Source organism: Cornus florida, unplaced genomic scaffold (assembly GCF_030987335.1).
Source record: "Cornus florida cultivar Cherokee Brave unplaced genomic scaffold, ASM3098733v1 CherokeeBrave_3.0.0_Hap2_Chr09, whole genome shotgun sequence".
Taxonomy (NCBI): Eukaryota; Viridiplantae; Streptophyta; class Magnoliopsida; order Cornales; family Cornaceae; genus Cornus; species Cornus florida.
Window position 1 is genome coordinate 96,961,928 of NW_026775579.1, and position 54,276 is coordinate 97,016,203.

The window sequence follows — 54,276 nt, forward strand, 5'->3', positions numbered from 1 at the left end:
CCCTGAATGTCAATCCTAATTTCAAACCAGTGAAACAGAAGCAGCGAAGATTTGCTCCAGAACGTAATCAGATCATAACGGAAGAAGTTGATAGGCTGCTTGATGCGGGATTTATCAGAGAGGTGCACTACCCTGAGTGGTTGTCCAACGTCGTTGTGGTGCAGAAGAAAAATGGGAAATGGCGCGTATGCATTGATTTCACCAATTTAAACAAAGCCTGCCCGAAGGACAGTTTCCCGTTGCCTAAGATTGATCAAATGGTGGATGCCACCACGGGGTATGAGCGTTTAACCTTTCTGGACGCATATTCAGGTTATAATCAGATTCCTATGGACCCCGCAGATGAAGAAAAAACTTCTTTTGTCACCGAGCGAGGAACGTACTGCTACAAGGTTATGCCTTTTGGATTAAAGAATGCGGGAGCAACTTATCAACGACTTGTCAGCAAAGTTTTTAAGAATCAAATGGGTAAGATTGTCGAAGCCTATATTGATGACATGGTGGTGAAAAGTAGGAAAAAGGATGATCATCTGAAGCATCTGCAAGAGGTATTTGATGTACTAAAGCGATATGGGATGAGGCTCAATCCGACCAAGTGCTCGTTCGGTGTGAGTTCCGGGCAGTTTCTGGGACACGTGGTCAACCGCAGGGGCATCGAAGTTAGCCCCGCTCAAGCAGAGGCTTTGATTAAGAATGCCGAGCCAAAGACGATCAGAGAGGTGCAAGCCCTAACAGGACGAATAGCTGCATTAAGTCGATTTATTTCAAAGTTGTCAGACCACTGCAAACCATTCTTTGACACGATTCGGAGCCATGGAAGGCAGGTCTGGGGGGATGAGCAACGACAGGCATTGACTCATTTGAAGCAATATATGCAGAATCCGCCAGTCCTGTCAGCCCCAGAACCGGAAGAAAAGTTATTTCTATATCTTGGAGTATCTGGTGTCGCGACGAGTGCCGTTCTGATTCGTTGCAAGGAAGGGGTGCAATACCCAGTATTTTATGTAAGCAAAACACTGATGGAGGCAGAAAAAAGATACTCAAAGGCCGAACGGGTGGTACTTGCACTTGTAAATGCAAAAAGAAAGTTAAGGCATTATTTTGAATCCCACCCCATAGCTGTTCTAACAACTTTCCCAATCAGAACGCTCATGCACAAGCCAGAGCTCTCGGGCAGAATGACAAAGTGGGCCATAGAGTTGAGTTCATTTGACATAACGTACGAGCCGAGAACAGCTATTAAAGGGCAAGCGGTGGCCGATTTCCTACTAGAATGTGATGCCGAAGATGCGGAAGAGGACCTTAGAAGCGGCTCTTGGAAACTTTTTGTGGATGGCTCCTCTAACCAGACGGGGGCTGGGATTGGGATCAAACTGCAAACCCCAGAGGGTACTTCCTTGAGCCAAGCACTCAGACTTGAGTTCCGAGCCACCAATAATGAAGCGGAATACGAGGCGTTGCTAAATGGATTAAAGTTGGCCAAAGAGCTACAGATCAAAAGTTTGACAGTGTATAGTGACTCGCAGCTGATTGTTCGGCAGGTAAATGGTGAGTACGCAACCAAGGATGACATGATGGGGGCATACCGTTCTGCCGTTCTGCGTAGAGCCAAGGACTTTGCAAAGATTGAATTCATACAGTTGCCGAGGGAACAGAATGCAGATGCAGACCGTTTAGCATGCAGTGCTTCAAGTTGCGGTGAAACATTGGCGAGGGTGATTCCAGTGGGAATAGTGACCCAGCCGTCCATTTTCGAAGAACCGATGGTCTCGGACCCTTGGCAAGTCAACGTCATACCGTATGAACCGAGTTGGATTGACCCAATCATTACCTATATTCGAGATGGCATTTTGCCTATGCAAAGGGATGAAGCTAGGAAACTCAAAAAGAATGCTGCCAAGTACGCCATCGTGCGGAACCAGCTGTACAGAAGGTCCTATTCTGGCCCGTACTTGAAATGTGTCACCCCCGCGGAATCGCAGCAGGTATTGCGAGCTATTCATGAGGGTGTGTGTGGCAATCATTCTGGGGGAAGATCGTTAGCGCATAAAGCAATGACACAAGGGTATTTTTGGCCAAACATGTCAAGAGATGCGGAGGAGTTCTCTCGAAGGTGCGATAAGTGCCAACGATATGGACCAATGATCCACCAACCACCTGAAGAATTGCACGTAATGGCCTCGCCGTGGCCTTTCGCGCAATGGGGGATGGATGTGGTCGGTCCTCTGCCAACTGCAAGAGCTCAGAACAAGTATGTGTTACTGGCCACGGATTATTTCACTAAATGGGTGGAGGCAGAACCGTATCCTAGCGTGACTCAGACTCAGGTGAGACGATTTATCTGGAACAACATTATCTGCCGCTTCGGTGTTCCCAGAACAATAGTCATGGACAATGGCACAAACCTCGACAGCAGGCAAGTAAGAAAGCTGCTGGAGGAGTATGGAATCAACCAGAAGTTGGCTGCAGTAAGTCATCCTCAGGCTAACGGACAAGCAGAAATCACAAACAGAACCATTTTCGCCTGCATTAAGAAGAAGCTGGAAGATCATAAGGGGAAGTGGTTGGATGAACTCCCGAACGTTCTATGGGCTTACAGAACCACCCCAAGGCGGCCGACTGGGGAGAGCCCGTTCGCGATGGCGTATGGTACCGAAGCAGTTATACCGGTTGAGCATTTAGTCCCCACTATCAGAAGCTTAGCATGGAGTCGAGATCAGAACGACAAGATGTTAAGATTGAACCTCGACATGATAGACGAAAGGAGGGACGCAGCGGCTATAAGGCTAGCATCGTATCAGCAAGTGCTGGCGAATAGTCACAATAAGAGAGTAAAACACAGGGATTTTGCCCCGGGCGATCTGGTTCTGAAAAGAAAGGTGGGGATGGTCAAAAAAATGATGCCACCCTGGGAAGGCCCATACAGAATTGCAGAAGTCATTGGCAAAGGGGCATATACGTTGGAAACCATGGCGGGAAAGTTGGTCAGCAAGCCCTGGAACGCCACGTCTCTGAAGAGGTACTATCAATAGAAGCTAAGTTCTGGTTTTAATTGGATGTTATTTGTTGTTAATCAAATACATATGAATGAGCAAGTTACCGGAATTTACAAAAAAAGAAGAGAAGAATTTTCTTTTCCAATGGTCTACTATAAAAATTTAAAGCCAAGTGGCAAGTGGCATTCTAGCCGAGCGCCAGGCACTTAAGCAAGATAAGTGGCAGCTGGCACTATAAGCCGAACGCCAGACACTTGCTAAAAATTTAAAGCCAAGTGGCAAGTGGCATTCTAGCCGAGCGCCAGGCACTTAAGCAAGATAAGTGGCAGCTGGCACTATAAGCCGAACGCTAGACACTTGCTAAAAATTTAAAGCCAAGTGGCAAGTGGCATTCTAGCCGAGCGCCAGGCACTTAAGCAAGATAAGTGGCAGCTGGCACTATAAGCCGAACGCCAGACACTTGCTAAAAATTGAAAGCCAAGTGGCAAGTGGCATTCTAGCCGAGCGCCAGGCACTTAAGCAAGATAAGTGGCAGCTGGCACTATAAGCCGAACGCCAGACACTTGCTAAAAATTGAAAGCCAAGTGGCAAGTGGCATTCTAGCCGAGCGCCAGGCACTTAAGCAAGATAGGTGGCAGCTGGCACTATAAGCCGAACGCCAGACACTTGCTAAAAATTGAAAGCCAAGTGGCAAGTGGCATTCTAGCCGAGCGCCAGGCACTTAAGCAAGATAAGTGGCAGCTGACACTATAAGCCGAACGCCAGACACTTGCTAAAAATTTAAAGCCAAGTGGCAAGTGGCATTCTAGCCGAGCGCCAGGCACTTGCCGTACAAACACACAGCAAAACTAATGTAAAAAGAAAAAGAGAGAAAAGATATATATGTACTGAAGATAAGTTGAACAGAGCACAACACATAGAGAAAAAGAGTTCGGCCATTTCATTAATATTGAACATTTAGTTTACAAAAGAGAGGTGTCCATCATTACAAGAAGATATGAACTGGAAGAATTCGAAGGAGCCCTAGCTAGACGCCTCAGTACCAACAGCATCCTGGTCCTGCCGACTCGCCTCCTCGGCCCCATCAGCCGCCTCACCTTCATGAGGTGGGGAATCCAGGTGAATAACTGAGTCGTTCGGCTGGGGTTCAGCGTCAGCAGTGGCTACAGAGGGAGCCACGGTTGACGATTGGGGAGCGGTCAGTGGCAGAGCGGTAGGAGGAGCTGTGATGATCCTTGAGGATGCGATGTCCTGGCACTCATCAAATATACGCTCCGCTTCGGTGGGTTCTGGGTCGACATAGACCCCCAGAGGCTCGATCCCCAGATCCTTGTCTACCTCATCCGGAGTGGAGCTGGTCTGTCCCTCATCCGGAACCCGGTCGGCGAAGCCTTCCCGGAATCCTTGAGCATACCGAAGAGCACCGACCCTGGAGAACCGAGCATGAAGGGCCAGCATCCCACCACCCACTCTGCTGATAGCGTCGATCAGAGCGGTACGCTCGTCCAGAGCTCTTTTTTCAAAAGCCATCCGAGCAGACTGTTCATCAGCTAGAAGACGTTGGAGTTCTGCCTTCTCTTCTCTGAGTGATTCCTGCTCAGTCTGCCAGACGCTCTTCTCGAGCTGGAGGGCGTCCTTCTCATCCTGAAGGGAATCATTCTCCTTTTTCAGGACATCTCTCTCTTGCTCGGCTTTGTCAAGCCGAACCAGCACCTCGGTATTCTTCATGGCAAGGAGGTCGTTCTCTTTATTAGCCACCTCCAGGCTGTCAGAATACTTTCGGGCCCTGGCGTTCCCCATTTCCACCTGCTTCTGCATGGCCATCATCCCAAACAATGTCTGCATAGGTGCACAATAAGAACGGTTAAACCAATAGTCAGAACGGGAGAAGGCAAGACCAAGTAATATAAGAGAATTCATGAGTTAGAAAATAAAAGTCACCTCCATAGCAGATTGGGGAAAGCGACTGAACACGTCCTTCTGGGAAAGGCCCTTTGCCGCCTCAATGTCCTTCGGAGTCCACATGCTCCTGTAGTAGGCCATAGCAGTCTGGCCATCCTTCAGCATGGTCTCGTTCGGTTTCACGAACGTCCCATCCGTTCGAGTGTACCGAGGGGCCCATGGCGGCAAGCTGGGGATAGAAGGGGGGCCTGAAGCAGAAGCAGAGCCACCAGCTGCAGGAGGCCCAGAGTGAGAAGGAGCTCTGATCGCTCGGTGCAAGAGAGTACCCGGCCCAGAGACTCGGGTCCTTCTAATAAGAGGCTCCTCCTCAGGGTCGATTTCACTGTCAGGATGAGGCCTTTTGCCTCGCTCTTTGTCCCGACCGCCCCCCGCAGCAGCAGGAGCTATGGTAGCTGGGGAGGGCGCGTTCTGGTTGGCCGCAGGGGCGCTGGCAGCAGGGTTAGTAGCCACTGCGCTCGGGACAGTGTCAGATATGGTGGCTGAAGAAGAAGCCGACGCTGGAGAGGAGGTCGCCCCAGCAGCAGGAATGACTGGGGGAGTATTTTTCCTCCTGCCAAAAGAGGGAATCTGCAGTCTGCTCATATTGTAGCCGAGTGATGAGAGCGCAAAGAGGTTGTCTGAAGTGAGGAGATCTGAGCAGGAAGGAATATCGTTCAGAACATATCTCTTCAAGTAGTTAATCCTATCCCTGCAAACACTGTAGCTCAAGTCATCACAAGGTATTCCCAAGGAGCGGCATAAGTAAGTGCAAAAACGAGGAACGCATGTTTCACAGGGGCAGTCGTGTTTATGGGATTTGAATTTTTTATAGGAGGAGACAGAGCAGACACCAAAGGCGCTCGGGATTGGGTAATCCTCTGCAGCCGGCGAAGACCAAGCCCCACTAATACCCACTATGCTATCCCTCCAACCCTTTTCAGATTTTATTGTGTCAGTGCATATGGACATCTTCTCGAACGGGTAGAGGTGGTAGAAGGGCTCGTTAGTACGGATCTTACTGACCTTATAGCACAGAAGGAGGTCTATGAGGTCAAGGTCCAGATTTCTGTCACGCATCAATAAGAGCATAACAGATATGATCCTAAAGAAGTTGGGGTTGACCTGCAGAGGGGATATCCCCAATCTGTTGAAGACGTAACTAAAGAAAGGGCGCAGAGGGAACCTAACAACATTCAGTTGAAGGTTTGTGAATAAGACTTCGCCGGGCAGGAGGCCGGCGCCGGTCGTAATATTAACGTCTTGGGGGCAAACCCTAACTACGATGTTGTCAGGAAGTCTAAGTCTCATACGAAGAACACCCAGATCTACAACCATGGTGGAAGTGCAAGAAGAATCTAAAAGAGGGAAAATGGAAGCCTGCCGAAAGTAAAAAGAACGAAACTAACCTCGGAGGACTGCAAGATCGCTGGGAGAATGACTCTCGAAGGATTTCACCGGAAAAGGCTTAGCACAGTTCTAGAAAGAGGGAGATTTGGCTGATGATGGAGACGGTAAAGGGAAGTGAAGTGGAATTCGAGAGCATTATATAGGCAAGGGGGCCCGAGGGCCGAAGCGTCGGGAAGGCAAGAAATCCCTCGAACCCCGGAACATTGATTCTGGATCTGACCGTTCGCTCCCCCACGTGGTTATCTCGAGCCGTCAGCGTCATGATGAGACGCCATCAATAATTACCCCTTATTAAATAAGGGGCAATTATGGGGGCAGTTGAGGAGGCCCTGGATGACATGGGCCAGGTCCGACTCGCAAAACACAACCTTCAGTCCGAACAGCTGGGTCAGCCCATAAAAAGACACTGCCATATGGGCCGAGCGGGAGTAAGCCCATTAAGAGTGACCAGGGCTTACTGAGGAATAGGCCCAGGTCCAGCAATTAGTAAATATCTTGTAAATATCTTGTAAATATCTGGTAAGTATCTATAAATAGGAGTTGGAATGAAGAGGAGGGGGATCTTGATTCGGGTGGAGGTGTAAGAATTCTAGAGAGAGAAAGAATAGAAGGAGTTTCTTGCATCTTCAATATATCTTTTAAATTATAAAAGGGCATAATTGTAAATTTATTAAAATAATTCTTTTTCATTTCCTTTCCTTTCTTTTCTCAAATATGATTATTATTCTTCCCTTTCTTTTCCATTCATTAATCAACCAAACATGATAGGAGATTAAAATTATCATTTCCTTCCCTTCCATTTCCTTTCCCTTATAACTAATGTTATCCTCCCCCTTCAAACCCACCGTACCAAACATAGCCTAAATGGTGTTGCAAAGATGAAAGGGTTAAAGCCTGCGAATTCTAGAGAGAAAAGTGATAATAAGGTGAATTAGTGGTGGATAGCTGTAAAAATAACAAGTGTTTAATATTTCTAAAGGGTAATTTCGTCATTTAAAAAGGGCTGATATTTTAAATGAAAAATGAATATTTTTATTAAAGGGCAAATAAGACATTTCATATTATTTAAGGTTGTGTTTGGATTCTGTATCTGACAGAGGGTGTCACTGTTCAAAAAATAACTAACTTATATATGTGTCAATAAGACAAACTTCAAGGGGTGTCACTGTAATTAACTCATATATATATATATATAAGGTAAAGTGCATTAAAACCCCCTCAACATATATATATATATATATAAGGTAAAGTGCATTAAAACCCCCTCAACTGTACCAAAGTGCAACTAACCCTCTCAAGTACAAAAAAAAACCCCTCCAACTATTAAATTGGCTAAGGGCATGTTTGGAAGCCCAAATATGATTTTTTTTTTTTTAGTTAGCACCAGGAAATCACCTAGGCAGGGTCCCTTCGAGCCTTACCCCAAGGATACACCGGGTAAGTCGGAGAAATTGGAAGGCTTGGTAGGAGTCGAACACTAGCCGATTAGATGCCAGCCCCAAGCCCCTACCTATGATATTATTTTGATGTTTTGGTTTTGTATTTTGGGCCAATATCATGTTTGGAGTGGGCTGATGTGGTATTGAATAGTGTCAAAACATTACCAGATTTGGGCCAAAACCCATATCGACAATTTGGTGATATTGGCTGATTTTACACTGTAGCGGCGATATCAGACTTGGCTAAACACTGTAGCGCTGGTATCAAGTAATATCAAACACTGTAGCGCTGATATCTGGTATATAAATAATTTTTTCTCATTTTAGGGCATTTGGTCTCTCGTTTTTTTCTCTTCTCCCGCATGTATCTGAGAGGCGATTTGGGGCGATTCACTTCAACCCTTGATATACAAACGTTGTGCGAGCTGTTTTTTAAGAGTTTGTAGATCCAACATTAGTTGTGGCTCTCGTACCTATCTATTGTCTGATTTCTCTCTGACGCGATTTTGGGGTTTCAACTTCAACCCTTCAGTTTAGTCATTGTGTAAGCTGTTCCTCGAGAGTTTTTAGTTGTAAAATCAGTTTTGTCTTTCATACCTTTCTGTTGTCTCATTTCTCTCTGTTTTCGCGCATCTGTCTAACGCGGATTTGGGGTTTCAACTTCAACCCTTCAGTTCAGTCGTTGTGCGAGGTAGTTTGAGGCTTTTGTGCAAGCAGGTCTTTGAAGTCGCTGCAGGTAACGCTACTACCAAACCCTAACCCTAATTAGGACTCTATTTATTTGCACAAAAGTGTATGTATTCTCGATTCTTAGATCTATGTGGGATTTTTTTTTTTTCTTTTTAGAATCAGAAATAAATTTCTTGAAATTATAAATTTAATTTAATTAATTTTCAGAGATATGAAAATCAGAAATCAAAAAAATTAGTTGGTGGAAACTGGAAACATAATTTACAACGTACCCCTTACTTCTCTCACTACCTACCTTGACGCAACTATGTTCTGTTTTTCCTTTTTTTTTTGTTGTTATTTATAGAGAATTATAACATTAAGGGTGCGTTTGCGTGTCAGGATTCAAGGTCCTGAGAAAGTATACAATACTCCATATATGTATAATTTTATCAATTAATATATTCATCAGTGAATATGAATGAAATCCGTGCCTGGAGACTTGTAAAATTGAATAATTAAAATATGAAAAATCAAATGTCAGTAAAGGTCTTCTTCAAATTCTTGTCAAGAAATCTTTTGTTAATCCTATTTAATTTTCATCATTGTCTTTTATGAATTTTCCACCAATAGGTTAATGGAAAGAAATCACAGAGATTCACAGTGACTCTCTTCTGATTAAGCTTTACTAATTTCTACACTGTAGCATTCAGCCGCAATCCTAAATTGCTAAATATTCAAAAAAAAATTGTGGTATGGTGCTACTCCCGAATTGATGCATGTATCTAAGTTTTATATATAAATAAATAAATATATATATATATATATATATATATATATATATTTCGACATATATTATTTTTCTTGAGATTCTCTTGTGTGTAATTTCAAGGTAGAAAATTTAAGACCAACGTAGGTTTGGATCGTGATTACTATATTAATTTCTTGAAATTATAAATTTAATTGAATTTTCACTTTAAATTGAAAATTTTATAAACAATTTACTAAACTGTTAAATTTACTTAATAATAATCAGATGGACATGAACAATGACAATGTTGAGCAATACCCATCAAGAGACATTTATTCTCTTAATGGTGAGAATGGTGAGGACGTTGTAGTTATTGAACAGGCTGATGCCGTTGTTTGGTGTGATGCCCATCAAGAGAAATTTATGCTCTTGATGGAGGAAGAGGTTGGAAAAGGAAATCATATAAGCACGACTTTTAATCCAATTAGGTGGACACATATTGTGGACGCAATGTTGGTGGAAACTGGAAAGAAGTACATGAAGGACCAATATAGACAAAAATTCAACACAATCAGAGCACTATACAAAGATTGCAAACAAATATTACTTGAGACTGGTGTAGGGTACAACAATGAAACTGGAATGATTGAGTTGGAAGCTGAAAGATGGGTTTGATTGTGCAAGGTTAGTATTTCAATATGTGTCTATTTACCATACATACAGTTAGTAATTAGTGATTTAGTATTAAAAAGGTTTGATGAACAATAATTGTAAGCTAATAACGTGTAGGTTCTCAAGTATGGTAGAAAAATAAAAAAAACAGGGGTGTAAAAATTTTTGGGGATATACATACTACTGGTCAGCATGTTCATCCTTCTACAAAAGCACCCAAACCTCACCAAGTGCTAACAATGTCTCAAGTGGCAACACATGAAGCTGCAATTCGTAACATTGAGGGCAATGCGGACATGACTGATGTAGAATGATCTAATGTAGAATGACCTATTGACCTTAGTCCTACTCCCAAACCTGTAGCTAAGAAACCTAAGAAAGAAAGTTTTTCCTCCATAATGTCTCAAGTGATGGCATGTTTGATTGATATTGGGAACACAAAAGCCGATAAAATTGCCAAAGTCATAGCAGAATCTTTTAGTTGTCAAGCATCCCGTGTTAAAGAAATGCCTGAAGTGACATCTCCCAGTAAAAAAGAAAAAGAAAAAGAAATTGATCCCTAGCTTGAGGAATGCCTTAGGATCGTCAACACATTAATAAGGATTGATAATACCCATTATGCTAAGATCATAAGGATGTTTGGTGAGGACAAGGTGTGGAGGGACATATTTCTTCATATTCCTAATGAGAAGAAGGTTGGGTGGGTGATGAATCAGCCTCTGTGATATGTTCGTTATCTTACTTTTATGTGCTTTTAGATGACTGTTTTATAACTCCTTTTACATTACTGTTGAATGACTGTATTTAATTTTCTTTATCTACTGCTTTTACATTACTGTTGGAAGACTGTATTTAATTCCTATATTTACTACTTTTAAATTAATGCTAGATGACTATTTATGTTCTATATCTATTACTTTTACATTATTGTTGGACAATTGTATGATTTGGTATGTCTTTTATCATTTTTGTATTATTGATGAATAACTGTATTATTTGTTATATATTTTTCCATTTTCCTTATATCATAAAGTTGTTTAATTTTTATTACAATAATTGCTTCTGTTTATTCTTAAATAGGATAGTAGATATAGATATAAAGACAATATCAACCATGTATGATGATGATGATGAGGAGAAAATTCTTGTTTTGATCACAGCCGTATATGAGTACTATCATAAACATTTTGATAAGCAACGTTGTAGGGATTCCATGTTAAAAGGGGAAGATTACGTATTCAAGATTTTAAATGGACATGAAGATAGGTGTTATGAAAATTTTCGGATGTACCCCAATACCTTTAGGGCTTTGTGTCGTGAGTTGATATTGTTAGTATTGAAAGATTTTACATTTGTAATAGTAGAAGAACAAGTTGCAATTTTCCTACTTACCGTATCTCACAATGAAAGGAATCGTGTCATTGCTGAAAGATTCTAACATTCTACATCCATAATTTCATATCACTTTCATGTTGTCTTAAAGTTAATTTATGAGTTAGGGACTAAGATTATTATTCCCTCAGATTTGAATGAAATTCCTAAATAGATAAAAAAAACAGTCCAAAGTTTTACTCATACTTTAAGAATTGTGTAGGAGCCATAGATGGTACTCATATCCATACTGTAGTGCCACTTGACTAACAAAAACCCTTTGTGGTAGAAAGGGTGATACGACCCAAAATGTCATAGACGTGTGTTCTTTTGATATGAAATTCACATACATTCTAGTAGAGTGGGAAGGGTCTGCTAATGATTCTAAGATTTTAAATGAGTGCATTCAGAATGAGGATTTGAATTTTCCATTACCACCCGAAGGTAAGAAAATTACCTTTCCATATTTATATTTAACATTAAAAATACGTTAATTTTAATACTAAACATGACATGTAAGTTTTATTTGGTGGACTCTGGGTACGCCAATCAATCAGGGTTTTTGGCCCATTTCCGGGGTCAACGTTACCACATGCAGGAATATTGTAGACATACTAGAGGACCACGCGGTAGAGAAGAGTTGTATAATTTTAGGCACTCGTCATTGAGGAATATCATATAGCGATGTTTTGGGTTGGTAAAGATAAGATTCCCTATATTAAAGCAAATGCCCCCTTATCACTTTGACACTGAAGTTCTTATTGTCATTGTTTGTTGTACATTGCATAATTTCATAAGATCCCAAGGTGAATCTGATGAAATTTTTGATGCTGAAACCCCTGAATCTTCTACTTCACAAAATGAATCTGATGTGGATGACATTGTTAAGGTTGTCAGTGCTACTAATACACAGATGCGACAGATGGATATTTATCATGATCGTATTGCGAACCTAATTTGGGAGCACTATAATCACTAATTATAATAGTGTGTAATAGAGTGTAGGATTTTAACTGACATGCATACAATATGGATAACTGTAATAATTAATTATAGTGCGTAAATTAAACTCACACGCATACAATATGGATAACTGTAATAACTAATTATATTAGGACATCAAATATTAAATGCTTTAGTACTTATAGGCGCACTTATGTATAGGCTTGAAGGTGAGCGACCACAATATGCATGTGGTAGAGGTCCCATGCATCTTTATAGGGCTGGAACTCCATAAAATTATGGTCGACAATTCTATAGGTGTCCAGCTCGGGAGGTATGGCTTTAATCTTTTAGGTGTTATTTCTATTACTGTTTCCTAATTGTATAATTTATATTTTTTGTGGTCACATATGAATGCATTTATATGGGTGGATGAGTTGCACTAAGGTGCACAAGTTGAAGAACAAGTTCAATTTGACTTGGACAGAGTCATTACAATGATTCAAAATGAACAATGTAGATAGAAGTACATGCTCTTCTTAGGTTGTGGATATCTTACTATCACAATCATGTTTATTGTGATTGTCTTCTTCTTGCTTATTATCGTTGTTATTGAAAGATGAAGTTAGATAAACTTCCATCTCCTGTAATATATGACATGTCATAGGTATTTAGTTAATTTCCTGTGTTTCATTATGTAATATATACTTAATTTTCTATATTTGGATGACCTTGTTGCTGAGACTACAAATGTTATATTTTCAACTGCGTATTACTTGCTGTTGTGTTATCTTATGTGGCATTTTGGGAGTGAGCTCAAGGGTATTTACACTCAAATTTGCAACTTAGCCTGAAAAAAGGTTAGCTATGTCTTGCTTACTACATCTTGTTTCATTCCTACCATGTGTTATTTTATTTCTCTCTAATCCTCTTCATGTGTTTGGTTGTGCATGAGGTCATTTACACTCAAATTTGCAACTTAGCCTAAAAAAAGGTTAGTTATATCTTGCTTACTACATCTTGCTTCATTCCTACCATGTGTTATTTTATTTCTCTCTAATCTTTCATGTGTTTGGTTGTGCATGAGGTCATTTACACTCAAATATGCAACTTAGCCTGAAAAAAGGTTACCTACATCTTCCTTACTACATCTTGCTTCATTCCTATCATGTGTTAATTTATTTTTCTCTAATCTTCTTCATGTGTTTGGTTGTGCATGAGGTCATTTACACTCAAAGTATAATCAGGCTGTTTCCACTTAGAGTTTTTAATGATCTCAATTCTTTTACTGTCTATGGTGAACTTCTCAATCAAACTATTCTACATGGTATGCTTATGAGCCTTAACTGACTTTGTTATGCTCTCTGTCTTCTTATTTAATTGTTTTTCAACCCACAGTTCAATTAAGCTGATATCTTTGTGCTTCATTTGATATCCAATTAAGATTGGGCACGTACTGAAGTCCATGTAAAATAGGTTAGAACACAATTGTTTATTTATACATACCAAATGTGAGCTGTTTTTTGAGTACACACAGCAATCTTTCTTGTTTGGTGTTGAGTACACACAGTTGTTTTTGTCCATGTAGGAAGGTTTTCCTGATATCTAAAGGTTGTGCAAGGAGCTTAGAGTGCAGAAATCATATTGGATAAAAATGCTTCAGGTGTGCATTCTAACTTAAATGTTATATTTTCTCCTTGCATTTGGTTCACATGCCTGTAATGCAGCTTCAATCTATGACTTCCAAAACTTGTTTATATCACTTACTTAGCTGTTGTCACAACTTGACTATATTGAAGGAATGGGACAAATATCAACACTCTCTTTTGAAGGAATGGGACAAATATCAACACTCTCTTTTGGCAGCTTGTTCCGCCTTGTGAAGAAGACACCCCCGAGGCTTGTGCTGGGTTTGAGAAATTGTATACTGATGATGTAGAGAAATTGTATAGTGATGATGTAGAGAAATTGTAAATTATAGGAAGTTATTTTCTTTTAAGACCTTGACAGATTGCTGCTGCTGTAAGTTGTGTATTATAATTGTTACTTATGAAAGAACAGTTCCATTTTTATCTGTGCAATAAACTGACATGATCAAAAGGAGATATATATATATATATATATATTCTGCTGTGTCATGTCAAGTACTTTAGTGGTATTTTAATTAACTGTGAGAACTCAGTGGTCTTGTAGTTTAGTGGAATTTTAATTTCATATGCAAGAGCTTGTAACAGATTCTGAATGTCATGAATAAGAGGCAAGATGTAAGCAGGACAAGGGCGGACGCCATGCACAGCCTCGCATAAGACTGGTTTTGTAAGCACTTTGTCCACAGGGAGAGCCTAGTTGCAATAAGAGGAGGAAATAAGTTGTACATTCCTAGAACACCATCACTTAGTCCGATATACATCAAGTGTTCAACTTTTCTACCATCTGATTGACTCATTTGATTTGTTGTGGGTATACAATTTGCCACTACTTTGAAAGTTTGTTGACTATAAATTTTTTAACAGATGAGTGACAGCGCAAATGTCTTGGGACATATATTTCATTTGTTGACCAATATTACTACTATAAAATTTTAAAATTTTCTCTGACCAAACAACTCAAAAAGACAGGTTTTAAACACCACAATTTCAGGGAAAAAAAAAAAAAAAAAAAACCACAATTCTACCATTGAGTTGGAAAATGAGTCCTTTATGTCAGTGTCCGTTTAATTTGTATTTATATAATTATTTTAGTTAATTTCATATTAATCATGTAATATTAATTCATTTGCTTTAACCTGAATCAACCAACAGGTCAAGAAATTTTTTTTTTTATTTTAATAAATTATCTCAAATCATAAAAAAAAAAATAGACTATTACATATAAACTTATAATTGTATTTATATATATTTAATTATTAAAAATAAAAACAAAACAGTCTTTATCAAACATGTATCCTGTTATTGATTCAGAATTTTTGACAACAAAATGAACTTTCCAAACGTGTTTTGTTTTCGAATGTCTTAGAACGCATGACATTACCAAAGGCCGTTTTTATGTTTTTGATATCCAATTGTCAAAAACAAAACAGATCCAAACGCACCCTAAGTTTTAGGACGGAGAATGTCGAAAAAATTAAAAGACTTTTTTAACCCGTCGTTTTGAAACTTACTCATTCAAGTAAATGATGTGGCAGCTGGCAATCTCAACGACTACTACAGCATAACCACCTTATCGCATATCAAACTGTTGAAATCGTCAGCAACGTTATCACAAAGCATCACCTTTATTTTATTATTATTTTATTTTTTTTCAAAACCAACATTACATACATATGTATATATTATTTCTTCTTCTTCCCTAATCTCCACCATGGACTGCCAACACCACCATCTCTCTACACCAAGATCTCCATCAACATCTCTCTGCACCAAGATCTACACCGCCATCTAAGCCTTTATCACAACCATGTGTATATATACAAGTGCCATGGTGACAGATTCTAATGGAGACAGTAAAAATCAATCCGATGATTGGGTCTACTTGCGATTGGATTTTGCTTGGTGATCGGTGACAAAATATTCTTGGGGTTTTGTGATTGGGTTTGCTTGCGATTGGGTTTTCAAATAAGTTCTTGTGATTGGGTTTGGTAAGGGGTTGAGAATTTTGCAATTTGATTTGCTTGTGATTGGGGTTGGGAATTCTGCCGCCTGTACCACCGGTTCCCAAAATTGGAGTTGCCGCAATGGAGCCACGGCTGCAGGTGGTGCTCTGGATTTGTATGAGTCCAGAGTCCGACTTGTCCACAGCTTGATGGCCTGCGCCGAGGTGGTCCAAGAAGACAATGTCAAGCTCACCGATGCGTTGGTGAAGCACATAGAACCCGACCCATTTCACTACAAAATTTCAGCACAAAATTTCCAATTATTGATACTATCATTGTGAGATATTAATTTATTTTTGACAATTATTGTAGACATAATAAGTTCAAGTTGAGTTGTAATTCAAATTATTTGTTCTACTTCGACATGGACTACAGAACTGGGAAGGAGTTCAAACTTACCATACTTGAAGATTTTTGAAGAAAAAGGTAAGAACACCACATAGGAAGGATTCTAAACGAGGTTGGACACATTATACACTTTCGATTTTGTTCGGAACAAGTTTTTACATTCTGTCAATCTTGAACTGGTTCGAGGATAATCGAATGAAGATTTTTGAAGAAAAAGGTAAGAACACCACATAGGAAGGATTCTAAATGAGGTTGGACACATTATACACTTTCGATTTTGTTCGGAACAAGTTTTTACATTCTGTCAATCTTGAACTGGTTCGAGGATAATCGAACAGGTTCATCTTAAACGGGTTCAAGATTTATCAAACAGGTTCAACTTCAGCAGGGTCGAGATTTTACATTCTGTCTATCTTGAACTGGTTCAAGATTTATCGAACAGGTTCAAAAAGTCCTGTTCACTATACAACTTCAGTTTCCTTATCCTGAATTGTTTCCCAGTTGGTCTAGAATAATACTAAATCCTATGCACTAATTTTACCTTATTTTCAGAAGGATTAGGTCATTCTAAACTCTATATAAACCACATCATATATATTGGTTTATTCACGGCTTTTGATCTACAAATTCATTATTCTTAAAAGCCTTAGGAAGATTATTTTTGTAAAAAATCAGAGCTAATTTTTCTATCATCTTTCTAGAACATAAACACATAGTGAGTTTAGAATTATGGTGTTTAAATCCTGATCGTGATCATACAGTTGTATTAACATCGATCAGACGAAACAGATCTAGTTCTATATCATTCAGACAGTTGAAGAACAGAAGTAAACGCAGTCACACTTTGGAAGGGTTGGAACATTCATGGAGTGCTGTCTGATCTACCTGCTACTCTTCTAGAAATATTAAGTGTAAGCCTGAGGTCAAGTTGCTGTTGGACGAGGAGTCGCAAAATCAGAAAATCGTTAGCGATTGGTGTTGGGTAGAACGATAGGGTGTGAGCCAAAGTTAAAATTCGGTATACTTTGTTTCAAATATAGTGGATTGGTTTACTTTAGACTGCACAAGTCCATAAGGTTTTTCCCATAACAATTGACGTATTTTATTAACTGTGGTTTCCTTGCTAAAATCCTGATGTCATCTCTAACTTTATACTTTGGTTTATTTTACTGCATGCGATTAATTGTTTAACTGCTAAAATAAGTAAAGTTGGTAACGACACAGATCTGTTTTACAAAATCTAATACTTTATTAAAATACATTCCGCTGCATACGACTCACAATCATCTCCCACACTAAACCAGTACTCCCATCAGAACCCAACCAAACTTTACACCATTCGCCTGAATCATCGTGTCTAGCCGCCAACCACAATTAGTTCCCAATCGCACACCTTAAAAGTCCTAACCCATCTCACCACCAACACAACAAACCACCAGCTTCAACGTGGCATTCGCCGGAATCGCGTCATCATTCCGGATCGTCAGTTTCTCATCACCAAGCATTGCATCGTCGTCACCTGAATCTTCGCTTGCCAATAATATATAGACAAAGGGTGCTTTTGGATACTAGGAGAGAAAAGAAAATAAAATAAAAAGAAAGAATAATATTAGTTAGGGGAGAAAAGAAATGATAACAATAATTTCTATTCTTATTTGGATATGATAGAGGGAAGAAAAAAAGAGAAAATAGAATAATTAAATTACTATCATATCTTTTAAAATAGATAAGATGTGGGTGGAATAATAATTTACTCTTTTTAATTGTTGAGGGCAGTTTCATAATTATAAAAATACTACGTAAACACTATCCATTCTCTTTCTATCTTCTCATTTTTGGAGAGAGAAAATGAGAGATAAGGAGGACCTATCTCTCCCTATCATTTATTTTCTCTCATTTTAACCAGCACAAACACAATTTACATTATCCTTTCTTTTCTTTTCTCTCAATATCCCTCCAAATCTCTCAATCCAAACATACCCAAAAGGTTGTTATAGTCTTTTAACTCTCATAAAGGCTTTTGGGTCATTTAATGAGAATAATTAATTAATTAATTAATTTATTTTTTTGACACAATGAGAAATAATCCATCACGTCAGCTGAACAACATAGTTTTGATGGTTTTATGCTACTTTAGAAACTCAGGGGTTTTGTGCTCATTTGGGTATGGTTGAGGGGTTTTATTGCACTTTACCCTTTTATATATATATATATGAATTCTGTGTCCCATATATGTTAATTTGGTATATTAATAATGGGTAATTCCAACTTTCCAATAGGTTAATTGATAAGTCAGGGCATTTTAGTCATTTTATCTCATGTGTCAGAGTGTTAAGGGGTGTCTTTGTCAGATTCAAGAGGCCTCATTGTTCAAAAAAGGGTAAACTTTCTTCTGCCTATCAATAGGGCAAATCTAAACTCAAGAGGTACCCCGCCCAAAAAAAAAAAAAAACAAAAAACCTAGTATGAATTCTTAATTCTTAAACTGATATTTTAAGATAAATTTATTTAAACGAAAAGTGTTTAATAAAATTATACAGTCAATGCAGATTTGTCTAAAAATAGATTCAACCTCTGAGTAAAAAATGATGCAGTGAGAAGAAAGAAATAGATTTGTCCAAATTTTAGTTGCATGCGAGTGCCCTTGTATTCATGGTCGCTTTGTTGTACTGACAGCCACAGCAGTCAGTCTGACTCCTTGCAGATTGGATCTTTCGTAACAAAAATAAGAGAGAAACCACCAACTGCAGATTCCAACTTGCTTTCACAATTTTACTCCGTTTTGTGCTACTTAACCTCACCGTGAGAATATAGAAATAAATTACGTACCAGCATCAATGTAGATGTGCGCGCACGTGTGTCTGATTAAATAGACTTGCAAGCTACCGGAATACTGAAACTGCATTCTCAGTGTAGCCTTCCATCTATAAGATGTCCTCGCTCTTGGTTGTGCCTGGATAAATACACATGGTGCTCAGCTCATACTCTCATTTAGTTGTGGCCAGCCATACCTATGTAATGCCTACATTTGATAACTGCCAATGCTGCTAGCAATGCGTCTACAACCTAAATTTCATCTCCAAGTTGGAGTCCGTGTTGTATATTAGTAAACCGAAGAGAATATGCCATTTACGCTCTGTAAAAATCCAAAGAGAGTAATTTACAACTGTAGGTCAGCCAATTTGAAGTACACATTTAACAATGCTACAACTCAGCCCTCACTACTAAAATGTAGTCAGGATCAATTTGGAATCACAAACCGCAGGAAAAATCCTGAGCCATGACGTCTATGTTTCAGAGAGATCTACATTCTCATTGACAGCAGCCATCAATTCAGGAGAGGGATCTTGGGTTTCCTCACTATCAGTTGGTTTCGATTCATGTTTCGCAGCAGCCTGCAACACCCGGTTCTTGATGTCCGATGATGAAGGTGATGTTGGTAGTCCAATACGGTTTGTTTCTAATTTCCCAGCAGCCCATGAAATTGCCTGAACTCCAAGTGTAAAAGGAGCCAGCAGCAGCCTTGAAGAAACACAGACAACCACAAGGAATTATAAATCTATCATCACAATCACAACTTACATGCAATACCATGAAAACAGGAAATACAATCCTAAAAGATACAAAATCTGATTGTAAGAGGATGTCAATAATTTAAAGACAGTTGCTTTTAACATGACTCCAGCAGGAGGGCTGAAAAAAGAATTTAAATGCAGAACAGCATGGCATAATAGATGGCTCTTCTACATAAGATAACTCCATGTCGGACATGTCAGGTTCCTTAAGATAATACTTTTCTCAACTTATGAATAAAATTTTGCCAATGCATTCTTTCACGGGTCAAAGGTAGACATATTCTCATGCCCCGATCCATGCAAACATGCTTCAGCAATGACTCAATTTGTTATTATCAATTTTCTCTTCATTTTATTGGAACCATGATCTTTGTTGCCCACTGTAATGCTGTATCTAGTGGGGCTCCCATGTGACTTGTAGCAGAGGGAAGTACTAGACTTTCAAGTTGGATAGAATTCTAGAGGATATGATAGTATCACCCTCCTCCAAAACCACCCTTCCGTTGGCGGCCCCCTAGTTCTTTTTTCTTTTTCTTTTTTTCAAGTAGAAGTTTATGGGCAACAAACAACATAACTTTTATTTATTTTTTACTTATGTGGGAACCATGGTTCAGCGTATCAATCGAGTCATAACGGACTTGGACAAATCCGAGCCCGATATCCATAGATACTCATTCGAATCCCTACCGATTCAATGGAGGCAGCACATCTTATGGTGTCCAAGGTCAATAAAATCTCACGATCGCGATTTCTGATACCGTTCCGTTACACAATGTGTCCATTGCACCGCGCTTGTGTCCACAAGTTGGAACCATAGTGGGAACATAACATTAGGGGCCATCCCTTGGAATAATGGTCAAAACTCGGGCTATCTAGCGAGAGGTCTCAGTTATAAGTTAAGACTTAAAGAGCAGTCAGTCACTTTATCCAAATAATGTCAAAAATTAGATATGTATCTAGTCCATCCCTCTCAGCACCCTTGATTAACACCACCACACTGCATAAAACATAACATTATTGCGCTTTTGCCTATAGCATGTGAATTGCTAGAAAATATTTATACAATCATTTGCAGTGATAATTTCATAAAATATAATTTAGATACGATAAAATAGAGAATAAAAAATGGATGCAAAATAGATTAAGTTTAAATTTCTCAAATTTGGTTACATGTGAATTACATTTGTATTCTTATATGTGCACTCTAACCCACCCACATCTATGTATTCAACTGAAGTATCGAATTGCCCCAACTATCTCACACTTAGTTTCTACAAGATTTGGCTTAAAACCTTGACCAATTTACTATGCAAGCTACCACTCGAGTAATATTCCCAAGGACTCGAACATTACAGAATGTCTAGTGTGACTTCCCATAAGATCATCAACAGTAAAATAATCCATTGCATGAAGAAGAGATTCATAATTAAGATTACTACCTCATGACCACAAACCCCACACTCTCTTATTTATCCATGTAAAACTTGTGAGTTCATAAAACCACACATATAATAAAAAAAGAAAAGAAAACAACTTAGAAATAATTATTAAATCATTCTTCCACACATTCATGAGTAGAATGGGCTGCATGAAGTAGGCTTTACCTCACGTCTTGCTTAAAATCTTCAGAGTCCTCATAAGAAACAATCCGCCGATATATAGTCTGGCAATACAAAATCAATCAATAAGGAAGATCAACAAAATACATCAACTTTAACGAAGATACGAGAATACTTTTCCTTGATTGTTACACATCAGAAAATTAGAAATTCATTGAATATAATATGATGATTTTGGACCTTTTGTTTCAAAGACATTTCTCCGGCAGACTAAAGTTTCTTAATGTCGGGTGGTAAAGTTACGAATTCTACCATTCTTTCAATGCGTGCGTAAAATATAGTCTTGAGCACCCAGGTTAAAGGTCTCCTCACTAATTAGAGTTAATTACATAGGAAACCCGAAAAATTGTGAGCAATTGTAGAAGCTTCTTGTTGGAAATCTTATCTATAAGTTGACTCAACGATTATGGCAGATTTATTGGGTCTTCAATATAGGCTAATTTTTAGGGATTTTATTTTTATTCTGATTTGATTTTATTTTATTTTATTCTCTTTTCCATATTTGTAATTTTCCGCTTGTATATAATAATAGTCAGGCTCTCAAATTGAGTACGCCAATTTTACCAAGTTACTTTTTGGTATCAGAGCCTCAAACCTACGCCTCCCCCATCTCTCTTTCTTTCACCGCCTCTTTTAATATCTCTCTCTATCTCGTTATAGCTCCTTCTCTATTTTTTTTTTTTTTCACAGACCTTCTCTCTTTTTCAGGTCGCTGTTGCGACAGTCCTAGGGAGAGTCAATCTCCTCTAGGTTCGACCCCTGTAGGGGTATTCCCTTAGTCTTTTTCATGCACTAAGGGTCAGAAGACGTGTTTGTAATTTTTTGGGGCTGCCGGGATATTCAGCAGCATTTTCGGATCAGACCGCCGTGTCTCCGGCTTCTTGGTTTGATCAAAATCAGGTTTATTCCTCCTTTATTTAAAATTATTGGTAATCTGTTGAATTGATCTATTTAATATTATGGCTAAATCAAGTAATAATAAAGAAACTCTCTTTTCGGCGCAACACACACCGGCTCAACGAGTTACTAGTGTGCTGTTGAATGGCCGTAATTTTGCATCCTGGGCTCGTTCCCTCCGCCTCTATGTTGGTGGAAAAGGCAAATCAGGGTGGATTTTGGGTACTGAAAATAGGCCAGATATTAAAGATCCTAAATATGCTCAGTGGGATATGGACAATTGCACCATTTTAGGATGGATGTTTAATTCTATGGAGGAACGCATTTATAATATATTCATGTTTTATGACTCTGTTAATGACTTGTGGACTGTTTTGAATCAAATGTATGCTCATTCTAGGAATGATGCTCGTATTTTTGAATTATATCAAGATATTGCTAAGGCCTCGCAGGAAGGCCTGAATTTGTCTGTAACTGATTATTTTGGGTATTTGAGATCTCGTTGGGAGGAACTAGCTCAATATGAGCCTCTCAGTGAATTTCCTTCTGAGACAGCCTCTCTTCTTGTCAAACGTCTTGATCGTCAGCATACCTATCAGTTTTTGATGGGATTACGCCCAGAATTTAAACCACTAAAGTCTCAGATCTTGAATGCATCACCAATGCCATCCCTGTTGGAAGCCTTTGATACTGTTGATGGTGAAGCACGCAGGCACCGTTTAATTCAGCCCTCAATTGTTCCTGTACCAGTGTCTGAGCCTGCTGGGGATAGTATGGCTTTTGCAGCCAACTTTGGATCACGAGCTTCTGGAGGTCAGAATATTTGTCACCATTGTGGAGGGGTTGGACATGTTAAGGCTCGTTGCTTCAAACTTCATCCTGAACTGAAGCAAAAATATTCTAGGAACCGTTTATCTGGAACTGGTTCTTCTCGTACTGCGGCTGTTGCAGAAACTCCTGTTACTACTGGTGGATCTACTGTATTTCCTGGACTGAGCCAACTTCAGTCTCAGATTGGGTATAGCCAAGACCAACTTGGCTCCCTTGCTTCTAGAGTTGGTGCTCCTTCAACTGCTCCCACTGCAACTATTGCTACAGGTACTCCTACTACATTTCATGTTAAGGCCAAGCAGCCCACTTGGGTTCTGGATTCTTGGGCCAATGATCACATAACTGGTGAGTTATCAGTTTTTTCTTCTAATGTCATACCTGTTACCCAATCTGTGTATCTTGCAGATGGCTCTACATCTTACATTCACAGTAAGGGTGATGTTTGTCTGTTTCCTGATATTACTCTTTCATCTGTCTTTCATGTACCTAAATTTGCCTTTAACCTTTTATTTGTTAGCTGGCTTGCAAAAAACCTCCAATGTGCAGTTATATTCTTACCAGATCACTGTTTGTTGCAGAACCATTGTTCGAAGAGGATTTTTGGTAGGGGTTATGAGCGTGATGGGCTTTACTACTTTGGGGAACCACCAGGAACGAGTCTTCAAGCTTATGTCCTACCTACTTCTAGTGTTTATGATATTTCTTTTCGCACTTTTAGTCTGTGGCATGCACGTTTGGGGCATGTAAACTTTCAATATCTATGTCTATTGTTTCCTTCGTTAAATAAAGCATGTAAGGACCATAAGTTTCAATGTGAAGTTTGTGAGCTTTCTAAACATACTAGAACTAGCTATATTTCTCATATGAGTCGTGCTCCTAGTATGTTTGATCTTATTCATTCTGATGTCTGGGGCCCTTCCCCAGTTACTGCTTTCTCTGGACATCGATATTATGTGACATTTATTGATGATTATTCTCGTTGTACTTGGGTTTATTTATTGAAAAAGAAATCTGATGTGTTTCTTTTATTTACCCAGTTTCTTCAAATGATCAAAACCCAGTATAACACTGTTGTCCGTAATATTTGTTCTGATAATGGACGAGAATATGTTTCGAATAAGTTCCGGTCTGAACTTAATAAAAAGGGGATTTTATATCAACTCACTTGCCCCTATACTCCTGAGCAAAATGGTGTGGCTGAACGCAAAAACCGTCATCTTATGTCTGTGGTCCGATGTTTTCTGAGTGGTATGCATGTGCCTAAATTCTATTGGCACATGGCTGTTCTTACAGCTGCTTTTCTGATTAATCGTACTCCCAGTCGAGTTTTGGGTGGTAAGGCACCACTTCAGATTCTCCAGCCTGATTATATATTGTTTCACCTTCTGCCTCGTGTTTTTGGCTGTACTTGTTTTGTTCATAACCGTAGTCCTTCTCGTCATAAACTTGATGATAAATCTATTAGGTGTATTTTCTTGGGGTATTCTGTTATGTCAAAGGGCTATCGTTGTTATGATCCTGTGACCAAACATATGTATCATTCTCTTGATGTGACATTTCATGAAACTGTTCCTTTTTATAGTACTAATTCTGTGGTACAGGATTCTCTCTCTTGTGATCTGGAGAAGGAGATTTCTCCTATTGCCCGTCCTGTTCCTCTCTTTGAAAATCACACTGTCCTGGAATCTCCTTCTCCATCCATGCAGGGTTCCCCTCCACCTTTGCAGGTCTACTCTCGTCGCCATCGCACTTAACCTCTCCTGTCAGAATCATCTTCAGAACCAGGTCCAGAAAACTCTCCTTCTCCTATTGCTCCTACAATTCCTGAGCGTACCTCCCGTTATTCTACCCGTGATCGTCATCCTCCTAATTGGTATGGTTTTTCTAGTAGCACTAACCACCCTATTTCCCAGTATGTCTCCTATGATGGTCTTTCAGGTGCATATAAATCCTTCCTGGGCAAGATTGGGACTGTTTTTATTCCTTGATCTGTGTCAGAAGCCCTCCAGGATACCAATTGGGTGTCTGCCATGACAACAGAAATGGATGCTTTACACCATAATAATACATGGGAACTTGTTGCTTTACCTTCTGGGGAGAAAACGGTTGGCTGCAAGTGGGTCTTTAATGTGAAGTACTTAGCCGATGGTTCTATTGATCGGTATAAGGCTCGGTTGGTGGCAAAAGGCTTTACTCAGATTCCGGGCAAAGACTTTAGTGCTACCTTTGCTCCTGTGGCTAAGTTAACGTCTGTGCGACTACTTGTCTCCTTGTCTGCTGCCCATTCTTGGCCTCTGCATCAGTTAGATGTCAAGAATGCATTTCTTAATGGAGACTTACTTGAGACTATATATATGGATCCACCCCCTGGACTTCAGGCTGAGGGGAAGTATGCTGGGAAAGTCTGTAGGCTACGGAAGTCTCTTTATGGTCTGAAGCAATCTCCTAGAGCTTGGTTTAGTCGCTTCAGCAATGTTGTTTTATCTATGGGCTTTGTGCGCTGCCACTCAGACCATACTTGTTTTATTCAACGTCGCTCTGATGGTCGTTGCATTATGTTATTGGTATATGTAGATGATATCATTATCACAGGTGATGATGCTTCAGGGATTGCTCAGGCGAAACTTCATCTTCAAAAGTCCTTTGATGTGAAGGACTCAAGTCCTCTTCGATATTTTCTTGGAATTGAGGTTGCTAGATCCCGTCGTGGAATTTCTTTATCTCAAAGAAAATATGTTTTGGATCTTCTTCAAGATACTGGCATGCTTGGGTGTCGACCCGCTTCCACTCCTATGGACCCCAATCTTAAACTCTCTGTTGAGTCAGGGGAATTACTTCCAGATCCATCCGTGTATCAACGTTTAGTAAATCATCTTATCTACTTGACTAACACAAGGCCCGATTTGACATTTGTTGTCAGTGTGATTAGTCAATTCATGCATGCCCCTCGCTCAGCTCATATGGATGCAGTCTACCATATTTTGAGGTACCTTAAGTCGTGCCCTGGTCTTGGTCTGTTCTATGCCTCAGGAAATCAGTCTGGACTCTCATGCTTTACTGATGCAGACTATGCTGGATGTAAGACAGATAGACGTTCTACCTCTGGCTTTTGTACTTTCTATGGTAATCATCTCATATCATGGAAGAGTAAGAAGCAGGCTGTTGTTTCTAGATCCTTTGCTGAAGCTGAATACCGAGCTATGGCTCAAGGTACTTATGAGCTCCTTTAGCTTCAATCAATTTTGGGAGAGTTGGGTCTTGTACAAAAAGGTTCTTCAAGGCTGTTTTGTGACAATAAATCAGCCATTATGCTTGCTTCTGATTCTGTTTTGCATGAAAGGTCGAAACATATTGAGGTAGACATTCATTTTATTCGAGAGAAGGTTCGATCAGGTATCATTAATCCTATTTTTGTTCCTTCTTCAGAACAGACTGCAGATGTGTTCACAAAGTCTGTTGGGCCTTCTCTTCTCCAGTCTTCCATCGTCAAGCTGGGCTTAGTCAACATATTTGCTCCAGCTTGAGGGGGAATGTTGGAAATCTTATCTATAAGTTGACTCAACGATTATGGCAGATTTATTGGGTCTTCAATATAGGCTAATTTTTAAGGATTTTATTTTTATTCTGATTGGATTTGATTTGATTTTATTCTCTTTATTTTGATTTTATTTTATTCTCTTTTCCATATTTGTAATTTTCCGCTTGTATATAATGATAATCAGGCTCTCAAATTGAGTACGCCAATTTTACCAAGTTACTTTTCTTCTAAAAGGTATCCAAGAGCCATGTTCTTGTAACATCTAATAGCCACTTGATTAGTATATCAATGTAAAATTAGCAGACATGACCTGCATGAAACATTTTAGATGGAAATTTTTTTCCCAAATGTAAGATCTGATGATCGACAAAACCAATGTTTTAAGGATAAAGTGCACTTAACACCCCTGTGATATCCCTACAGTGCATATCAACCCTCTCATGTGCACAAAACACCCTCAAAATGAAAAAAAGTGTGTAAATAAGTCCTACCTTATACATTAAAGTAAGACATTGACCAAATTATCCTTACACATTTTTCAAGTTATTTTAAAAAAGATGCTTTTGTAAAATGACCAAAGAGGACACTCCCTAATATATTAACCTATCAATCACTTTACCCAAGAAGTCAAAAACCCAATGTCTCTTTCTTGTCCATTGTTGGTAAAAGCAACATAAACCCATCACCATCTTTTACACTCTTCTTATACTTCTTAGACAGACACATACACACTCAGAGTTCATATATGTATATATATATACACAACTTTATGTTTGACTAAAACTCCAGCAAAATGGCCCAGACCCACTCACTCCACTTTCTAGTTACTTCCATCCCACCACCCACCTTTAAATCCTCACTTTCATCAAACCCAATGTCGAAGCCAAACGCTCATTGTCGCCGGAAAATCTGACCCGCGCATCTCATTGTTGCAGCTGTTTCTCCAATCTGCTTCCAGCTCCACAAATAAATGATCTGTTTGATGAAAATGGAACACACAGTTTTTATTCGATTGTACATATTGTTTCTGGGTTTCTCCTTTGTTCTGTCCTCTGTTGCAATTCCTACCTCAAGTATGATTCAACTTAATTGGATCCAATATACTTCTTTCAATATATATAAGTAGTAGTGGTGTATGTGTGTGTGTGTGAGTTCTGATTTATTTGTGTGATTATTAGGAAGCCTCAAGTCGATCAAGGAAGAACCATCAGTCCAAGATTTACTTGCTCAGGTTCTCTCTCTTTACTTTATTAATTGAGTCTAAATTTCAGTGAATTACGGATCTAATCATATATTATATGAATTCTCGATGTAATGGATTTGAGGAGTGATGGGGAGCTATTAGAGGAAAGATTGATAGAAGGGAGGAGGGACATGGAAATGGAAGAGATGCACTATCCAGGAACAGGAGCAAAAAACAACCATGACACAAAAGCTCCTGGAAGAGCTTGATTATTATTGCAGATGTATATTATTATACACACACACACACACATATATATCCATGTATATCAACAGGTTCAAAGATTTTGTTCTATATGTTTTGCTTTGGAATAATATCCTATCCGTTGGAAGTATTGGATGTATCCAAAAAACAGACAAAATTTAGTCAATAAGCATTAAATATAAAATAATACAAGTTCAAAGGCCATTTCTCCGAACCAAATTTGACAAAAAATTATGATAACACATTTATATACAGCAGGCAAAAAAAATTCCATTTTTGGATTATGAAATGAAGAAAAATGAAAAAAATAAAAGAATCTTTTTTTTCTGCAAAGGGTTGATGTGCACTTAAAGGGTTGATGTGCACTTAACACCCCTACATAAAGCAAATATATAAAATAAACACCCCTTGGGCATTTTCGGAATGGTAAAAGGGAAAAACGGGCATATTACAATTACTTTATGTCAAATTTTGCAAAAAAGTGATTTGAGGGGTGTTGTTGCACAGTTTTTAAACCTTAGTGTGTTAAGTGCACTTTACCCTTGTTTTAAATACAATTTGTAGGTCAATCTTTGGAATAGGAAATACCTTAGGGTTTCTCACGAAATAATAACCCACCGAGTGTAAGTAAATTCTATGGACCAGTTTACGACTAACAGGCACTCCTAATAATCCAACACACATCACGTCAAATCAGAGTTTTAATTTCAATGTAAAATCAAAATATTCAAATTTTTTTTATTAATTTCCAATCATTTCAAAATTATTCACTTAATTTCGGCATGTTACTACAACAAACTACGGCAATACATCATCTCAAAAAAATATAAACTTCTTGGTGTTTGTCTCATTTTCAATCCGGATTGGTATAAAATTTTAAATTGATTGTTACACCTACATTTCTGCCAGGAAGTGAGGGTGTTGAATTTTAAGACATTGACCAGAATATTTCCACTGGAGACAAGAATTATACCTGACCCAGGCCAACAACACCAATAAGCTGTAGTGTCTTCTCCCACTCTGAAACAAATTTGTGTATGCTCAGTTGGATGGCAAGAACAAACATCGCATGGCAGTCTAATAATATTGAGAGAGAGAGAGAGAGAGAGAGAGAGAGAGAGAACTTAGGGAACAATACATATCGATCCATATTTTGAAAATAAAAATCTGATAATCATACAGAAAGAGGGCGGGACTTGGCGCACCGGTAAGGTTGTTCCATTGTGACTTGGATGTTACCGGTTCGAAACAGGAAGTAGCCTCTCCCAATGTGGAGGTAAGGCTGCGTACATCAAACCCTCCCCAAACCCCAGAATGGCGGGAACCTCATGCACTGGGCTAGCCCTTCTTTTTTTTAATAATCATACAGAAAGGAGATATTCCTCTTCTAACAGCAAATTCAGTCAAGTTAAAAAGGAAAGATATACTAAAGCATAAGCATCCCTCGAAAACTAACAATCAAGCTACTAACACTCCAACAGAAGAAGCGAAACTCATATTAAACCATCAAAGAACCTTTACTTTCTTGATAAGTAAAATAATTCCTTAAGGGGACAAAAGAGAGTGTGCAACCAAAATAAACATGACATGTAAATGAGAGAATTATAAACACTTGATATAAAGGAACAAGTGTATCCATCCCATCTGCAAAAGTCAAAAAACGTATCTAGCAAAGACATTAACCAGTCCCATTAACTAGGTAAATAAAATAAAGAAGAAAAAAATAATTTTCATCTTATATATTGATTCCTCCAACCTCATCAAAAGACCATCTATTCTTCTCCCAACAAGTGCACCAGAAACAAAGGAGCAGCAATCTCAGCTTTCTGTTTCCTTCTACTCAGTCTGGCTCCTTTTTAGCTTGGACAAAACCTCGGCCATAGAAATTCTTGTCACACTCTTTTCCTAACAATTATATTATTGTATTTTAGTGTTCAAGACGTGTCAAAAACATGCACAGACGTGTCGAGAAGTATTAAAAAAGTGCTCAGAGAAATAGAAAAAAAAAAAATCAAATTATGGATATGTTTAGGAAGCATCTGACACATATCCACAGGTATCTAAAGAGATTCAATATTCAATATGGATACAATATGGACATGCATCCCTTACAGAAGCACCCGCACTTCAGAATCTTTAACTCTGTAAGGGAGGTCAGTTTTCAATTGTCTCTAGAGTCAGTTTGCAATATCGATCATAGGGTTATTTGATGTCCCTCAATAGCTTGCCTTGATCTATTGATGACCATGAGATCATTACCCAGGATTGTCCCTCGATAAATTTTTAGTAGCATTGACTACCCGTATGGCTATTCAATTACATGCCGGAACTGAGTAGCTCTACCAGACAAGCGTCAGGAACTACATCCTCTTCCCGTCTTGGACTACACCAATATCCATGGTCCCATTCAGGCAAAGCCATGACATTTAGAGGCATTTTATTTTCTATATCAAGTTAATTGAATACAAAAGAGCAGTGGTTTCACCAGTAACTGATGCAAAATACACCGACATCTTCCATTAAAAGCAGAAGAGAAGAGAAGAGAGATGTTTTCAAGACTGAAAAGAAGGTACAAAAGTTAAAATGTTTCCAGTGATTCAAATTTCTGTATAAATAAAAGTTCCAACTCAAACTGCCATTGCAAGAAACAACAATATAAAAATTGGCGCTTCCTTAAACTTGGACAATTAAAACATGGAAGAATGATTTAAAGGGGTGCTCTCCAATCATAAGTCCTGCTAGAATCAGATTCTAGGTCCACTAATAATGACAATATGGTCAATTAACTTAAAAAGCCCTCAAGTACCGAACACCAACAACACTGAGGTTTCCCCACATACAAACCCAAAATCTCACAATTTTTCCTTAATTTTGTACCTCGTACTATTGATCACCAATGCCAAAAAGAACTTTCTCTATGAGATGTCCACAATCAATCTTCCTAACAAATTCTTTGTTCCTAGGAATTATTATACAAACCTAGGCCACAAAACCGCTTCTTCCAGCTAGAAACTCTCAACTAAGTGAATAAGCCACCAAACCTTCATTTTAAGGTGGCCATAAACCCAAATGCCCCAAAAAAAGAAAAGCCCCTTTGCCCTAGTTAAAATGATTGCTGACCTTTCAGATACCAGTTACCAGATACCAAAACTTATTTGATCTAAGTTCCACTCCTTCCCCAGTGGTAGATCTCCAAACCCCATGAACCACCTACCTATATGACCCAGCATTCTAACAAGAATCAATTTGTTCTTCTCAACATGATTCCTGCCAAGTCTACTCCTCTGCTGAAGAGAGGAGGGAAAAGAGAGTGAGGTTGGGTCGCCGTGATGATTATGTTATTTCATAAATCAATTAATAATATTTAAGAAATACTTGAAATTTACTGAATTTCCTTTGAGAAAGCTTTCTGTGTGTGCCTCTATTATGCGATCTTTCTTGGATGTGGCTCGGTTACCGCGTGTTTTTCAGGGTGGGACTGTTAACTCTGCAAACACTTACAGAGGCCCTTCGATTTTTGTGGACGATGATTCGGTTGGAAGGAGGAAGGAGGACCTTCGATCTTGCCTGGTGGGCAAATTTGATAAGGAAGTTGGAGATCGGGCACAAATCGCAGCTTGGGCGTCTCGTGTATGGAAGGTTTCACCTGCCGTGGTGGTGTCGCCATTAACGGATTAGCTGCTTCTCTTTTGCCTCCCCTCTCCGGCGGAGGCAGCACGGGTTCTTAAAGAGGGATGCCACGACTGGGGGAAGGCCACGCTACGAATTGATTCATGGAGTTTTAGGGTGGACTACTCTGAGGTTTTGAAAGAGCAAGGGCTGAAGAGAGTAATGTTGTACGGTCTTCCTCTTCACCTCTGGTGCCATGCCCTCTTTGTGACGGTCGGGATCTCTGTGGTGGTTTTATTTGGGTGTACGCAGATGAATCCATTGATGCAGAGAGGGTTCGCATCACTGTTTCGGATGGCCGCGCTTGTCCGCCGGTGAATTTCATACATAACGACCAATTTTGCTATAAAGTAGCTGCGTGGGAAGAGACCCATCCCGAGCTTGTTCCAACGACCTACAGTCTAGAAGGAGGAGATGGATCTCACTTGCTAAGGGAGGATAAATGGCTGAATATGCTCTCTAATGCTTTGTTCGGAAGGAAAGAAAAAAATTGGATAAAAAGAAGAGAAGGGAAGGATGAGACATCCCTATGGAAGAGATTATGTATTTCCTTCTTTTGTTCGATTGGATAGAAGAGAAGAAAATAAGATTATAATTTCCTATGTTCGTTAAGAGGGAAGGAAGTGAAAGTTTTAATTGTTTTTACTATTATATCCAATAATATTTATAATATTGTAATTTATAGAGGATAGTACTGTAATTTAAAACTTGTATAATTTTGGATAGTGTTTAATTTAAAACTTCTATAACAGTCCACTTGTCTTCCCTTCGTTCTTCCGTCCATTTTTGGGCGGATGAAAATTTGTAAAGAAGGAATGATGGGCCATCCTTCCTATTTTCCTTTCTTTCCTTGTATCATCTCTACCGAACAAAGGAAGTTCGTTCCTTCCTTCCTATTCTCTCTCCATACCTCTTCCTTCCTTCCTGCCAAACATAGCATAAGGGTCCCAAGGGGGTGATTGATTTTCATAAATGGAAAGAAATGAGGGATTTGTTGTGGATCCAAAACACTGCATGCCTCAAACGTTTGTTCACTCATAAAAGAATGGGTGTCGCGTCTTCGTCGGATCTTGGCCGGCACACAGGTCTTCCAGAGAAACAGAGTGGAGGTCTCAAAGGTCTTGGATCTCATCCGTCAGAGCTGTGTTGGGATCGGAGAAGACGCAATGGCGTTTTCCACGCGCCATCAGCGCGTGAGTGGGGGAGAAGGGGCAACCACACACGTGGCTGGCACAGATTTACTTCCCGTTCAAGATAGGATACAGCTGCCACCCATGTTTTTTCAAACCATTCGGCACGTGCTGGTCCCCAGACTTCAAAGTTGGGCTGTGGTTTGGGGTATGAGTTGGGGCCAGCTTCTAGCCTGTAGCTAAGAGCATGTTCAACCTATTATCTTGTGGGCCGATCGAGACAAGTCACACATCTAATGTTTCATGTTCAGGGCACGAGCTGGGCTGAGATCTGTGTCTGTTGTCCCATTGTCTTGTGGGCTAAACTGCCAAGCCCGTCCCACTCTCTCTTGTTCAAGTGAGCCCAATGCGGACAATTTGCATATTATTAAGCCTTTAGATCACTCTTTGGGCTCTGGTTTCTCTGGGCCTGCTTTGTGTAACCGTTTTGGGCCATTAGGCAAACATCTTGATCTGCCCCATTCTCCTCTTTTGCCCAGTTCTGATCATAGAGCTATTCAGCATGCAAAAGTTCATTCGCAGGGGCACCAACTGAGAACCAAGAAGATTCAACTACCAGGAGTTAGAAGAAGGTGGACTCGTAAGGATAAGCAGAAATGGGTATTGTGTAAACAGCCCGATTGCGATCCGGGTAAGTCCAATTCTATGACTGGACATTCTCTTTCTGATCCTTCCTCTTCTTCAACTCCTTCTTGTGGGGTGTTGAGGCGGTTTTCGGGGGTGGAGAAGGGAGTCTTGACTTCTGTGTCCAGAAAATTGTCACCAGTTTTTGAGGTTGATACGAAGCTAGGTGTTGATGAGGAGAGTGTGGATAAGTTTCATGCGGGACGTCCTTGTAACAGCTTGGGGTCCTCTCAAATTCTCCCTCTTAATGAGAATTGTGAGGGTGTCACTCTCTGTGTGGGGCGAGATTTTCATATCAATCTTAAAAATGATGTTGTAGTTGTTTTGATCAATGAACTTTGACTACACTTGGCCTTGAAAGGGCTTTATCTCCCTTCAATTGATAGTCGGGTGCTCAAGGGTGATGCGTCGGATGAGGAGTTTGGGACTCCAATGGCTGGCAGTTCTCTTTCTTCTTTTGTTCTCGATGACTGGGCTAGGCTGTTGGGCTCTTTTATTGATGGGGAGATGGGAATTGTTCTATGGGAAGAAATTGAGCCGGCTGAAGGTCTGTTTAATCCGTTAACTATTGTGGGACCGAAGGGGGAGTGTGTGGGAGGTGTTGCTGGTAAAGGAGCTGAAGGCATGGAGGAGGCGTGGGTGAGGGATAAGGGTGTGGAGGTGGAGATGGGTGCTCTATTGGGAGTGACTTTTGAAGGTAAAATGGGTGAGGCGATGGGTTTGTTTCATGATATTCTCAATTTTCAGCACAACGATGATGTGGGAAGTAGGGGAGGATTTCCTTCAGAGAAAGGTGTGAGGGAGGAGCAGACTCCCATTTCTTATGTTACTTATGAAAGGAGGAATAGGGGGTCAAGGGAGAGGGGTGGAGGGAAGAGAAGAGGGAAGGAAAACTCAATTGTTTCCCTATGAAGCTACGATTGTTATCATAGAATGTTCGGGGTCTCAATGACCCGGATAAAAGGAAGTGGTGAAGTCAACTGTCTAGAAGTGGGGTTGTCATGTGGTGTGTTTGCAAGAAACCAAGATCGCCGCGATGTCGGATTTGATTGTTAGAAGTATTTGAAGTGGAAGATGTGTGGAGTGGTTGGCTTTGGATGCTATAGGCTCCTCGGGAGGCATCCTTGTTATGTGGGATAGTAGATGGGTTTCTAAAGTGGACTCTCAGATTGGGAGCTTCTTGTAGAAATTCTCTCTGTAAAATATCCTGCCTCATATATTAACATTAACATCTTGTACAAGTGTATATAGGAAAGAGGGAAAGCTATACAAGGAAAAGAATAAAAAATATTCCTACAAATTTGTTCCTAATTTAAAGCAATCAGTCTATCCTAATTTACTGCAAATTAATCTGTCCTACAATCTTGTTCTAATTTACCATAATGAGAAATCAATTAAATCCCTAAAATAAAGGGAAATAATATATATATCTTCCAACACTCCCCCTCAAGCTGGAGCATTGTCACGAATGCCTAGCTTGTCAAGTGCCTAATTGAAAGTCGTACTTGACACTCCCTTTGTCAAAAAATCTGTAAGCTAATGTTTTGTCTTCACAAACGGAGTGCAAATTAATCCACCTATCAACTTCTCCTTGATAAAGTGTCTATCCACTTCAACGTGTTTAGTACGATCATGTTGAACTGGATTGTGAGCAATGCTAATGGCAGCTTTGTTATCACAGAAAAGCTTCATTGGATCCGTAGAATTAAAGCCCAGCTCCTTTAACAAAGCCTTCAGTCACAACATCTCACATATACCATCAGCCACGACTCTAAATTCTACTTCAGCACTGGATCTGGCCACAACAGATTGTTTCTTACTACGCCACGTGACTAGATTCCCTCCCACAAAGGTGCAGTATCCTGAAGTTGATCTTCTTTCTATTACACATCCTGCCCAATCAACATCTGTATATCCTTCCACTTCGAGATGACCATGGTTGGAGAATAGCAGACCTTTCCCAGGAGCTGATTTTAAATACCTGAGAATCCTGTGTACAGCCAACATGTGTGTTTCGTAAGGAGCATGCATGAACTAACTTACTACACTCACCGCATAGGCTATGTCAGGGCGAGTATGTGCCAAATATATTAGCTTCCCAACCAACCTTTAGTATCTCTCTCTGTCTATAGGTGTATCATTTGTGTATTCACCTAACCTGTGATTTTGTTCAATTGGAGTATCAACAGGTTTGAAAGCCAACATTCCAGTCTCAGCCAATAAGTCTAAGACATATTTTCGTTGGGAAACAGAGATCCCCTTCTTTGACCTAGCAACTTCAATACCCAAAAATTATCGTAAAGACCCAAGGTCTTTGATCTCAAATTCTTTTGCCAGATATGCTTTCAGCTTACCCATCTCCTCACCATCACTACCAGTCACCACAATATCATCCACGTACACGATTAAGGCAGTAATCTTACATCCAAGTGAATGTTTAAGAAAGAGAGTGTGATCCGACTGGCTCTGGTGGTATCCATATTTCTTCATGGCCAGAGTAAACTTGCTAAACCAAGCTCTAGGTGACTGCTTGAGTCCATACAAGGATTTCCTTAATCTACATACCTTACCTCTTTTAGAGGAATTAACAAAACCTGGAGGAAAGTCCATATATAGTTCTTCCTCTAAATCGCCGTGAAGAAATGCATTCTTCACATCAAACAGCTGAAGAGGCCACTCTAAATTTGCAGCCAAGGATAAGAGGACCCTTATTGTATTTATCTTCGCCACCGGTGCAAATGTTTCTTGATAGTCTATCCCATAGGTTTGGGTATAACCTTTACCTACCAATCTTGCTTTGAACCTCTCCAATGAACCATCTACCTTATGCTTCACTGTGAATACCCATTTGCAACCAACTATCTTCTTTCCCTTTGGTAGCTCAACAAGTTCCTATGTAGAATTTTTCTGTAAAGCTTCCATTTCTTCAATCATGGTAGCTTTCCACTTGGGGTTGTAAAGAGCTTCCTGTAACTTATTAGGGACTGACACGGATGATAACTGGTTTGCAAATATTTTATAAGATGAAGATAAATGATGTGAAGATACATAATAAGAGATGGGATATTTTACAACTGAAAGACTAAAACGAGAGGGAGGTTTTCTTTCTCGAGTGGGATAACGTGCCTGATTCTCAATAACTAATTCAGTAGCATCATGTGGTTGATCAAGTTGATCAATAGGTAAATGAGCTGACTCATTAGTAGAAGTATCAATAAAGAGTTTAGAGGAAGGAACTACCTCAGGATTACCAGTCACAGGAGCACTTAATTGGTCATTGGGTTGATTAAGAGGTGGTTGATTTGTCTGTGTCTTCTCCCTTCTTGAGTATACAAATCTGTGTGGCTCAAGGAATTTCTTTGGAGTCGGTGTAGAATTTTCAAGAGATTCCTTTGAAGTCGATGCAGAAGTTTCAATAGATGATGATACACTTGTTAATGGTAATGGCAACACCTCCCAAAACTTCTCTTCATTTACCAAATTCTCCCCCCTGAAGAGAAGCATTTGAATCTCCCCCTGAATAGTAAGCCTGATTTTCAACAAAAGTAACGTCCATGGAAACAATTATCTTATATGAAGGAGGGTGATAGCATTTGTATCCCTTTTCTGTGGCAAAATACCCCAAGAAAATACACTTGAGTGCTCTCGGATCCAGCTTACTCCACTGTTGTTTGTGGATACGAGTATAACAAACATAACCAAACATTTTAGGTGGAATGTGAAGAAGAGTTGGAATAGCGTGTGTTTTGGATAATGTCTGAAGAGGAGTTTGAAACTGAAGAATTTTTGAAGGCATTCTATTAATGAGATATGTTGCAATAAGGACAGCATCTCCCTAGAAAGTTTTAGGAACGTTCATAGCAAAGAGTAATGACCTAGCAACCTCTAAGAGATGGCGATTCTTACGCTTTGCTACTCCATTCTGCTAAGGTATATCAACACACGAAGTTTGATGAATGATGCCATGAGCCTGAAAATGGACACTAAGCCCTCTCTTAAAATACTCCCCTCCATTATCTGATCGTATAACCTGTACTCTCGTGTTAAACTGGGTCAAAACCATTGGGTGAAAGGATTGGAAGGTGGCAAAAACATCACTTTTTTCTTTTAACAAATAGATTCATGAAACACGAGTGTAATCTAAGGAAACAAACCATTTAGAACCTAAATGATTAGGAACACGAGATGGCCCCCACACATCACTATGAATAATTGAGAAAGGCACAAAATTTTTATTAAAACTTGAAGGAAAAGAAGTGCGATGGTATTTGGCTAACACACAACTATCACAATGAAAATTAGAAACATCAATTCTGGAGAATAAAGATGGAAACAATTTATGCAAATAGCTAAATGAGAGGTGTCCTAATCTTTTGTGCCATAGCCAAATCTGCTCTTCTGATGTTGACTTGCCAACTATTTGATTTGTTTTTCCATTCGAAGCCAAATTCATATCCAAGTAGTACAGACCACCTCTTTCTCTACCAAGACCAATCTTCATTCCCGTAAGAAGGTCCTGAAAGACACAATGAGTATCAAAGAATGTTACGGAACATTTAAGAGCCTTAGTAATTTGACTAATGGACAATAGGTTATCAGATAAACATGAAACATGTAAGACACTAGAAAGAGACATCGAAGAAGTAATTGGAATGGAACCTTCCCCAGACACAATAGAAGTAGGTCCATTTGTTGTTTTAAGACCTTTGTACTAGGATGAGTGTTAGAAGAAGAAAAAAATCTAGATTCACGTATCATATGATCAGTAGTACCTGAATCAATAATCCAAGATGACTCAACACGACGAGAAGTGTTCAAGGCTAATCCAAAGTTACCTATATTGGCTGAGTTAATGAAGCCTCTTTTGAGGATAGCTTCTAAGCATACTCTTGCATCATTTTATGTACCTGAGCTTGAGAATATTGTGGTTAGGCTGCAAAAGAAGATTGTGCATCAGACTGCACATCAAAGGTTGTATGATGTGCTCTAGAATTTGAGTTATCCCCCTTGTTTCCACCTTTCTTACGAAACCAGTCTGGATAACCTTCAGCTTAAAACAAGTCTCTCGAGTATGTCCAATCTTATTACAATGTGTACAGAATAAAGACTCTTTGTTCTCAAGTTTCCTCAAGAAAGAGGTAACCAGTGCAGTTGGAGTCTGCATAGTAACCAAGGCTGAACTCTCCGGTGAGACACCTATAAGTATGTTGGCCTGACGGAGCTCCTCACGTCGAACATAGGCATATGCACCGCAAAGATTAGGAAGAGGATCATGCCCTAAAACCTGTACTCTGATCTGATCAAACCCTAGGTCAAGGCCGGCTAGGAAATCATAGACCCTTTCATTCTCAATTCTCTTCTTTAGCTTTGCTGTATCCCCAACACACTCCATATCACATGGCTAGAGAAAATCCAGCTCCTGCCAAATAGCATGCAAAGTAGAAAAATAGCTAGCCAACGTCTTCCCTTACTATCGAGTCTTATTTGCCCTGCGCCTCAGTTCATAAATCTGAGAAGCATCACTCCATCAAAATAGGTTTGAGCCACGACTTCCCAAATAGCATGAGCTGAAGTCGAAGAAAACTGGCGCTAATATTCGGAGTCATTGAGTTAAGAAGCCATGACATCAACATGGCATTCTCCTCCAACCAAGTAGAGAAGGAAGGTTCAGTATCCGCCGGCTGTTTCTTGACTCCAGTCAAGTACCCCAACTTTCCCTTTCCTGTGATGTACAACTTCACAAACTGGACCAAGCAGAATAATTCGTCCCATCAAATTTGTAAGAAGTCATCTGCACACTCATGTTATCAAGTTGATTTGTCAAAATCGAACGAATAGGCGGTGCTGTACTAGAATCAGAAGATTTAGAGGTAATGACAGACATGTTTCAATGGGTATGGTATTTAGAATCTAGGTTTTAGGGTGTTGTCCAAGACAATTGCACACCAAGAGAACAAGAATAGGAGGACAAAGAGAATAGGTCTGCAGTAATCGCTCAAACCCATGAAACTTTTCTTTCTTTCTCACACTATTGCTCCGACACCATGTAGAAATTCTCTCTGTAAAATATTCTGCCTCATATATTAACATTAACATCTTGTACAAGTACATATAGGAAAGAAGGAAAGCTATACAAGGAAAATAATAAAAAATATTCCTACAAATTTGTTCCTAATTTAAAGCAATCAATCTATCCTAATTTACTGTAATTAATCTATCCTACAATCTTGTTCTAATTTACCCTGGTGAGAAATCAATCAAATCCCTAAAATAAAGGGAATAATATATATATCTTCCAACACTTCTCAGTGTCATGCGTTCTCTCTTTGGTGGAGGATGGTTTCCAGTGGGTCTTTTCTGGTGTTTATGGTCCTATAGAGGACAACTTGAGTCATTTATTTTGGGGACTTCAATGTTTTCCGCTCTCCCATTGAGAGATCGACGGGGGGTAGGTGGACTTTGGATATGGAGCTTTTCTTAGGTTTCATTGATGACTTTAGGTTGATTGATTTGCCCTTGGAGGGATGGTCCTTTACTTGGTCTATTGGCCGCTCTCCTCCTACTCTTTCTCGGTTGGATAGATTCCTCATTTCTGGAGATTGGAAGGAAAAGTTTTCTGATGTGCTTCAGGATGCTTTGGCACGTCCTATCTCTGGCCATATCCTGTTGGTGTTGGATTGTGGAGGAATGCGAAGTAGAAGATCCCCTTTTAGATTCGAGAATATATGGCTTCGTGCAGAGGGCTTTCATGACAGGGTCTGGGCGTGGTGGGAGGGTTATGGGGTGGTTGGCACTCCAAGTCATGCCCTTGCAGTAAAATTGCGTCTTTTGAAGGTAAACATTAAGTTATGGAACAAAGAGATCTTTGGGAACTTGGAATGGAGGAAGAATCGGGCTTTATCTAAGATTGTTGAGATTGATTGTTTGGAGGGACAGGGCGAGTCCCTGAGGAGTAGGAGGGTGGAGTGCCAGGCAGAGTTTGCCGAAATTGCTATCATGGAGGAGATCTCATGGAGGCAAAAGTCTAGAGCGTCGTTGTGGCTAAAGGAAGGAGACAGAAACACGAAGCTCTTTCATAGACTTGTGAATGCTCATAGAAGAGGCAATCATATAGGGAGGATCCGAGTGGAAGGGGTGTTGTTTTATAAGGAAGAGGAGGTATGTAAGGGTATTGCTGAATTCTATTCGAAGCCGTTCACAGAAACCTCTGGTTGGAGACCATTGCTTGGAGGGCTTCAGCTTGATTCTATTTCTAGTGAGGAGTGTTCTGGGTTGGAGGAGCTGTTTTCTGAAGAGGAAGTCTTGAACGCTTTGAAGAGTTGTAATGAGGATAAAGCTCCAGGTCCTGAGGGTTTTTCCATGAAATTCCTTTAGGAGAATTGGGACGTGGTTAGAGGGGAGGTGATGAGTACATTTCAGGCCTTTTATGGTCAGGGTTGTTTTGAGAAGAATCCAAATGCCACTTTCATTGCTCTCATTCTGAAGAAAGGGGGGCGATGGATGTTTGGGCTTTTCACCCTATTAGTTTGGTGGGATGCATCTACAAGCTAATTGCCAAGGTTCTTGCAGCGAGACTTAGAAGAGTTTTGGATGAGGTTATTTCTGACTCTCAAAATGCTTTTGTTGGAGGTCGTCAGATTTTGGACTCAGCCTTTACAGCTAGTGAATGTGTGGATTCCAAATTGTGTAGTGGGGTTCCTGGTGTTCTTTGCAAATTGGACATTAATAAGGTGTACGATCATGTGAGTCGGAGTTTCCTTCTTTAGTTGATGGACAGGATGGGGTGGTGTGAGATAGAGGAAATGGATTCAGTTTTGTATTTCTAGTGCTTGATTCTCTGTACTTGTGAATGGTGCCCCGACAAGATTTTCTCTAGTTTGAGGTGTTTGAGATAGGGGGATCCGCTCTCGCCTTTTTTGTTCCTTATTGTAATGGAGGCTCTATGAGGAGCACTATGGATTTAGGTTTTCTGAGAGGCTTTAGGGTGGGTAGGGATGCTGCTAGCTAGCTGGAGATCTCTTACTTGATGTTCACAGATGATACTCTTGTGATTTGTGATGCAGATGATGGGATATTTGATATGTGTTTTGATATGGTTTCAAGTTGTCCCCGGGTTGAAGGTGAATGTGGGGAGAGCGTTTTGGTGCCGGTTGGGGAGGTCCCTGACATCACGTCATTGGCTGATATCCTTGGATGTTGTGTTAGTTCCTTTCTCATTTCTTATTTGGGTCTTCACCTTGGATCATCCTCGAGATGTGTAGGTTGCTGGGATCCTATTGTGGAAAGATTTGAGAGGAGACTGGCAAGATGGAAGATGCACTACCTCTCCAAGGGTGGAAGGGTCACTCTGATTAAGAGCACCCTTTCAAGTCTCCCCACTTATTCTCTCTTTATTCCAGATCCCCTCTTTTGTGGCTGAGAGAATTAAGAGATTATAGCGAAATTTTCTGTAGGGGGGCGTGGGGGACGAATTCAAGTATCATCTGGTTCGTTGGGAGCAGGTTTGTAGTCCAATCCGGGATGGAGGTGTGGGTGTTAGAAGATTGGTGCCTTTTAATAAGGCACTGCTTGGGAAGTGGCTTTGGAGGTATGGGGTGGAGAGACATAAACTGTGGAGAAGGGTGGTAGCGAGTAGATTTGGGGAGGAGAGAGGAGGATGGTGTTCTCTTGAGGGATGTTTTCAAAGGAGGGTGTGGGTTTGGAAACTCATTCGGAAGAGGTGGGATGGATTCTCTAAACACATTAGATTTCGACTCAATGGTGGTAGGAGGATCAGTTTCTGGGAGGAAGTTTGGTGTGGTGACCGCTCTCTTGCTCTCGCTTTCCCCCGACTCTTCAGGATTGCAACGGATAGGCAGGCCATGGTGGTCAACTGTTGTCGGCTTGATAGCGGGAGATCGTCTTGAGATATTCGTTTTAGGAGGCATTTTCAGGATTGGGAAATTGAGGATGCCATTGGTTTCTTAGAATTGCTGTATCGTCAGGAAATCACGGGTGGTGTTTCTGATTGTTGGGTTTGGGCCCTTGCTCCTCAGGATCGGTTTGATGTTCGGTCCTTCTATAGGTGTCTTACGGAGTAGGATGGGCTTTCTTTCCCATGGAAGGCAGTTTGGCGATCTAGGGCTCCCCTTAAGGTGGCCTTCTTTGCTTGGACTTCTATTTTGGGGAAGATTTTAACTTAGGATAATTTGAGGAGAAGGAATCAAGTTGTGGTCAACTATTGTTGCATGTGTCTCCGTGATGAGGAGAGAGTGGATCACCTCCTTTTGCATTGCACCATTGCTAGAGATTGTTAGGATTTGATGCTTGGTTTGTTTGGTGCTCTGTGGGTCATGCCCAAATCCTCCAGAGGGTTGATTGAGGCTTGGAGAGGTTGTATAGTGGGGGCCTAAGCCCGGGATGCTTGGAGGATTACGCCTTTGTGTGTTTGGTGGTGTATTTGGTTCGAGAGGAACAAGAGATCTTTCGAAGAAAAGGAGAATCCTATTTCTATGCTTAAGTTCTCTATTATTTCTACTCATTCTTGTTGGGTTGCAGGGAGATATTATAGATCTTTAGAGGAGATAGTCAATTTTTTGGACTACTTGAATGTCTAGAGGCCCTATTTCGCCTTGTGTAATTCTCTTGGGATGCGCTCCCCTTTTGAGCGCTTTTATACAATTTTACTTACCTAAAAAACAATATTTAAGAAATACTTGCTCCTAGTTGTAATCAACCACTTGAGCATCTATATATATATATATATAAGATCACTTTCAAACAAAGTAATTAATATCATTTTCCCAATTACTATATCACACGAAAGCTTTAGTGGAAGAAAATATACGCACCTAGTAATGCATAAGCTGCTGCAGTAAAACCCTGTCCACAGAGTACTCACATTAATTAGTCAAATATGCATGTTTAACTTCCAAAAATCACAAAATTAACTCAAGAAGCACATAAAATCTTTACCTGATAATATTAAAATACAATTAATTAACTAAAAAATGATATACAAAAGAACTGCACATTTCATCTCAGTAGACCAACACAAGATCTTCCGGGAATAGTAAAACCAAATCCATGAGATTGGTGAGCCGTAGATTTTGAACCAAAAGAACAGTGCAAAATATCATACTGTTCAAGGCATCTCTCTGGTCCAAAAATTTTGCAAGGAACAGAGACCCTCTGAATTATGGGTTCCGAGATTAAACTTTACTAATATAAATGTCAAGAGCAGAATAAAAGAAAGAAAATGTTTAAAATTTTATTCCGTCAATCCTTCAAGATTTAAATGATCCTTCAAAAAAATCTTGAATACGAGAAAAGGAAAAAGAAACCTCGTAATAAGCAAGTACATTTCAATTAATGACAAAACTAAGGTAACATAAGTAAAACTAGTCTTACCATTCCATAACCAAGAACTTGTAATGGAGTAGGGCTGATATCCTCTAGGATTGCCTCAGCTTCCTAATATTATTCAAATTTTACATTAGCATATAACAAAACATTTAAGTACTTTAAGTATTCAAACATAATTTAAATTAAATATTTATCAGTGCTAGTTAGGCAATCAAACAAAGCTCCCACATAATGACTGTTAAAATGCAGTTCATTAATATGCGAGCAGTGCAGTTATTGTCTGTGACAAACCCTCAATTTTTTTTATCTGATCTGAGGATGTAGCTCAATTCTCAAACACAAGAACAACTTTAAACTCCTACGGGCTTCCAGGAAAATCATAGAAAATAGCATGCACAAATTTTAGAAATATCTATTTAATCTATTATATTCAAGTCAGGTCACTATAAATTCTTGTTAGGCCACATACTCAGAACTTCTGCAAAGAATCTTTTCCAATGTTTTTCTTAGTAAAGCAGTTAAGTTTAGAATACACCATCTCTCTCATCCTTGAATCCTTACAGTCAATATATTTGAATGAGAGAGAATTGCTTTATTCAAATGCTTATTGGAGCACTGACTTGGTGTTCTCTTCAAGATGCTTCTTGGAGAGAGTTCCACTTCTAAATAGTTTCTGGGACTAATTATCATCATTTTTCAGACTGCTTCAACTTAGGGTATGTAGGTGTGGGTTCTTATATATGTGTGTGTGTGTGTAACATAAGGCATTACTCGCGACATAGCACAAGCTTACTGTAACGGGTGGGCGCTTGCCCATTTTACCCAAAACCCTAAACTATTGGGTAGTGTTGCATACCCACCCATTTATACACACTTCAACTCCCATCCAAATCCGATGTGGGACAAGTCCCACTTGTAACACTTACCAATAACAATCATTTATGTGACTAGAGAGAGAGAAAGTATGGCAGTGTGCAAGTTCACCATTGACTCCCTTGGGCCTTGGTGAAGGTCTAGAGGGTGAGCCTGGTGAGGTGAGAGAGAGCATGAGTGAGTTATAAAGAGAGTTCAGAATATGGGGGTGGCTCCCCCCTCATTTCTGCCTCTACCCCTTAGTCTTGGTGGAAGGATCTTTTATATGCAAATTTCAAGGTAGGTGATGTCATGTGACTCATGTTGAGGCAACATATGAGTTTTTGCTATAGTGACAAAAAAAAAAAAAAAAAAAACTACAAAGTAATGAGAGACAAGGATAGGGTGTGTAATTGTTAAGTGTAATAAGGGTAATTATTTATAAATGATGCTAATATGGTCAGGTAGGGTGGGGATAGGATATATGGGAATCGCCTTCTTGAAGGGCCCTAGACTTCAATCACCAAACCAAGTACCAACTCGATCCCAAAAATTCCATAGTCCTGCTCCCAACTCAGGTCTTCCAGTCCTTCAGTCTTCTATTCGGGGTTTACTGATGATGTGGCAAGTGCCTTATAACTTCCTAGTTGACTACTTGACTTTTTGTTATGTGGGCATACTGATGATGTGGTGAGTGCCACGGGGGGTAAAGCGTATCAAATACCTACAAGGTCTAAGTATATATGGTATATCACTCAAGAATACTCTATTCTGACTTCATTTCTTTCAAAAGTATGCTAAGAGCTTATAGCTTGCTTAGTTAGTACTTAAATAGCACCTAATTACCTTATATCTAAATTGGACATTGTTAATACAAAGAAAATGTAGTTTATGAGTGGTGTACAAAATTGTTTGAGGACTATTGAAGCCAAGTGGTGTCCAACAAAGGTTGTTCACTCAATTTGATGAATCCTAGTGCACAAATCCCCCAAACTTAATAAAATTGTTCCTGTGAATCAATGCTTTATCAAATACAGAAATTTTCCACAACACATTATTCATACAAGGCTTTGTAGGGACATGACATAAGGATTTCAAACATATATAAATACGAGCACATAAGACACATATAGAGTGAGTGAAGTTCCAACCTTTACACGTAGTAACAGATAAGAAATGGAATACACTCGCACACACACATATAGACACCAAGAGGGATACATTTTTACCAAAGAAAGTGAAAAGAAAAAAAGAGTAGTTGAAGAAACCTCATTGAATATGGTAAGTGTTGTCTCTGGTTTTAGCTCCTTAATACGGAGACCCTCTTTTGCCCAAGACTGAAAGCCACCTTGGACCAGGTATGGTCTCTGTCATGCAAATATAAAAGATGAAAACAATAATTAACTTCTAACCATCTGATTTGGAATTTCAAAAGGAGGAAGACAACGTAGCAAGACCTTCTTATTTACATGTCAATATCTACGTCTGACCTAATTATGCAATCAATTTTAGTAACATAAATTCAGCATGCTGGCCTCTATATTACCTTTGTTGTTCAAAATTTGATTCCACATGCCAAACAAAAACCACAAAGCTCTAATTTGGTCCCTACTGTTCTTCTCTTTCACAGCTCTATCTTTGGCGTATCCAACGACATTAATTAATTTTGAAAGAGAACTTAAAAATATTGTTAACAAGTATGCCAATTAGAAGAAACAAGTTATTATTATCAAAACAAAGGATAATGGCCTTTCTTCCGGGTTAAAGTTTACAAAATTAATAAGCATTCTATGGCGTTATTACCAACATAAATATATAATGACCCCATCTGCCTGAAAGTTTTTCTTTCAAAGTGATGTTTAACATAAATTAGGAATGACATTAGTACTACACATAATGGTTATTTTACATGTCAATGATTAGGAGCAAAACCATCAAAAAGTGATTGTATCATTTAAAAAGTCAGGGGAACAGAACAGTGAATTTCCTAAGGGGAGGTCAACATAGTTTCAGAACCACAGGAGAGGTCATTATTAGCTTCAAATATTATACAGATGTCCAATAAATTTTCTCAAATATTATACAGATGTCCAATAAATTTTCTCAACTATTAAACAGATGTATAGTGATAATTTACTTGAGGATGTATCACAGTTATTTTTTATATCGGAACTTGTGAAATAAGAAAGTCAAAATACATCCAAATTTCAATGTTTATCCCACAGACTTCAGCATTCTTGATACATAAGCTTGGACATATCATTCTCCTCTTTCTTTTCCTAATTTATGAATGGTTTATTTAGAAGTTTAGTTATTGTCATGACAAATAGAGATCATGTTCATGGATTCATGTTATACTTGCCTTTAACCCAAGTTTCCTCAGTGATCTTGCAATGCGCTTGGAGCGAGTACCATCAGCATCCATAACAATGACCTTGGACCTGTCCTATAGGTAGGTATAAAGACAATATTCTGAGATACCATTTCCACATCCAGATCCAAACAAGGGAACATATTACTAGAGAAAATACATGAGATAAGAACCTCATTTCCACTAAAAAGCCCATCATACATTTAAGCAAACTGACCCTTTCCTGAATTTCAACAATTGGATCCTATTATAGGCTTCAAAATTATTTCGTAAATGCTACACTTTCCATAAAAGTCCCAACAGAAAGCACTGTCATGCTTTTAAAATCATTATGACACAAATTTAGAACATATTTTTGATAAATTATAATCATTCATGCTCTATTTGTTATATCCTCTTTTTATTCTAAGTAGATGGTGAAATAAATTGAATAGTGTTTTAAGTGAAGCAGTGGGTAAATGTTTTATCAAAGGGGAAGACTTGTAAATTATCCTTTGTTCTCTTTTAAAAGCCCTAGAGAATGAAATATGGTTTGTCCTGACTGGAAGAAAAAAAGAAAATATTCTTATATCTGAACTTTAATGTAGTTTCCCTCCAATATGTTAAAACACATGAAGTAGAAAAACCATATACAAACATAAGGCTAATTACTTGAACAATTTTCAAGTTCCGGGTGACAGCAGCAATCAAGGTGTCCTCAAGGTCTCTTCCACTCTTCAATAACTTCTGTACCGAGACATCAACCTGAAAATTTAAAATAAATATGTAAAAGACAACTACAAAAAGGGGATACAGCTTGCCCTATACAGCATAATTTTCTTTGCATCTATGTCACAAAAATTATTCTTTATCTATAAAGCAAACATAAGGAAATGCCGAACTCCTTTCCCATAAAAGAAATGGCTGATAAACCCTTAGACTGTGTCAACCAACCTCAGGTAGTGTTACATTGGCATATCGAAACCGAGCCGCGCGTCGAAGATCAGGAATGCCATCTCTTTCCCTGAGAACCTTCATGAATATAAAAACGCATAACCAACTATTATCAAAAAATTAAAATTTAAAATCTCCATAAAGAGTAACTATCTATTTCCTTGGGTGTAGGAGAACTCCCATCCTTCAAGAATGGCGCAATGAACGAGTTGTCCAGTTAGAATTTGTTCTAGAAGCGCTAAATACAAGATATAATGAAAGAGAAAACATAAGGAGATGGAGATATTTTTAACCTAATTTAAATCAGTGTCAGGTAGAAACTATTCTACAAAAGAAAAGGCTGGAAAAAATTACAGTCGCTTGCCTCAGGCCGGACATCAATGAGTACAACATTTTCCTTCCTTGTCAAGAGCTCCAAAGTCGACTTTGGAGATAAATCTCCAGCGTATCCACCATATGTCAATACCCAATAACAACCCCTGCAAATAATCTGATAAATAATATAAACTTCCATAAAAGTTAAAAATAACTAAATTTTCCCACTACCAAAAAAAAAAAAGAAGAGGGATATCCATACCATAAAGTGACCGATGTTCCAAGGAAAAGAACGAATGGGACAACTGGATCATTGGGATCCAAGCCAAGACTTCTCTCCAACCAATCTAAAGCAATGTAAACCTGCTAACAGTGCATGTGAAAGCATAAAATATTTTATAGAGAAAAAAAAAAAAAAAAGTAATATATTTGTAACAAGATCAGATTATATATGAACACAACTTCACAAGGATACAGCTGGTTTCTACCATAATATTTCAAGTTAATTTTTTTTTTTTTGGAGGATTCTATTGCAAGATTGGAGATTGATGCCCCTAAGAAGAATAGATCCAACCAGGAAAGCTCTACTGTTTAAATGTTAAAAATCTACTATGCTTCTCAACCATTCCTAGAGACTCAATAAGCCAAACCAAGATATGCTCCTGAGGCTGATTTTTCATTTAGAAGAAGACAACTACAGAATTGTCTGTATTAGATAACCAATAAGCCATGGGATCCATTTGTATGCTGGAAAGATGAAGACTGAATATACCTGTTGAACTGCTGTACCAAATGGCTTCAAGATTTTTATTGCCCTGTCTTCAGACAAATTTAGCAAATTCTGGATCTCTGAAGGAAGCAATTCCTTTGTGGACCCATACCCATAAACAACAAAGTTTCCCCCCTGTGTTAGAGAATCCTCAACTGCAACAACTGTATGTCTCAGCACATCAACAGCAATAATACCTGCTTTGCTTAAGGCTTCCTTCAAGTCATTGGAGAAGCTTGTCAATCTATTACCGGCTAATTTTCCCATTTCATCAACAGCTGAGATCCCTTTACTGACTGCATTATCAACTGATTCATTAACACCATTAAGAGCAGATATCATTGAGGTAGTAATTGCATCAAGTGATTTTTTCAGAGCATTTTCTCCCTTATTGGCCGAATCTCTAATAGTTTCATTGACCCCAGCAAAAATATCTTCAACATTTGTTTTTACACTGGATAATGAATCATTATCCATGTTCAAGGACTTGGATACCGAGGTGGGATCTTCTTGAATAACATCAATAGTTGTTATGGTTTGAGGATCAGCAGGCTTTGGTACAATATTAGTATTCTCCACCAGACGTTCTGTAAAGTCCACGAGTTCCTCTTCTCTGATGGTTACACTAGAACTTTCTACGAATTTCAGATCTCCTATCTCTACAGGGTGTGGTTCATTTATTGCACCAATTGAGTAACTCCGGTTAGTGGAAAATTCACACTTACTGGCATCTAATACATTTTGGTAGGAAGACATGTTAATGAAGTCCATGGAAGCAGATTGTTCAGCGGTTTCAGTAATATTAGAGCAGAAAGATGTAGCAACTTTTGATTTGAAGGAAATTCCTTGAAGATGAATTCCATTTGATAAGCACGAAACAACTCTGTCTTCCACAATGCATTTAACCTCGAATGCCTTCCGATAAGCAGCAAAGAATGGAAACCTTCCATGTAAAGCAAGCTGCAGGGTCATTAGTTTCATATAGCACAGATAAATTGTTAGATCCTACATGTATATGTAAAAAGTAGAAAAATAACATTATGTTAGTGCGTAAACTAAAACTTGTTTCAACAGTTCTAAAATGAAAATGTGGAAAGAGAAAAACAAGATGCTCACTTTATGTACTCGTAGAAGTCGAAATTTTTTGGATGCACTGAACTTTTAGCAAACTACAAGGATATTCCCTGTAAAAGACGAATCTTGTTTGAAATGGATTTTACAGTTTTACTTATTAAGAAAGGCCTAAATATGTCATGGAGTGAATCAGGTTTGGAGTGTTTGAAGTCTTATTGGGTGTATTTTCAATGGGCCAGAGAGCACCACACCTTTTCCCTTAGGGATTGGGGTAAATGTTACACTCTTAAAATTTGACAGATGGTTCTCTGACTAAATGCTACCATGGGAAAATAGAAACCTGTAAATCCTACCTGTCATTGAGGGTCAACACCCTCTTTTCAATTGTCAAATGGTAAACCTTCTAAACAAAAACTTGAGCCAGTAAAGTATTCCAGTCTTCTACTTTGTGGATGATATTTAGGCTCCATTTGTTTCGGTGTAAAATATCTTCCTTGGAAAATATTTTCTGTACAAAACTTTTTCAGGTAATATATATATATATATATATATATATATATATATATATATATATATATATATTATTTCCAGTGTTTGGCAAAGGTCCAGAAAAATTTTTCCAGAATGCTTTACATGGGGATTGAATTTGTCTAGCGTCGATCAACGAATGACGATCACGTAGGGGTGTGAAAAATGAATGATGATCGCGTAGGGGTGTGAAAAATGCTTTACCAACCTTTTTTCGATAAGTCGTTTTTCAAAGAAGCCTGTAAAAGATTTTACCAAGTAAAATATTCTTTTTTGTTTTTTGGAAAACCAAACACCAAAAAATAGAAATAAAATTACTTTTCAAAAAATATTTTACATTGAAACAAACCGAGTTAGTATTCAAACTTCAAAGTAGATAATAAAAACATCCAACAATCACCTTATAAATTTTCAAAGGATACATTGTATGATTAAATTAGCATTCAGCAAGTCTCCTCATAAAACCAATGAAATGTGAAGTTCCACATCTCTACATGTATCATGAGTATGTTAGTAGCTGAATTGAACTTAGCACCTGATTTAAGATCTCAGCCGTTAATTGTCAACTAAGAGGATGTGTAACATTATAGAAATTTTCGAGATATAGGAGATAAATAGGAGATCCCTTATAGTGTGACTTTCAAGTTTTAAACAAATTATCAGCTACAATATTAGGGTGGGTACTTTCCCTACTATACGCGTATATCTGCACATAAACCCAATTTAGTGTTTAATTGACAATTTTCAGTGGTTTCTCTATTAAGTGCACCTGATAACATACAATTAGTCGTCTCTTAAAAATAACTCCTACTCATAATGGTCTGAATTCCAAGTCAAAGATATTTGACTTTTCACTGAATGATGGCTGTAGAAATTGATATAAATCTATAAGTTAAGTTTTTACATCTTCAGTTTGATGAATTCAGCTACCTAGATTAATTCGGCACTAAAATTTTTAGACCTTAATTTTCATTTTGATCAGACGAACACCTTAATACTATAAGAATTAGTATGAACTTTGGCACGTGAAACAAATGTAACCTTCCATCTATTTAGAAACCATGGCGATGGGCAGTTGAATATGAAACAACTTCCATCTGAATTGGCAATCAGACAAACACATATGAATTTGTGTATGTCAAGAGTAGACTCCAGCAGCTTGAACATTGACATTCATTTTACATCATCTACCTAGTTTTGATAATTTGGCGAAGTAAAATTCTCGGTAGCTCCGAAAACAAAAAGTCCAACAACTTGAATGAATGACAAGCTGCATTTAATTTTAATGTGCTGGCCACAAAATAAATAAATAAATCTCAAATGGAACATGCTTGTGAAACAAAATTTATTAAATGGAATTCAAGCTTGAGTTGCACTAAATCTAGAAATTAAAGCGTTAAGTGGCAGTAAATTACAAGTCAGGAAATGAAAACTCCCCCTCACCTGGGAATGAGAAGAGATGGTGGTGGCTGAGCAAACAGGCAACATTGTCATTTAATCTTCTCTGCTCAAAACCCACAGAAATGGAAACAAAATCCTTAAAAGTTGAATGAAGAAGCCCACCACCAACCAAAACAGAGTGTACTAATAATATCACAGGCAACCAATTGATTTCGAACGAGACTCTGCTAAATCAAAACAACCCACCAAAGTTGATGACTTTCAAATTTCAGTTGCGATTGAATCAAATCATTGTTTGATAACGAATCATCCTAAACACTAGAAAAGCTTGTTTCTCTCTCGGGACTGGAGTGGTAAAATTCTGGAAAAGGGAGTAGATGTTGTTTGAGATTTTTGTGTAGTGAATTGACATGATAAATAAATGGCGAGACTTGGGAGACGTTATTGGCAGAATCGAATCGTGTGGCTCCTCGAAGTTGTTTCATCCCTTTAGCCCCTATTTCGCTTCTTTTTGCCTCTCGTTTTTTTGTGGGGACAAGTCACAGACTCGCGGTTGTATTATTTGTTAAATTTTTTTTTTTAGGCAAAAAAGCATTTAAAAAAAAAAAAAACCTCAACCGACAACAAAATTGTGCAAGTCACTGCCACAACTATCATAAATATACAATTTGTCCCTGACAATTATTTCCGGCACATTTCCGGTCACAGTCATTGTACATCTACAAAAATGCCCAATTAACATTTTTAAAAAGGCAAATAAAACTAAATTTATGAAATACCATCAATACTCTCATGCTATATAAATCTTATATTGCTAAAATTTCTAAATGTAAAATCATCCCTTCTTCAATTCTTCCCTCTTCTAAAACCCTAAAAATCAAACAAGTGTTAACAATCACTGAAGGAGAACATCTCTTCCCATGAATTCTATCCAAAATGTCAACAAATTCCTACAACTTCCCTTCCTTGCACAGTGCACAGATCATGATTCTAATTGTAACATCATTTGGGTTTGTTACTTTTTTTATCATATGTTCATGAATCTTCCAAACCAAAGTGGAAATGTACTTTATATATATATATATATATATATATATATATATATATATATATATATATATATATTGTAATGACCCTATCTTTTTCCTTCCTTTCCTTTTTCTCAAATTTTACAGATAAATTTTTTCCGTTAAATTTTCTTTTTCGAGTTTGGTTTCTCGTCACTTAGTGTCGTCTCGAGTGCTCGGAAATAGTTTCCGAAACTCTTTCCTTTGAATTGACAACTTCTTTAAACGATCGCGTCATTTCCACATTTTCATTTTTTAGACACTATTCATATTTCGTCTTTTTTCCGTTTGTCACTTTGTTGGCTCAACCTCACTTTCTGTGTTCGGAGTTGAGTTTTGACTTCACGAGTTTTCATTCCAGTTGATTTCCTCGAAACGTGTAACTTTACTTTGAGAAAAGTTCACCGGTTATTCATTTTTCCTGTAGGGGCGTGGATGAAAGGATTCTTCAGAAACATTGATATTTCTTGGGATATTTTTCGTAAATATCTTTTGAAGTTATTTGTTTCAGAGGTTTTTAAGAAAAGAAGATATTTTTATTCTGGGCCAGTTTCGTAGTTATTCTTTCTTAGAAGGGTCATTGTGCAATTAACGAAAGTTATTGCAAAGTGCCTCATTTTGAGCCTGGATTCCCGTACGGGATTCATTTTTATATTTTGTCAAGTCGTGAACTCTTAGAATTTCCTTCCAGTCGTTTTCCCTAATTTTAGGATTTTCGGCCCCGATTTGCATTGAACTTGTTTGAGGCATACCTTTCTATACGGGACTCAGTTTTTGACATCGTTTCTTCTGTTGTTCATTTTTTTTCATATCGGTTCTTTTTCGTTCATGATGTTTTACCGTTTGAGCGCGTCTGCGCAAATTCCACTTTTCTGGACCCACTGGGCCCGTTCAGGACACTTTTAGGGTTTTTCTATAAATAAGGGGTCTTAATATGAAAAGTCAACATTTCATCTTCTTCTCCCCCCCTTAGCCGGTAGCTCAAGGGGCTGTTATCCTTCTTCCTTCATTTCAGCCTTCTTCCCTCTTGTAAAATGCCGTAGT

The 54,276-nt window shown here is 38.9% G+C and overlaps 2 protein-coding genes and 1 long non-coding RNA gene across 8 annotated transcripts; 1 reads left to right on the forward strand and 2 right to left on the reverse strand.

The window, feature by feature from the left end:
* Positions 1-3,770: 3,770 nt before the first annotated feature.
* Positions 3,771-5,032, reverse strand: LOC132275480 (uncharacterized). Its single transcript, XM_059776995.1, has 2 exons — positions 4,938-5,032; positions 3,771-4,835 (listed from the first exon to the last, which is right to left on the reverse strand). The coding sequence occupies exons 1-2, from the start codon at positions 5,019-5,021 to the stop codon at positions 4,020-4,022; spliced, it is 900 nt and encodes a 299-aa protein (XP_059632978.1). The 5' UTR covers positions 5,022-5,032; the 3' UTR covers positions 3,771-4,019.
* Positions 5,033-8,098: 3,066 nt separating this feature from the next.
* On the forward strand, positions 8,099-14,258 carry LOC132275481 (uncharacterized). 2 transcript variants are annotated; one of them, XR_009470640.1, is made up of 5 exons: positions 8,099-8,327; positions 8,458-8,519; positions 12,411-13,664; positions 13,777-13,851; positions 13,988-14,258. It is a non-coding gene; the product is annotated as an uncharacterized LOC132275481 (long non-coding RNA). The 2 variants fall into 2 exon arrangements; XR_009470639.1 differs by having other exon boundaries at positions 12,411-13,851.
* A 5,026-nt stretch (positions 14,259-19,284) lies between these two features.
* On the reverse strand, positions 19,285-52,637 carry LOC132275482 (calcium sensing receptor, chloroplastic). 5 transcript variants are annotated; one of them, XM_059776996.1, is made up of 13 exons: positions 52,208-52,635; positions 49,166-50,122; positions 48,656-48,756; positions 48,443-48,557; positions 48,079-48,156; positions 47,797-47,889; positions 47,137-47,220; positions 46,043-46,141; positions 43,968-44,030; positions 43,409-43,439; positions 29,069-29,115; positions 21,368-21,426; positions 19,285-19,710 (listed from the first exon to the last, which is right to left on the reverse strand). In XM_059776996.1, the coding sequence occupies exons 1-13, from the start codon at positions 52,256-52,258 to the stop codon at positions 19,476-19,478; spliced, it is 2,013 nt and encodes a 670-aa protein (XP_059632979.1). In that variant the 5' UTR covers positions 52,259-52,635; the 3' UTR covers positions 19,285-19,475. The 5 variants fall into 5 exon arrangements, 4 of the variants coding, with proteins under 4 accessions (XP_059632979.1, XP_059632980.1, XP_059632982.1 ...); XR_009470641.1 differs by lacking the exon at positions 19,285-19,710 and adding an exon at positions 29,852-30,000 and having other exon boundaries at positions 21,362-21,426; positions 52,208-52,637; XM_059776997.1 differs by lacking the exon at positions 47,137-47,220 and having other exon boundaries at positions 52,208-52,636.
* Positions 52,638-54,276: the final 1,639 nt, after the last annotated feature.

Coding starts and splice junctions, on each gene's coding strand:
- LOC132275482 (XM_059776996.1), bottom strand. CDS start 52,258: ATGACAATGTTGCCTGTTTGCTCAGCCACCACCATCTCTTCTCATTCC. Junction 46,142..47,136: donor TGAGGAAACTTGGGTTAAAG/GCAAGTATAACA, acceptor TTTGCATGACAG/AGACCATACCTGGTCCAAGG. Junction 29,116..43,408: donor AGCAGCTTATGCATTACTAG/GTGCGTATATTT, acceptor AATTTGTTTCAG/AGTGGGAGAAGACACTACAG.
- LOC132275480 (XM_059776995.1), bottom strand. CDS start 5,021: ATGTGGACTCCGAAGGACATTGAGGCGGCAAAGGGCCTTTCCCAGAAG. Junction 4,836..4,937: donor TTCCCCAATCTGCTATGGAG/GTGACTTTTATT, acceptor GCACCTATGCAG/ACATTGTTTGGGATGATGGC.